Source organism: Oryzias latipes (assembly GCF_053564925.1).
Source record: "Oryzias latipes strain Hd-rR chromosome 1 unlocalized genomic scaffold, Olatipes_Hd-rR_3.1 chr1_Y".
Lineage (NCBI taxonomy): Eukaryota > Metazoa > Chordata > Actinopteri > Beloniformes > Adrianichthyidae > Oryzias > Oryzias latipes.
The window spans coordinates 7,166,088-7,237,390 of record NW_027616335.1 but is presented as its reverse complement, the minus strand read 5'-3'; the positions used below and the strand labels follow the sequence as shown (position 1 = coordinate 7,237,390).

Genomic DNA, 71,303 nt, shown 5'->3' with positions numbered 1-71,303 from the left:
TTTATCTTTTAGATCTTTTGACCTTTTTTGTAGACTGTATTAGAATTGTTGAAGATGTTTAGTTGTCAAGAATCACACTCGGTTGAAATGAAACAGTCATTTTATTAAATGTTGCAAAAGTGAAAGTTCCACGGTCAACTTAGTTGAGTGAGTCTGGCGCACATCACAAAGTTCCCAGTAAACAGTATATTGAAGCTGCCTGGACATGACAACATGCCAAACCAAAAATAAATGGCAAAACAGTTATGGTAATAATTTGGAATTGAGAACTCAGTAAAAGAGCACAATCGGAGTAATAAAAAAATTAGGAATCATGACATTAAAATGGAGAAATGCTGCTAATGGACCTCATAACAATAATCTCAATAACTCCTAACTTGTGATGTCAGAAGGTCAAAAATGTGTTCTTTTTTTTCAAGAATGTTGAACTTTCTTTTAAAGCCTGATTTGTCTTAAAATACCTTTCCCCATAATAAAAGAATATAATGCAATCAAAAAATTTATTTATTCATCCGTATAATGTGGCTAAGAAGCTTTGGCTTTCAAATGGACACAGAAAAAGAACTAAAAGCAAACTTTGTTTCTCTCATGCATAAATGAAAGAATTGGTAGAGTGGGGGTCAATGGGGTCTTTTTCCCCTGAATAAATGTCAACATAATTTTTATGTATTTATTTTTATTAGCCCCTCCTGGAAACTACCTCTTCATTTATTCTTCTTTCACTTTCGGCTTTTCCCATTAGGGATTGCCACAGCGCACGAGTTGCATGGTAAACTTGGCAATGTTTTACGCCGGATGCTCTTCCTGACGCAACCCTCTCAAAGCATCCGGGCTTGGGACCAGTATAGAAGTAGAGAAGGGAACAGGGAGCAGCCCAGATTCAAACCCTGGTTTCACGGACGGAAGGCGCCGCAAACCAGCAGGAGCTAAACCGGCTCCCTACCTCTTCGTGTATTACAAGGCTTAAAGTTGTCTTTATCACACTGTTAAAGACAGTATAAGATCCCTTTGTTTTCCATGCTGCCCCTCAAATTTGCACACGGGAAGAGACAAAGGCTAGAACTATAGCAATGACCCACATGACCCCAAAAACAAACTATTGTATTAGAAGCAGGTAGGTTTCACAAAAAGCTGAAAATATCATTTTTGCTTAATAACACATGCAGTAAAAACTTTCAACTTTAGAAAACGTTCTTGTTTCTGTTTGATTATTTCTTCTAGACTGACTACAAAAACAATCCAGCAGTGGATGAAGACTAAAAACGCCACACAGATGAAGAAATTACAGTTCTTCTTCTGTTTTTCATCTTTTTAATTTTTCATTATTCCCAAAATTTGAGGAATTTCTGAAATTTGTTTGTGTTATCCTAACTGGAATCTAGCTACAGTTTAAATGTTGTTTTTTCAAACGGCCCTTTTTTACAGAAATGTGTGTCTCCAAATAAAAGCCCCGTGCGAACTATCGTGCTTGGAACACTTTGAGAACAGTATTTCAAGGTAAGATGTATAATCAGTTTCCAATTTCAAAATTGTTTTTATTTATTAATTGGTCTACATTTTCCCGAATGTAAATAGATAATTTAAAACTTCTTTTTTTTTGTAACATTCATTTTAGATCGGCTGCACGGCTGCAATATCAGCTGGCAGCAAGAAGGAACTGATTTAAATACCAGCTGGGTCTTTTCTGTGTGGACTTGAATGTTCTCTTTGTGCACGTTTAGGTTTTCTACAGGCACTCTGACTTCCCAGTCCCCATTCTGAAAACATGCATCTTAGATCAGTTGGTGACTAAAAAATTGTCCCTAGATGTCTCTGTGTGGCCCTGTGATGGACTGGGTCCAGGGTGTACCCCACCTTTGCCCAACAAAGGTAGCATCGCCATAACCCCAGAAGGGATTGCACAGGTTTGGTAAATAGACGGATAGATGGGATTAGTTTTAAATTGGAAACAGTCCAGGTGAAACTTTCTTATTGCCCCAAACTAAAAGCTCACGAAATGTGCAATGACATTACACAACACCTGCAGATAAATAATGATTAATGACCCCATTGAGAAATCTTAAACTGTGCTGTACGTTAGAGCAACATATGTGGCATGTAAAAAAAATAATACCTGGTAAAAACTCCTATTTTGTCAAAAAAATGGACAGAATTGACCTAAAATAAAGTTTCTGTATTTGCACTAATTCATTCCACTTTAGAATTTCTTTATGGAAAAGTATTTTTTTCCTCAAAATATAAATAGAATGCAGTCTTATTCCACATCCACTGTTTCCTGGTTTTCCCTTTCATGTTATTCTTTTCTTTCAAATGGGCATCTTCCCACAATTCAACTGTCATAACTGACTCATGCAGTTGTGTTATCCAAACAATCTTTCACCAGACTCTGAGAATGCTATGTTGCGTAAAGATGTGATTTCTCATTTGGAGGAAGTTTGATTACTAAAGGAGATGAAATAACAGTTATCCTTCCTGTTATGGTTTACTCCACTACAAACATTTACACGTTTAAACAAAAATTGTTTTATGTATTTTTTTTGTTTTCAAGTTGCCAACTTCTCTGGGTTTGATTGAAGGCAAAATCACTTCCCAGCATTTATCTGCTCACAACATTAAGTTTTTTATTTTATTTGGGAACAATAACCCCCAAATCACTAAAGAATCTTTCAAAAATGTGGCCTAGCATCCTTCCTGCTGTGTTTTCAATACAAAGTGGTTTAAAAAGGTGTCACCTTTTTGTTCTTGATGGTAAAACATGCAAATAGCCTCATAAAAACCTGAAAAACCAAACGCTCCTGTTCGACCTGAGAGGGGCCTCCAGGGTAAAATAGTAAAAAGGTCTTCTTGAGAAACACATTTAAACATCACTGCTTTTTCTTGTCACACCTAAGACACTCCCACCAACCTGTGCATATAAAGAGTATTTTACAGGGACAAGTTGCATCAGTGCAACATTTACTCTCTGTAACTTCTCAATCACAGAAGTAAGAAAGAGGTTTTTTATATTTATTTATGTTGGTTGTGATTCTTTCAGGCAGACTAGCAGGAAACGATCAGTTGAAGTAACTGCTAAATACATTTTGTTAGTCTTTTTGTTGCAACAATAATTCTATTGTTTTTAGTTGTTTATTTACTGAATTTGTTTATCTGTTTATGCTTATCTCTAACTCTTTATTTCAAGATTTCCTCTGCTTCTGGAAATAAAGATGGCGGATTATAAAGTCACTTTATATACGGACAACAGAGTCGCTGCTGGGACTTTAAACCACGTCTTCATAAAGCTGGTCGGCACTCAAGGAGAGAGTGAACGCAAGTGGCTCATAGGCCTCAAAGGGGCCAAAGCCTTCATGAGTGGAGCTGTAAGTCTGCAAGATCAGTCTGTTTTTTTAGTAATGTACAGCTTTTTTTTTTTTTTTTTCAAAATTAACAAAAGGGGGGGAAATGTCTAGCCTGATTTGTTGCTGCTTTGATCGTTTTAATTGGAAAAAATTCTGGGAAATTGCCATGGCTTTGTAGCGGTTACACCCCCTCTGTTCTTCTTTCTAGGTGTCCTCCTTCACTGTTTCTGCTCCCACCTCTCTTGGACAACTGGTTCTGGTAGAGGTGGACAAAAAGGCCTTTCTGGGTTTCCTAGAAGACTCCTGGTTCCTCGCCAAGGTGGAGGTGAAATCCCCTAATGGAGACACGTTTACCTTTCCCGTCCACCGCTGGATCAGTGACAAAAGCGTGCACCGCTTCAGGGAAGCTACAGGTTTGTGGACACTGTTCATGTATACCACCTACTACTCTGTACACAATAAGATAAGGGGAACTTTGTCTCCTCCCTCTGCTTATCTGTGGTGTCAAATCTCAACATTTATCCCTTCTTGCAGCTCTGAGGGTCTTAGATGACAAGCATCATCTGGGCAGGTACAGTCGGGAGCAGGAGCTGAAAGAGCGAGAGGAGGCTTATCGGTGAGCGCTTTCACTGTTTCATTGTCCTGGATGTTAGAAGACAACAAAGACGTGTCTTTTATGTTTGAATAAAGTCTTGTGTTAAGCAAACAAGGAACCAAATGAATGAGAGGATTTCATCCTCTCACCGTTTGGTTTCCTACTCTATGTTTCAAAACCTAAACTTGAACCGTTTTTCAGCTGGCATGTGTACACGGAAGGCTTACCTCACTGCATCAAGGCAGATGACCTTGATTCCCTGCCATGTGAGGTCCAGTTCTCCTTCACCAAATCTACAGAGTTCAAATTTACCGCAGCATCAGGGTAATATATTAATTTTCTTTTATTTTCATTCATCGTTAGCTATGAGGAATAACAAAGTCAAAACTTCTAAGTGTTTGTCTTTTGGTTCAGGTTGTTAGAGCTGAAACTGAAGGGCCTCGATGACTGCAAGAAGGGGTGGACTAACATCCATGACATTGATCAGGTGTTTTGCTGCAAACAAACAGACATAGCAGGTATGATACCATTAATCAATGCAGGTCATACATCTTCAACGGTCAGATGAAGGGGCTGAAACACTCAGAGTTACACGGATGTGAATGACTTTTACCGAGGGCTTCCAAAGAGAAAACACTAGATATCAATATAAGTTCAAGGAAATAATACTTTAAAAATCTCTAATTATTCTGAACAAACAGTAAAAAGTAATTAAAATTCAACCTTGCTGCATTCCTAAGGATTTTCTGTTCAGACGTTTTATGCCTTTTTATCAAAATCTGGAGAATTTTAACTGAGTGATTCTGTTTTATCCTCATTTACAATAGCAAAGGATCTACCAATGGTTTAAGAAAAACACATCTTTACAGATAAGTCTAATTTTATGCTTTTTTCATGCAGTTATAAAAATCAGTCAAACATTCTATGGAAAACACTATCCAAAAGTACAAAAAGAAATCTGTAATTCCCCCCTACCTAAGAGTTAACTTCTTAAAGCAATCATTTAGATTGAGTTGCTGTGAAAAGAGCATCAGCTATCAAACTTTCAGCTCTCTTTTTATGTCTAATTTATTTAAAGATTAAAGTCCTGAACCAACAATGATCATCTCGTGAGTCTCTGGTTAGAGTTTTGCATCTTATTCCACAAACCAAAGGGTTGCGATCATTGTAAACTGCAACAGGATGAGAACTAGAACCAATTTTTAAAATGGAGTTCCAGCAACAGAGAAAGTGCTTTTTTTCTCAGTTGTATTGTTTGTTTGATAAACTTCTTAGAAAAATAACAGAGGATCCTGAACACCATTTTCATCATCTCACAGCGTCATCAGATGTTATTGAAAACCTTCTATAGAAAAGATAAAACAAAATAGAGACTCAAATTACAATCCAAGATAAGGCAGAACCATGGCCTGAGTCGTAACACTCCACCTGTGCTTGTGTATAGTTTGATCTTCATGTGGGGAAACACAAGAGCTTCACTTCAATTGTTGCATTTTTTAAACAAATTTATCTTTGATAGAGTTTGTGTATCTTCCTGAATGAGTGATGCTTTTCTTATATAACTGGTTTGAAATTAGACTTCTGCATGGCTGATACTTTATACTATAGTAAAAATTGATTGGTTTGGTAGGGGAAACAATAATAGTGTTAGATTTAACTTATAGCTAAAAAAGGACATCATTTTCAGTTTTATGATTGTCAGTTGTTAAAAAATAGACAAGAAAAAGGGTTAAGAAACAATGTTGGTAGTCTGATGCGTCAGATGCTGTTTTCTTGTGTCACAGATTATGTCCAGAAACACTGGAAGGAAGATTCCTTCTTTGGGATACAGTATCTCAATGGAGTCAATCCCATCTTGATCCGACGCTGCACAGAGCTGCCTAGAAACTTCCCTGTCACCGACTCCATGCTGTTTCCTAGTGGTCAGATGAGCTTGGATGCAGAAATACAGGTCTTTGCTTTTCATTTTCTTGCAAAAAGTGGACTTTAGAGACTTTCTATGGATCACAAAGTGGTAACTGAAGTTGTTGCTAACATGTGAGTTTTATGTGTTTCTTTTTTTTTGTACATTTGTTTCTTTTAAACTAACTTTGAGGTTTGGTAATTGATAAAAAAAATGAATACAAAGTTTGAGTTGTGATTACTGCACTTTTCTCTGTAAAATGTACTTTTTTTATTTTATTTTAAGCCTTAACAGCAAATCCTCTCCTTGTTTTCATGTATACTTCAAACAGAAGGGAAACATTTTCCTGTGTGACTACAAGCATTTGGATGGAGTGAAAACCAACACAATCAATGGCAAGAAGCAGTACTTGATGGCTCCACTTGTGCTGCTTCAAAAAACTGCAGACAAGAAGTTGATGCCAATCGCCATCCAGGTGAGATCCACTCAAATGCAGAGAAGCAAAGAAATATTTTAGATTTCCATTTTAAAGGCATAATTTCTGCTCTTTTGGTAACAGAAGCAAATGCATTACAGCGTTAGAAAACTATAATGTCTAACAAATTCTTTCCTTCTCCTGCAGCTGAAGCAGACACCTGCAGAGGACAACCCGATCTTCTTACCCACAGATTCTGAGTACGATTGGCTGCTGGCAAAGATTTTTGTGAGAAGTGGAGATTTCAGTGAGCACCAGCTTAACACTCACCTGCTTCGTACTCACCTGCTGGCTGAGGTTTATGCTGTGTCTCTGCTGCGCAACGTTCCGATGGTGCATCCTCTGTACAAGGTGAAGACTCAGAACTACATGGTTGTATGTTGTGTGGTTGGAAAGACGATATAAAACGATTACATTTTGAGATGATAACTAAGGTTTCTTCCTCCTCAGCTCCTCATACCCCACACTCGATACACTCTGCAGATCAACTTCTTAGCTCGAAACTTATTGATATCTAAGAATGGATCTTTCACTCAGGTACAAAAACACTGAACATAAAAAAGCATGATTGTTTCCTTTATCCTGTCCTATACTGTGGAGTGTATTTGTCTAAAATTTGTGATTTGACTTGTTTTCAGTTTTCTGCCTCTGGTGGAGAGGGCATGCTAACCATCCTGCGGCGCTCCCTGTCTGCAGTGACGTACAGCTCCCTCTGTATAACTGATGATATTGCTGAGCGGGGAATGCAGGATGTACCAAACTACTTCTACAGGGATGATGGGCTGAGGCTTTGGTATATCATCTACAGGTACTGGTCTCACAGAAGATGGTTGATCATGTTTGGAGGGAGTTTTCTTCTCCGCCGTCACCTTTTGCTTTAGATAAATCTTGTCCTATGGAAATGTTCTGGACTGATATTGATTGTAATAATTATCATTAATAAAACTTGGTTTGATATTTCAGCTAACCTTGGTCCAGTAACTGATTTCTTTATAGCCACAGTTCTTTACAGTCTATCCAATTCTGAACTACTTGATAAAACTGATGTGCCCTTAGACAGGGATACAATAGTGTCTCCATATTCAATATTTGCATTTTAAATAATTTCTTTCTTTATCCTTCAAAGGTTTGTGAAGGGAGTCATTGAGTACTACTACAAAAACGACGAGGAAGTCCAGCAAGATACCGAAATACAGAAGTGGATTTCAGACATTTTCAAACATGGATTCCTTTCACAAGCAAGCACCGGTAAGCGTTCATGGAAATTTCAACATCTACACTCACATTGGGCGGTTGTACCGCAGTGGTTTGGTGATTGACCTGTAATCGTAAGGTCGCAGGTTCAGTTCCCATTTTGCCTACCCGTGTAAAGGGCAAGACACTAGGGATGCCGCAATTCTTGGTGTGAAACTGAACTGTTTGTTACACCATTGAACTGAGTTGTGGGGAAGTGACTTGTAGCATCCCTCCTGTACACCAACCATTATGTTTACATTGAAAGTGTCTAACAAATGTATACCCTTAGCATAAGTAGTCTATTTAAGTGTACTGCAGGTATAATATACAGTCTATAATAAAAGTGTAGGGAGTATAATTGAAGTTTACTTTTTACACAGTTTACCTTAAAATGTTCCAATTTACTTCCTATACTACACATACAGGGTCTGTGGTATACTTGTTATACCTATAGATTTACTAAAGTAAACTTAATAGAATAAACATCAAGTGTACAACTTTTTGGTAAGTATAAGAAGTATTTATTATTTTTTGTTTTATTATACTACACCGGGCCTAGTATAAGCCAAATGAAAGGGTTTTCTTTTTTCTTACTAGCTTATAAGGAAATTTAAAAAAAAACATGTTTATCCAAATTTTTATTTTTGTTTTGTTATATATACACAATCGTTATATTGAACTGAAACAAAACTGTGACATTGTGTTGAAAGTTAATTGTTGCATGCCTACAAGACAATGAAGCCCACATTTCTCCTGGTCGTCTGGTTAGTTCTTTGCATTTCAGCTACCATCAGTGTGTGAATGGAACTTGTGACTGTACAAACACTTTGGGCCTTAATGAAAGTGAAGTGCTATATCAATAAAGAATACACTACTACCATTCACAGTGCACTTTCACAAACAATACTAATTTTGTGGACCTATTAAACTATATCTGTTTTTTTGTCTTTTACTTGTCCTGTCTAGCAGCAGAGCAAACAGATAAGAGCTGAAGGCGTCTTGTGTTTGCCAGATTTTACTGTTACAATAGGGGGTTATAAATCTTCAGAAACACAAGGTGCATATTTGTATAAACTCCTATTGTGTTTGATGCTTAACTTTATTTATATTAGTATGTTTGTATACATTTCATGTTGAATAAGACGGAAATAAAAGAAGAGAGAAGGAGAGAGGTGGATGTTAGAGATGGAGCGTAAGGCCAAAAAGGAAAAAGGGGGCTGAATAAGTTAGACGATGTTAAAAGAAGTAGGGGGCATAGAAACACAAAACAACAAGATGCTGGAGAAGTATCATAATTACTTTCAGGTTAAGATGTTAGTCCTAAGGGTGGCTGTCCACAGAATCACTTAAACATCTGTTCATATCCCTTTCAGGAATTCCGCAAAGTTTCACAACCGTGTTGGAGCTGGTCAAATTTGTTACCATGGTGATAGCCACAGGCTCCGCTCAGCATGCTGCAGTCAACAGTGGACAGGTGAGTCCTTGTAAATGAGAAAAACAACTTTGGATAGCTACAGTTTGCATGAATAAATGTTTCCCATACTACAAATTTGATGTGGAAAAATCCGTATTAGAGTAAAGAACAACCAAGGATAATTCTATAATGATGATTTTTTTTATATGAACCTGCATATTTTATTATGGCTGGGTTGATAAAATTGATTAATTGATTTGAATCAATCAAAGCTGAATAAATCAAAAGTAGCAATTGATCTTTTTTGCCTTTCCTTTTTCAGTGACCTAACGCATAACAGCAGCAAAAGCCAAAATCTGCTAGCTTGATGCTAATGTACAATGGAATTTCCCATAGGACGGTTACTGCTAACGTTTGTTCGACATAAACATACCATTGCTAAGTAAATAGCTTTATATATTCACAGGCTTGAATTTGACAAACTCTTTTAAGAAAACACATTTTGAAAAGTAGCCATTTGGGGTCTAAAACTTGTAAATTCTAAATAGAATCAAACAGATTTGAATCAAGTGGGTTGAAAAACTAAAAAAATGCTGAATCGAGTCGATCCAGGCTATGGTGAATGGAATCAATTCTTGACATTGTTGGTGATACCCAGCCCTACATTAAACATATTTTTTTGCTGCAGTATGACTACGGTAGCTGGATGCCAAACACTCCCATCTCTTTGAAACGGCCTCCACCAACCAAGAAAGGGGAAGCAAATGAAGCCACCATGCTGGAAACTCTGCCAGACATCAACGTAACGGTTCAGGGCATGGCCACCTTGTGGCTTCTTAGCCAACAGTCAAGTGATTTTGTAAGTGGGCAAAATTTCTAAATAAATTCCAGGAAACGAGACTGTGGTAAATAATTCTGTTTTTGATTTTTTCAGGTTCCCCTTGGCGTGTACCCTGAGGAGCACTTCACTGAGGAGACTCCCAGGAAGTTCATAAAGATCTTTCAAGCACAGCTGGAGGAGCTGAGCAACAACATTATAGCCAGAAATAAAAAACTGGAGGTGCCGTACACATATCTGAACCCAAGGGAGGTGGAAAATAGCGTTGCTATTTAAATATGACAGTGCGGTACATCCCTGGATCAACTGATCCAGAATTTCCAGCTCTTTAACCTACTAATATCTTTTGATGTTTGCAATTGAAAGCTTTCTTGAAAATGTATTTTTGGACATAATTTTTTGCTAACTTATTCTATTCTGATTAAACATCTTTGAAAAACATTCCTAACTATAAAAAAGAATTTGTAACAGGTTTTCTTTATTTTTAATTATGGCAGGATTTGAATAAAAACGAAACAAAACAATTTTTTCCTTTTCTTTTTTTTTTTGAACACACTTTATTCAAGTATGCAGATCAATTATTGTCTTTTACAGCATAATGAAATGAACGAAGAACAAGTGGCATCTCAGCAAAAATGAAGGTATCAACAGGAGTCTTTCAAAAACAGTTTCCCAGGACTCAGAAAATATTACCATAAAAGTAAATAAATAATGAAACAATAATTGACAAAGAAATATTACACTGTACACTGATTATGAGTGGAAAAGCTGCCCATAAAGGTAAACAATACTGTCCCATTGCAAAAACACCCTATGCTAAAATTTATCCATCTGGCCAACCAAAGTGTTCAGTCACAGGAGTCCATAAGTCATAAAACATCTCTGACCTCAAATGAAGTTTAGCTGTTATTTTTTCCATCAAATAAACTTTCCTCAAAGCCTCCAGCCACTGTTCAAGAGTCGGGGGTGAGGTTTTAAGCCAAGATCTGGTAATCATATTTTTTGCCACCAGTAGAAGAATTTGTATAAGTTTAACTTTTTTCTTTTCTATGCCTTCTTCTGGAAGGATGCCTATTATATAGTAAAGTGGATTTAATGGCAAGTTGGCCTGTGTTATAACTTTAATAATGTTTTGAATTCCTTGCCAATATGGTACCAGAACAGGGCAGTCCCAAAAAATATGTGTGTGATCTCCAATTTTATTGCATTTCCTCCAACATAGATCAGATTTATTTTTGTCATATTTAGATATGGTGTAAGGAGTCTTGAAAAATCTCATCATAATCTTCCAGTTGAACTCATTCCATGTAGGACTGTTTGAAATTTTATGAACCCCCTCGCAGATTGTTGCCCACTTTTCATCCTCAATGACAATGTTTGCCTCCAATTCCCATTTTCCTTTCAGATCTAATGAATTATCTGACAGGTGTGCCTGCAGACATTGGTACATATTTGATACTATCTTCTTCCTTGATTTATCAACAATGCTTTTGATCATCAACTATTGAGTTGGTGGGTGCCTCAAAGCCTCCCATTCCCCACACGACCTTAAGTAGTCCTTTGTTTGCAAGTATCTGTAAAAATCCTTGGAATCTATACCGTATTTATCTTGTAATTGTTTGAAAGATTTTAAGATGTCTCCGTCAAATAATTGATGTATTGTTAATACAGTGATCCCTTGCTATAACGCGGTTTACTTTTCACGGTTTCGCTACTTCACGGATTTGCATCGTGCATCGTGTTCTGCATTCTGATTGGCTAAAAAGTCACTCCGCTTCTTCTCTACCTGTGCGTCAATAACGTTGAAGTTTAATATGTACACGTACGTAAAACAGCTTGCTAAATTTACATTACGTACGTGCAAATTCTCTTGCGATTTCGAGTTTCTCTGAAACCCATAGAAAAAAGAGCGACAACTGCCTATCACTATGTTCTTCTCCTGAACAAACACAGCTGCACCGCGGCTTCAAAAGAAGAAAACACTGCAGAGCGGAGTCAGGATGCGGCGGCTCAGTCTGTAGAGCAGTGAAATACACGAGTCACTATTTGTCCCACTGTACTTTGTATTTTTTTCATAATCATTTTAAATTTTCTCCCGTTTAATCCAATTACTCGGGTCGCGGTGGGCGGGGCTAATCTCCGCGATTTGAAGTCTTCTGTTCACATTGATGATTAAAATTATTATTTGACAGTACAATACAGAAGTTATTTGTTGAAAAAAAACGTTTCTATAGTACTTTGATTTGTGAAACAAATGCTCGAGCCTGTAAAATAGTTTGTTCTTTCTTTTCAATGTATAATAGAGTATTTAATTGTATAAACAATAGTTAAAAAAAAAAGGTTTCTACTTCACGGATTTTGCCTATCACGGGTTTTTTTGGAACATAACCCCCGCGAAAAACAAGGGTTTACTGTAAACCTTTTATGCCCCAGTCTGAGAAACCAGGATCTATCTTGTTTGGAAAAAAGTCTGCTATTTTGGAAATTTTGAGTGCTCTTGAAGTTGTCAGGGGGGCGCCAATGTTTTTCCTCACAGTTGACCATACTCTCTGTGTACACAGTATCAAATTGTTTTATATTTTGAGGACTCTCCATTTTTTCTGTCCCAAGAATGGTGCTGTTTCAAGTGAAACTGAGGGGGAAGCATTGTTTTCCAGTTTTATCCAATTTGTATCCTCATCTTGGCTCACCCATTCAGCCAGCCCTCTTAGTTGAGCCGCCCAATAATAAAGCTTAAGATTTGGTAATCCTAAACCGCCATCCCTCTTAGAACTACATAATAATTTTTTCCGAATTCTAGGCTTTTTATTTTGCCACACGAATGTAGAGATCATCTTATTTAATATTTTAAAAGTGGAGGATGGGATCCATATGGGAAGAGCTTGAAAAAGATATAGCAGGCGAGGGAGAACATTCATTTTGACCGTTTCTATTCGACCTACTAGGGACAAATGTAAATTTTCCCAACGTGTTAAATCAGATTTTAAATTTAAAATCAATTTACCATAATTTTCTATGTACATTTTAGAATGTTGTGATGTAATCAGTACTCCTAAATATCTAAACCCTTGGGTGGTCCAGTTAAATCCTTTTCTTTTTTATAAAACAAAATTTTTTTTTTTTTGAACAAGATCATTTAATTTTTAAATGAAGAGCTTCAACATTTCAGTACCAACAAACTTGAATCAACTTCATTTAGTTCTTTATGAGAGTAAAAAAAAAGTCATCTTTTTTACATCCACAATTTTAACATATAGCTACTGTTTTTTTAAATCATGTATTAAAGACACTTGCAACAACTAAACAATTTTATTATGAAAATCAGAGATAATAAGCTCTCACGGGGTATAAATTGGAAGGAAATTTCTATTCAATGCCAGATAATAATGTTAAAATCACACAAACGTAATATGTATATAATTGCAAATAATTTAGGCTGTAGATTGTTTCCATTATTTTGGTGATGAAGAATGTGGTCAGATCTGAGGGGAGGGGACTGTCAGGAGGCCAGTGAGCTTCAGCTTGTTGATTCCTCCATCCAAGACACAAACCCGAGGAAAATTCACCTTGACGAGTTGTGAAGCGAACTGGAAAGACAAATAAAGAAGAAAAAAACTTGACAAGTTTTCTCATAGTCTAATTTTACTAGTCACTTCATTGGTTTTACTAATGACATATATAAGAAATGTTTTTCTTTCAGTGTTCTTTAAGCCCTTTTTTAGGAATAATGAGAACATGGATGAAAATGACAGTAAAATAAAAATTGAGATGAAAATAAAATATTAATTTCTGCATTTCTTAATGTAAAGGATTAAAGCGATTACGTTACCTGGAAAAAACAAAACTTGTTTTATGGAAGTTTGGGATTTAGAAGAACAGATGCAAAACAGGGAAACTAAGGCCCCATTTACACTGCATGGTTCAAGTTACCCAATTTCGATTTTTTCCTCTCATGTGACACAGATCGTATATGAACGTGTAAGCAGGATAAAAAATGCATGGATTCCGATTTTCTTGGATCGGATTCAGGCCTCATTTATATGTGGAAATAAATTGGATACAAATCGGATACGTGCATTTGCGTTTGCCATGTAAGCAGACAAATCGGATATTCCCCAGTAAATGCGAGTCATACGTCAGTGACGTCAACTCAGGACACCACCAACTGAGACCACATGACTTACAGGTGCTTTTGTGCGCTGATTTTGCTGTTCGAGGACAGCCGGAGCCCATCAGTGTGTCACCTTTCAGCCTCAGGCTTCAGACCGTAGTCGGAAACTGCTATTTCCGGTCCGGTCCCGGTCAGGACGCAAATGGTAACTTATCAAGCGGGGCACCGTTGCCCTGGAACAGGCTAGAAGCCGTTCATTTCTTTGCTTGGATCAAACTGTTAGGACAGCAAAACGTCTGCAAACACTTCCTAAATTCAAAACTCAGAGAAAGCACATAAGCCGGGAGAGCAGCCCTCCTTTTTCCTCTCCTGCGCATCCCCTCTCATGCGCCTGCCTCATCCAGGAGCGTCCAAGGCAACGCCTCCTTCCGTCGCTGCATTGCCTTCATGAAAACCGCAGTCACACAAAAGAAACACAACAAAAAGGGGAGGGTTTCACCATGCTAAACGTTTGCCGTTTGGACCAACACGCATCTTCTAAATGTGCTTTTATTACTGTTATGATTATTATTAAGGGCCTGCTCACTCATAATTTTTTTAATCCGTGTGGTCAGTGTTTTTTTTTTCTTGGCTGCAAGGACCGCGAAGAAGGACTATCATTAGGCTATATGTGCTAAAAACATTGGCCGTGGCCGTGTAGGTACTTAAAACTCCGTGCGGGCATTGTTGCAATGAGTATCTTGGATGTAAACATGTGGGGATTACATCAGCCTTTATTATGTCTGGACACCACTGGAAACACAAATTCATATGATGATTTACAGTTTCTCAGATCTGTGTAGCAGCACTTCCGCCTTCGGTGATCCGGCTGCCGGTCTGACGACAAAGCTAGTCCCGGGGACAGTTTCGACGAACTGCGGTGCGTCCGAAGGAGGTCCGCGGAAGGCGGAAATGCTGCTACGTAGTCCTCAGAATGTGTAAGTTTGATAGTTTCAGCACTGAATAGTGTAACTGCAAAAATCGCATGCGGGTCACTTTTAAAAGATGATGTAAGCGGGTCGTCAAAAAAATCGGATATAGTCAGAAAATCGGATTTGGGCATCAAGACCTGCAGTGTAAATGCAGCCTAAGAGGAGACCAAAGGACTACCGGTAAGTAGAATAAAAGTTAGGGTGAATAACTAAGAAAAAAAGAAGGGGGGGGACTAAAACAGTAAAAGATGAACTGTTTTCCTTGTAGCAGTGGGTTGCAAAAGAGGATGCTAAAGATCAGACGTAACTACAGCCAGACACAGTAATGTACAGCCTGAAAACCACCTGCTGACACAGGAGTGAGACACCACCTCTCTAAGAACCATTAAACGGCAGGCTGAAAGACAGCACAGGTGATTTATCTGAAAAACAACATTTTCCAAAAAGCCACACCAAAGCACGGCAGGAGTGCAAGCTTTCTCCCATCCTTGAACAGAGATGCCTTTCAGAGACACCCTTAGGACCTAAAGACATGCTACAACAATGGACAAAATAGCAGTGAGCCAGGAAGTGGATGAGATAAGCCAAGGTTTCTGCCAATTACTCTATTAAAAATGATCTCATGCTTAAAGTTTCCAATCTGAAAAAGTTGATAAAACCTTACCATGCAAAGATTACCGTATTTTCCGGACTATAAGTCGCCCTTTTTTTCATAGTTTGGCAAGGGGTGCGACTTATACTCCGCAGCGACTTATAGTAGAAATAAATTGAAATAAATACATTGCTAACCCTCCTGTTATGTTCATTTGTGAGGAACAGAGATGATGTTCCTGGGTCAATTTGATGTATGAGGTATGTTAAGTGTTAAGAGTATGTTAAGTGACTCAGAGAATCAGCAAACTTTTTTTACAGTAAGATCTTGAAGGCTAACAACACAATATTCTATTTTCCAATGATTTCATATATTCAGAAATGCAATAAAAATGACAACTGTTTCTACAAATACAGGATGAAAACAGAGTATTAGTTGGACAATGATGCCTCGTGAAAGGAATAAATAAATAAGTATGAGAAAGAATTACTGGGAAATTATGAGATAAACAGTCTGCTATGATTGTGTCATATGAGGTTGTGCAAGTTATTAGTTCTTAGTCTGAGATTTTGTCAAATAAATTTCCAGTCAAAATGCGACTTATAGTCCAGTGGGACTTATCTGAGTTTTTTTCTACTTTATAACCTATACTCCGGAGCGACTTATAGTCCGGAAAATACGGTATATAAAAAACGTGCTTTGTGAATACGAGACTGGCTTGCTCAGGACATGGCATCCTCTGAGGGCTGCCTCCACATTGCTCAGAGGTGGTTAATAAACAATCATGCATAATTTAAAAAAAATGATTAGATTGAAAAGCAAGAAGGAAAACAGTTTTTAAAAATTGTTACCAGTTGCAATTGGTAGCTGAGTTTTAACAATGGATTGGATTTTTCTGTGCTTTTCCAGACGCTCTCACAATGCTTACAATGTATGACCATTATTCATTCATTCCTAATTCATACTTGGTGATGGTAAGCTACTGATGTAGCCACAGCTGCCCTAGGGCAGACTGACAGGGGCGTGGGTGCCAGTGCACCCCTACTGACCATCCCCGGGACATTCATACGCATTCACACAACAGTGCAGCCACACTGGAGGCAGGTATGGGAGAAGCCCAAGGACACAACGAGTGGGGATCAATCTTACGATCATCGGTCAACCTGCTCAACAACCTGAGCCACTGCTGCCCAGAGTGTGCACCCACATCAAGGAGGTGTAAAGCTAGGAAAGCCTTTTAAACACACCCATAGGACCCATAGACATGCTGCAATGATGGACAAAAAGAGCTGCAAGCCAAGAGATGTAAACTGTAAACATGCAGCCACCTCCAGTGATCCTCAACTACAACAATGGGCTTGGGAGTCTCCACCTGGAGCCATCATTTCAGAAAGAGACACATCCCACATATCCAACTGCTGAATGCACCCCTACCTACAGACCAGAAAAATAAATAAAATATATACCAAAAAATGTCAATTAGAGCTTTTGCTGCATTTGAGAAGGATTCCAAAACAGCTACAGAGTCTGTCCATGTATGATGAATGCTTCATTATGGAACGGCAGCTGCTGCATGAAACCCAGAGCTAGCCATCAGAATTGAAGGTGACGGTCATGATCTCAAAAAAACTGGCATGCTGACACATTTTTTCCCCACTTTTGAAGTACTTTGAAGTAAATGGTGTTTTTTTTCTCCATGTTCTTGTGACATTTTACCCATGATGGAGCACACATAAAGAAAAGTAAGACTTAAAATTGTATTTATGTTTTCAAATCGTTGTACATCAGAAGCAGACAAAAAAATGCAGTTTGAAAAAGCTTGTAGTTGGGATATAGTTGCTACAATTGGCATGCCACAAGCTCTCTGCTCTGCTCCATTTCGATGCATCCACTTGTAGACGACTAGATAGTTGTAAGTCTTTTTTTTCTGATCCTAGTTGGCATCTGGCTCAAGACTGAATAGCTGGAAAGCTCCAATATTGCTCACATTTTTGTTGCACCGGTAATGTTAGATTAGAGTTGTGAGTTGCTGTAAGCTAGCGGGAGAGCACATGATGGATGATGGAAAGGGGGCGGGCTTACTCCATGCCAACATTTACACCCACAACTTAGAGGCAAATGAATTACTGCAGCTCTGCAGAAATTGAATCAGTTAGTTCAAAAGGGGCCCAAGTCCAAGAGGTTTGTTTTTCCAGGAAATGATTTTAATTGCATAGCTTAAAGGGAGGCTACACCAAATGATTAATACTTTACCCAGATTTAGCATCAGTTCATAGCTTACAAATGCTATAATATGAAGCACCTCACTTTTGTAGTTTCAGAGGACTAGCAAACTAAAGTCTCTGGACTTGGGCCCTTCTTGAATTAAACAGGGGCGCTGCCATATTGGATAACTAGTGCTGCCATCTATGGGATAAAGCTAAACCCATGCAAGAGAGGCCCAAGTCCAGGGATTTTGCACTTAATGCATTTTAAATGTCAAGCATAGTCAATATATTACAACGGACTTGGGACTTTTCTGCACATAATCAGATAGCTTTTCCCTTGAAGACCATAGAACATATAATATTCTATTTTGAAAAATTGTGGACTGGGGCCCCTTTTGAACTAAGCGATTCAATTAAATATTACACAGGTTTTAGGATGTGTTAAGTTGACCTCAACCTATTTCCCACTAGCAAAGGTTTCCTTTTCACGCCACGTTCATCTGACAGCCATTAGCGGCTTACCTCTGATCTGGTGCCAGCAGGTATGTTTGGACTAAAATGAGCTTTGTCCAGACACGCATTGAAATATTTGGTTATGTGCTTTTCTGCACATTCCCTTGAGCCAAACAGCTTCCTCCTGGTTCAATGAACAAATATAGACACAAGATCCAAGTTGCTTCAGGGAAAATTTCTACCGTTCAGCAAAGAGTTTTTGTGCCAAAAACAAGGCTTTTAAAAAAAAATGATTTGTGCTCCTCTGAATCAAATCAATCCTCCAATTTTCATACTGAATAGGTCAATTTGAATAGACTTCATTTGTGTTCCATCTCAAACATGAATTGAAAATGTTTACCTTTCGTGGAGTCAGCATTCCCCTTCTTTCATTTAAACCTCTTTTTAGGTGTCAGATTAACTCACTTTATGAAAGTCTTAAATGCTGCTTGCATCTGCCCCTTAAAAAATTTTGCCCAGGAAGAACTCGAGCATTGCCTCTGCCCCCATGACTCATCATTTGTGCCACAAGCTGGTGGTCCCCATGCCGACCCAAGCTGCAGCAGTAATTGACCCAAAGGAATATAAACATATCCATACTTTTTCTATGTTAAAATCCTTTATTTCAATTTTCTATTCTATTTTAAATTGGATTATATAAAATGTATTTAAAATAACTTTTGTTGTTGTTTTAAAGCTAAAGGAAAACTTATGAGCTCAGTTGGCATCTGATTCGTGTCAACACCCATGAGTTTAAAGTAACTGAGTTTCTACAAAAAATGTTTTCCATCAACAGGTCAGAGGTATATGATTTTTCACCTATTTTTCATCATTATGAATCAATATTCATTTTTATAAGATTAGATTAGAATAGATTAGATTATATAAACTCTATTCACCCCACAATGGGGGAATTCTCTTATCTTCAGCAGCAAAAAAGACATTCAGAAATACAAACAGCAAAAGAATTGGCATACCCAGAGGATAAAGTGACCTTCAGAACAACATTATAGATAAATAATAGAACATTATTTATATATAGATATTCTATGACAAAGTAAATTACATTTAAACAAAAATAACTAAGTAAAACTATGCCGCAAAAGCAACCGTTAAAGAATAAAAAAAACAACTGACTACAACAGTGTACATTGTACATTGTACAACAATGTAAAAAACAAGACACCTAAACTTATCACGTTAACACAGAGTATTAAACATATATATGTGGATTAAAAAGTATAAAAACCTCCTCCACTCAAATATAGAACTGGTATTGTGACTCTGCTGCTTCTGCATTGGCCTGTTCTCAATCCAAGGAGATCAAACAGAGCTGCATGTCAAAAGGGCTGATGTTTCAGAAATATGCATGTTGGAGGGCCGCTGCTGCGGCGCATCGCTGTACTAAATTCAGTTTTAATGCACAAATTGAACGAATTCCAGGAAAATCCACTCAGCATGTTTGAAAAAGGAGCCTGGAAAAATATGTAGTACACCAACTTTAAAGCAAACATGAAAGTTGATCGTAAAGATTCTTTAATGCTTTGAATTTAATTTCTTTAAAACCACCACAAACTTTAGGATAATGGAGCGAAGACCTGCGAGTGACATTCAAGCACAGCTGAAATTTTTTTTAGAAAACCCTCTGAGTCTGTAATGTCATGATCTGCTCTTTATAGAAATTTTACTCTACAAACAAACTAATTAGGTAAATATATAAAAAGTTTTGGGAAGGATGTAGCTTCTAGTTGCTGATTGGTTACCTGGTCGCTTCTTAACAGTATATCCTACATCACATGTGTCAAACTCCAGGCCCGCGGGCCAAATGTGGCCCGCCATGTCATTTTATGTGGCCTGGGAGAGTTTTTAATTTCTTGAAATAAAAAATAAAATTAGTGTGTATTTATTTATATCTAAGGGGAATCAGAATTAAAATATCGGATTGGTCAACTACACATTAGGACTTAAACACTTTCCATACAACCTAACCTGACAGAATCAATTTAAAAGGATATATGCTAGAATAACAAGCAAACATGTGTTTTCTATGCAACTGTAATTGTCATTTTAAAAAGTTATAATAAATAAATAATGAGTTATTTAACATTGAGGAGTTGTTACATTTATTTTTCATTACCTTTAGTTACATTTATAAGTTATGTCTGGCCCTTTGTACGGTGGCCCAGAAGGGTCACAACACAACACATTAACTTTACACACAACACATTAACTTAACACACAACACATTAACTTTACACACAACACATTAACTCACAACACAACACAATAACTCACAACACAACACATTAACTCACAACACAACACATTAACTCACAACACAACACAATAACTCACAACACAACACAATAACTCACAACACAACACATTAACTCACAACACAACACATTAACTCATAGCCCAGAAGGGTCACAACACAACACATTAACTTAGCTCACAACACTTTAACTCACAACGGAAGTAAAGCAGCAATTGAGGTGCTTTTATCCTGAAATTTCCACTGGGCTGAGCGGCTAACTACCTAACAGAAAGTAATGTCACAGTGAGCTGTGGAGGGAGCATGATTTTTCTACAAGAGAACCTAGCAGCAGTGTTGCCAGATTGGGCGGTTTTGGTTCTAAATTTGCGGGTAAAAATGGCTTAGGCCGGGTTTTCATAATTTGGGCGGTTTTAGGGTCGGTTCTGCGTTTTTTCCCCCCTCATGAATATATAATAGCAGACTACGTTAGGCCGTGTGGCTGTGAACTTCTATGTACTGAAGCTCAGTGAACGCATCAGGCAGAGACGCTTAACGGGCTCTGTCATCTAACTGTTGTTGGGGGGGGTGCAAGGCCCGCCTCTTAAAAATTGTGTTCTTTAAAGCCTGACACTGCGGCTGCGTGTGGGATGAGCCACCTGCTAAAGTTATGGTCTGATCGCTACAAGGAGCAGTGTCTGTGTTTATCAATCCTTTTATTATTAGTCTGAACTATCTTTTATTTTGAAAAATCATCGGATCGGGTGCTAAATCAGTCCAGTAGGAGGGAAAACTCAACGAAAGCTGTGTATTCTTCTTTCTCCTGATCTAAAAAAAGGAGGACAGTATTGAATATTTCTTCAGCGGACCGGCCTTCTTTCATTCATTGTGGGTGTGCGTGCGTGCGCGCGCGCCCGTGTGTGTGTGTGTTGGGGACCACACGTGCATGTGTGAGGGGAGGGAGCAGAAGAAAGGAGAGGAGCGTGCGTGCAGCGACAGAGAGGGGTGGGAGGGAGGAGTGTGCTTCATATTGTGTGTGTTCAGAGGAAGCAGAATCGTAATAAAGAGAAAGTTTCTGGCAACACTGCTGCTAGCTTCTCTTGTAGCAATAACATCCTCCCTCCACAGCTCACTGTGACATTAACTTCTGTTAGGTAGTTAGCCGCTCAGCCCAGTGGACATTTCAGAATAAAAGCACTTCAATTGCTGCTTTACTTCCGTTGTGAGTTAAAGTGTTGTGAGGTAAGTTAATGTGTTGTGTTGTGACCCTTCTGGGCCATGAGTTAATGTGTTGTGTTGTGAGTTAATGTGTTGTGTTGTGTTGTGAGTTAATGTGTTGTGTTGTGAGTTAATGTGTTGTGTGTTAAGTTAATGTGTTGTGTGTAAAGTTAATGTGTTGTGACCCTTCTGGGCCACCGTACCCTTTGAGATCACCCACTATGTTGATGTGGCCTTCAATGAAAATGAGTTTGACACCCCTATCCTACATCATGAGAAAAATGCCACAAACACTAAACACAAAAATCATTGGAGTGGGTCTTTCAAAAAGTGCACTGAAATGACATAATCCAACATTTGATAACAATATATCTATAAGCCATTTGTTTTTATTTATACAATCTGTTGCTCAAAGCCTTCTTGGTGCAGAGTTAAGCAGAAATTTGACCTTTTCAACAGCAGACAAGCTCATGTGTCATCACAAAAAAATGCACAGGTGACGCGAAATTCAATTATAATTGCTTAATTCCACTTTGTAGAGCTCTAATACCCAACAGTATCCAACATGCAGAATAGCATGTCCTTACCATTAGACCATAAAGACAGAATGCACATAAAAAAAAGGATTCCCCGTCCCTCATTTTCAGATCTTTATTATTAGATTGCAAATGACCTTGAGTGCCCACTACTTTTCCTGTACAGATATGAAATGTGAGATTTGCGATTAAACATGAAATCCTTTTTCAAATCTGTGTCTGCATTCCTTCTTTGCTCATTTTCTGAAAATTAAGAAAACACCTCAAAATCCTTTATCTTTTGTTGCCTCAAGCAAAGAGATTGTTATTAGGCTAAATCTTAAAGCGTTGAATTAATCATGCAGTTTTTCTGTAAGACATTCCTGAGTAAAACAGAAAGGTCTCAGGAATTTTCAGAACTTAAATTAGCCGTAAATTCGCCATTTAATTCCAGCTTCATGTCTTTTTAATCTGATGTGCTGCGTGTGGGCGTACTCACTATGATGGCGCTCTTCACAGCATGGCTGATGACGACGATGACGCTCCCTTTGTAGGTGTGCAGGGCTCCTGTAGCCGGACACTGCACCAGCTCCCCGTCAGGGTTGAACACAGAGCTGAAGGGAACGTTGATGCTGCCAGAAACATGACCTCTGCTAAAGCTGAGGTCATTTGGGTTAAGGACCAAAGATTTTGATGAATAATGTGGCACAACAAACAGAAAAAATTATCCCTGTTCTTTTGCTTGGTTTGACTGTGCTTAGTTTGACTAAAAGGTAAATAACCTTTTCCAAATGAATCTCATCCAATGGAGGCCATTGATCAGAATTAACAGTGGCCATTGAGATTAGAAAGAAATTAAGAACACAGATCTCTTAAAAAGAAAATGTGTTTACTTACAAACATATACAACACAGACACCCACCACAGATCTTAGTGAAAAGTAGCTTCAAAATCCTGTGGACGTGGTCAAAACCCCTTCATGTCCCCATGGGAAGATTTGCTGAATAGGCCCAGTTCCCATTAATTTTAAAAATGCTTATCCAATAACTGCTCAAATAAAAACAGTTTACTTTTTTTCAGTAAAATACAGAAAAAGTATCATTATTAAACATTCATTAAAGTATAATTGCATACTGCAATCTGAAGTAGGCCTATAAAGGTGAGAAAAAAAAAAAACCAGTATGATGGATCATAAACCTAACAACATTTAAATTTTATTTAGGAGCCTTAGAGGGACTTTGGTGAGTGCAACAATAACAAACTTCCTTTTATGAAATGGGAACACCTTGCATTTTTTATGTTAGGAATAATGCACAACTAGTTTGGCCTTTATCCGTGGTTTTCAATGGAGCATTTGACCTGCTAAACAAATTCATCAATTTTCCCCCTTTGTTTTAGCAACTTCTTCCGACTGTGTTCACTCTTTATCTCATGAAGAAAAGAGAAATGGAAAAATAAAGCCCAAAACCCCTCACTAAGATCTATACCTAACTCAGCATGAGCGCTGGTGTTTACATCCCCTAGGTTATGTCTTCACTCATCAAAAAGGCATAGCATTCTTTTTCTTTTTTGATTTTCAATAAAAGTTCCAAACGGTAAACAGCCAATGGGTATGTATCAAAATTTTAAAGTACACAGCGAAGGATACTCTTCTGAACTCCGAATATCGACAGCGACAATCTTGGGCTTGCCAGATTTGTTTCTTTTGGGGAGCCCGGCCTGAGATAATTCACAGAGGTCAATCAGATCCTCAGCTGAGATCCTGGGAGACGCCTCTGCTTTCAGGTCACACAGTGCCAGGGGCTCCCGGGACTGCAAAAGAGAATGACAGTCACTGCAAATGGAATTTCAAAACTCATCTGGATGGAGGCTTTTGCCCAAAGATGCATTTACAAATGTTCTTAAAGGAACCTTTCACAAAGTAAGGATTTTTGGATTCTGCCGTTGAAAGAGAAAAAAAAAGAAACTTAGATTTAAATTTTTGGCTATAAGAAAATTTATTATATTGCATCACTGATCAGGTTAAATAACTCAAATGTGCATACTGGGACAATTCGTTTTAATCTAAATGGGTAAACAACTCCTTTGTAGTCAGTTTGCACCTGAACTGCCAAATGTGGATCTTCCAGCAGGCAAAGCTGTAGGAGACATTTTTATTGGAAAATGACAAAACTGAACAAACCAACAAAGTTTTACGGTAGTTTAAAAATTATTCATCCAATAGGGCTGGCTGAGCACGGTCAGCTGCACGACAAATAAGTCTAATGACCCTTGGCCGACTCTGCGGTTGGCAGTGGATCTACATTTCGTAGCGGAAGCAGATGAATAGAGAAATACTGTAATTTCCGGATTAAAAGCAATCGTTAAAAGCAGTGTAAAAAAATCCACCATCACCAACGGGTTTGTGATCAAATAAATAGGCTTTAATGTAGACAAGGAGACTATACAAATTATGATTGCATTTGCTTCTCCCTCTCTGAGATTGACTGGAGTCCTACTGTGTATGGAGCAGGGTCAGCTCAACGTCCCAGCTGGGTTGTTTCAATGTGGGCTCATGTGGCTAATGGACAGTTGCGGCTCATGTATGTATAATTTGGCATTCAAATTCAAATTCAACTTTATTTATATAGCGCTTTTCATGCTACATAGCATCTCAAAGTGCTTCCCAGAGAAAGAATTAAAAAAACAAGATGAAATATAATATAATATTTAAAATAATAAACATAGTAAAAAGAAAGGAACAATAATAAAAATAAATGCAAATAATAATAAAATAAATGAATTAATAAAACACACAAAAACCCAACACATACACACCCAACACATATACCCTTTAAAAATGTAATGGGTGCGGCTTGTAATCAGGTGTGCTCTATAGCCCGGAATTTAAGGTAAACAAACTGCTTTGGGTCGTTATAAATGACATCAGACTTTCTCTTTACACTTTCATCTTCCAACAAGGTGACCCATTCAATGACAGGGTGTTTCAGCCGACAGATACAAACTTCCTAGGTTCCCTGAGTCTTTAGACCATTCAAGAAAACACAAACCCAAAACATTGTTTTTGTATTCTGTGTTTTTCTATTACATTTTCTTTTCCACATTAGAATTTTGTTTTTTTAAGCTTAATTCATTAGGTTTCCTTTACATTTAATGACATCTTTCACTAGTTTTGGAAAAGGTGTCTATAAATGATACATATTTTGGTTTTACACAGAGTACTACTAAGGGGATGTCTGTTTATATTCAGTGAAAGCAGCTGAATGTAGCAGTACAGTTTGATTCAAGTATATTTGGATGAGTTGAAGTTCTTTGGTGAGTTTGATTTATTAGAAGTAAGAGCAGCAACAGAAAAAAAAGAAGTTAAAGTAATACAAATGAGCTACTTTGTCATTTACTGAGCAGGTATAATGTACTGGCATGAAAAGAGTTGCTGTTATCCAAAAAAGCAAAAGTGAATGCCAAAAGACAGCGCTTTTACTCTGCTCTGCATTTATAGTTTAAAAGCTGTATCAGAGCTACGTAATAAGACATAAAACGGCACAGCGCTCCAGAGTACAAAACCATCCAAAAATTAAATTAAAATGGACAGACCCAAGGAAATGTATGGCTGCCTTCAAGGGTCACGCCAATGCAGACAGCTGGGAGCATCAACATGTTCCTGAACATCCAATTAAAACTTTCAAACCGTGAGATATCTTGGACCCATTTTCAAAACTATAACCTAAATCTCCTCAAGCGAGCCAAAAACAAAATCTCTGATGAGTCATCAAAAACTCCTCCAAGCACAATTTCAGACTGACTGAGAAGCGTTTTAGACCAACCGTCAAAGACTGTAAACTACGGAGCCCGTGACCAGACATGAGTCAAAAACAATTCGTTCCCATGAAATAATAATTCACCTGATAAGTTATTCATAAACATGGATGTGAGCAACACTTGGATTTACAGCATATACACCTTCATATTTCTGCCTGTGTACATCTCATTAGACCGGTGCTGGGCAGCAGAGCTAGGTCCGGCACCGGAGTCCCGCAGCTGGTTTGCTTGCTATGCCGGCATCCAGGCAGCTGGCTGTCTGGCAGCCAGCTTGGGCATCCTAAATCTTATGACATTTTTTTTTTTTCATTTTCATCGAGAATACAATAAATAGATCCCCTAGTTTGATTCTTGTTTTTATTTGTCCCCTCTTGAATTAATGTGGGTCACAGAGACATGGATGTAGTGGCGGAAAGCGGCTTTTGCAGCAGGACGGAGTGGGTACCAGGAGAGACTGTGAACGGGCCCAGACATGGAGACTTGATTACCGATGCTTTTGTTGAACTTTTAAAATAAATAAATATGATCTCTAAACATTCACCATGTCTTCCATGCTTTGTAATGAGATACACACAGACGGAAATATGAAGGGATATGTTGTAACTCCAAGTATTGCTCACATCCGTGTTTATGAATGACTTTTCACATGAATTATTATTTAGTGGGAACAAATTATTATTTGATGGGAGTTCATTTCGTTCCCACAAAATAATATTTCATTGGAATAAATTATTATTTTTTTTACCTATGTCAGGTCACGGGCTCCGCAGTAACCTAAATCTACTCAAGCGGGGCAAAAACGAAACCTACTATGAGTCATCAAAAAATCTTTCAAGCTAAATTCCAGTCTGATCCATAACGAAACCAGCTTGACTGAAGGCACGTGAGCCGTCTTGGAGTAACCAACAAAAACCTTAACCTAAATCTCCTCAAGCGAGACAAAAATAAAACCTCTGATGAGTCATCAAAAAACTCCTCCAAGCACAATTTCAGTCTGATCCATAACGAAACCATCTTGACTGAGGGTAACTAGCAGGTTTTAGGAGTTAATAAATGCACCTCTACGACTTACACCTCAGACCAGAACCATGAGTGCATGCAAAAACAAACCATTCCATAAAACGATGGACGGATCATTTTCTGTCAATTAATCATTAGGGGATCAAATTCTGTGTTCCCTCCCTGTAAACAAAGTCAAGAAAAAGCAACAGCTTTTGTTTGTGAGGTCATTCTTTATTGTAACCATGTTTTCTTTTGGAAATAAATCATATCCTAAAGTCAATGATGGAATTAGCCGTTTGGATTTGGCAGATAAGATCCAGCAAATGTATCAACCTACATCTTAAGGTCTGCGGCTTATCCCTACTAGCTTCACAAAAACACATGCACACACATATTTAGAATTGCTCTTTTTTTGCATCAAAAAAAAAAAAGAAAAAAGAAAAAAACTCCCACTATGCACATGTACCATTTATTAACAATAGTGTTGTACAGCACTGATAAAACTCCATGAAAGTGTCAATGGGTTTCTTCAATTGTCTCCACACATTTACCCATGAAGGCTGTACTAAAAAAAACAAAAATAAATCAAAGTCTGTGAAAATGACAATGACAAAAACACATCAGCACATTCTTTCACGGTTAGAGACGAAGTGGAGGAGCAAAAACCGGGTCAGAATCATGGTAAAAACTGCTGACAGCAACAACAAAAAAACGTTCTAAAACTTGTACACAGAAACACACCAGCTTCTCACAGAGGAGGGTTCTTTATACTAGGAAACGTCCTGCATGCCTTCTTGCTTTAATTTTTGCTGCACAGCACTTCCCGGTATTACATTAAAGATTTAAAGACCAGAAAAGGAGGCACTTGTAATGAAATAGCTTTTTTTTTCCTTTTGCTGACAAAGTGTAAAAATTTGAGTGTAGGCATGCACTTTCACCGTTAAATTACGATGGTTAAAATATGAAATGTTGCAGTATAGCTGCTTTTCCTTTAAACAAGGTATGCTGCCTCATATTTTATAAAGTATTTTAAAAAGATGAGGACCCTTAATGTTACAATTTATGAAATACAAAAGAATCTTTGCTAAATCGATTACACACCCTTAGGATGACTAGCTGACTCTACAGATTTATGAGAATTTGAAAATATTTTTCTTATATTGTTAAAAATAAGATATTGTGAAAGTATTATTTTTGAATCCCTATCTGATAATTGGAGAATGTCAGAAGTCAGAACTCTGTCTCCCCCTCTGTTCATCAGCGGGAACTGTCTCCACAGTTCTAGCTACACTTTCTGGATGCCGCACACATGACTCATTTTACTCAATCAACTATAGCAGACTTAATTAAGCACTGCACTGAGCTGAGCTCAATGCAAAGTATTGTTTGTGCCACTCTGCCTTCATTACCGAGTGTTATTTCTGGATCTAATCTTCCGTCTTCGTTTGCCTGCCCCGACCCCCGCCTAGATTTTGACCATTCTGTCTCTCTGATGCACGGGAGGATAGCTCCAGTATTGCTCAGCATTTTTGTTGTACTGGTATAGTTAGGTTGGGTTTGTGAGGGACTTTAAGCTAATGGGCGAGCATGTAAACAGAGAGCTCTGTTATGGGTGACAGGAAGTGGAGGCGGGGTTGCTATGCGCCCACAACTCGTGGCGAATTTATAAATACTACTCTGCAGAAACTATGTCCTAGAAAACGACACAGGCTTTCACTGGGAATGCTTTAAAAATGGATCAAAAGATGATCGGAGTGGGACTTTAAGAATGGACCACAATGACAGTTTGTTTATTTTTTGCTCAAATAAAATAAATGGGAGGATTTCATTTTCCAGTATTGTTTACATTCTCCAGCAGCAGACTGCTGAGGAAAGCCCAGAGGTCTGCTGCCTGCGTGAAGGGAAGATGAACAAAAACAAACAGCACAAGCATCCAAACTCTGTTTTTAAGTCATAAGATCTTAAAGAGCATTTAGGATTTGGCACTATGAATAGTTGTTTAAAATTTCTGTCTTTTTTCAGTCAAATTCCAATATAAAATGCAATTTTTTTTTTGTCTCATCATTTTGACTTTACCTTTCCTACTCTTTTTTTGTTACTAAAACAGCAAGAATGACAGTGTAATACTCTGCGCTACACTATATATATTTTTTTCTAAATAGGTAGTTTGCACCAACTGTGGACGCCCGCCATGGATCAGTGCCACCACCCATACAAATGAGCCTCAGCTGAAAGAAAAAGATTACAGCAATCACACGGCAGACGGGGCTGCCAAAAGTGTCTGATCTTTTTCGACACGATGCATTCAGGTGTGAAAGGGGAACTGGACAGCACCGTCAAAGCGTAAAAGGCATCTTTGACGAAAACACACAAAAAAAACTTAAAACGAAGCTTAAACGTTAATTGTAAATTGGTGTGTAGGATTTGAACAAGCATTTCAGCTAAATTAAATTTTATCATATAAGCATTATACTGTACATTCTAAAATAACTATCGGTAACAGAAATAACTATGATGAAAAAAAAACATTAAAAATATACCCACACTTCAAACAAAATGATTAAGCCAAGTCAGACAAATGACCGAATTTTAATATTGAACCTATGAAAAAATATACATTACTTTGTCATTACATTGTTTGGTCGTGTTTTGGTGCTGTGGGTATTGTTTCACTTTATCTATTTTACAAATCAAATTGTGCTGCAAATAATTCACTTTTTTTATTTATGTAATCTAGTTATTGTTCATTTTAAAAGAGAATTGATTTTTTCCAACCCAGTGCATTTGATGGTTTCATGTTGTTTGCCAAATAAATGAAGAGTTGACCTACCTAACAGCAGAAGAGTGGAATTTGTTTGCACTTATTATATCTCAGAGGGTTTATAGATTGACACAATCCTGGTTAAAATTAAGTTATGGCTGTTTTGACTTCAAACTGGAGCGTTTGCTTTCAAAAAAAAAAAGTACACGAATATCATGACCCATAACATAATTTATTTGGTTTCTGAAATAGGGTTAAATATTTTAAAAAATTGTCTCATTGATTAAATCTTTTTCTTTTAATTTCAAACTGTATTTCAAATGGTTTTCTGACTGAATTTGTAGATTGGAATGCAGATATTTGCCTCTTTCTTTGCTTCTAAAGGCCGTGTCACACAGCCACTATGTACATTTTGAGCATATTGCACAATTTTATGTGGAAAATGTGAGAAAAATTGTGGTATTTTTGCAAAATTTTCATAGATGTGACACAAATGAACCACAAAAGAAGTATGAACAAACCAGGCAAAGAACACATAAATCAATGTAGAACATGAACCGTGCGTGACTATTGCGCCGTTTCAATGCTATTCATTAGTAATTAGTGCGTCAATTACGTAATTTTAACGTGATTTCGATGTATATGTGATCGAAACATTCCACATCGGTGGTACGTGGGTGAAAAGTCCGTTAGACATAGGTTGACATACGTGGAACAGTCGACATGCATGCATCTCACAAAAATCACGTACAATTGTATATGATTTTTGTAATACAGTAATTGTGTATAAACGACATGAAATACACATAAACTGTTATTCTCAACTGACAAAAAATTTTGAACGGCTCAAAACTGAATTCACGTAAAGATCCTGAGGCCGAAACCCTCAACAGACCATGTGCAAAATGTACACAGTGGCTGTGTGACATGGCCTTAAGATTTGCATTAGAAAGAAAAAAATTGTCAGATTACTCGCAAGTTAGCATGAAAGTAAGATGTGTGAAATCTGTCAAGCTTCAGTTTACTTCCCGCACGCCCATTTTCACTTTTATTTTCTCTTGTCAGTTCTATAAATCTTTGGCTGTTGTGAAAAAAAAAGTGAATTTTCACTTTCAGCTTTTAATGTCACAGTAAAAAGAAAAGCTCATCACCTGCTTTGTGTGGAAGCACAACCATAGAAACTGTTTTCTTGAATCCTTACATGAACACACACTAACACACACACATAAACACACACACACAGCAAAGCTTAGAAAGGAAACAATATTTCAAACGAAGTGAAAGGTGGATTCCATGAAAAGTCCATGTGACCATGTAATTCTTAGCGCACACCAACACAAACAAAAGTCTTCATTCATGTGGAAAACATTAAATGAAAATGTTACTTAAATATTAACTATATCTGTTAGTGTGGAAATATAACTTACCAAGTCTGTTTTCGGCATGTCCTGATAGTCAGAGGAGAAGTATGACGCAGGTTTCCCAAATCCGTTATCCCCGGTGGGTTTTGGTAACTGGGCATGTTGTCGGTACGTAGCGCTCCTCGGAGTCCAGCGGAAGAGGATGACGGATTCACGTACGCAGCGCTCAATGTCAATTTCTGTGCAACAAAACAAACAAACAAAAAAGATAAATGCTAGAGATGAACATGCTGATGGCTCTTCTTTGTTGTGAAGGCATTATGAGCTCGGCAAACAATAACCCTGCCTTGTGTGAGTCACACTGCAAAAAAATAATAATTTTGTTGTGCGACTTCCTGAATCACCTGCCTTCGCCAACGAGTGGCAGGGATAGGCTCCGGCAGCCCCGTGACCCCAAAAGGGACAAAAGGGGTTTAGAAGATGAATGAACGAATGACTTCCTGAATCAATCAGTGTTTTTACATACAGTTATTCAATAGTTAAAGAAAGTTCACCAAAGTATTTCTAAACTTTGCAGGACTGAACATAAAGAAACAAAAAATACCATTTTCCTCCTTTGACATGTTAACTAAAAGTTGAGACACGGTGTACATGCATGTGTACATGTGGGAGATTAAAACACAGGAGTAAAAGATTGACTTTAACATTTTGGTAGCTTTAGTAGTCATTCATCAGCACCAGTGGGCCTCTGTGGCAGTTTTCTTTCTTTTTTGAGGATTTTATATTATTTGATAAATCATTGGAAATTAAAGTTGTTGATTTTTTTGTCTTCCCAGTAAATGAATGCAGCAGCATGAATTTACTGTTCACTTACTTCACTGACAATATAGATCAGTAGAACTGCAGAATAACCAAAGATTTAAGTAAATTAGGAAATCTCTGGCTATTCTTTCTCACAGACAGGATCTCCCTGTTGTGACCAGTGAACAAGCCAGGCTAATTCGCTCCTTGGTTATCACCTGCATTGGACCAGGACTCAAGTGAAGTAAGATGTATTGTGGCCCCTGCTACCCCCCACCCCACCACCGTGTCAAGGTTAGGGGGTTGTCTGCTCTCCTGGGCTAGAACCTGACAAACTCAGTTACAAGGTCCATTCTGGTGAAAAACACAGAAGCTCATGCATTCCTCACTGAATGGATTGTAGCAGTTCAGGGAAACACATTTTCCCTCCCCTGGGCCATGAATGCTGCATGCAATCACTCTTTCTCCTAAAAAAATAAATAAAAAGGCCAGAAACGCAGAAAAGGAGATTGATGGCGGCCTTAACAAGCTCTGGGCTCAGCTGGCCATTCCAAAGTCGCCAAATTTTCAAGTACCAATTTATTAATATCATTATTATTATGTAGAGCTTACCACAAATAGAAAATAACAGGATTAGTTATGTTCAGCACATGGGGTTTAGTGGAATTATGAGCATGAGGTATTTCGATGAATTAAACACAACGGGGATATTAATACTATCAGGAACAGTCTGATAAATGACATGCAATGTGACTGGGTTGCTAAGAAATGGTACAAAGGCCATCCTCTGAGACTACCATGCCGCCAATATTTGCATCCATGCATCATTCTTCCCCCCCACCAGTCAACCTCAAGTGATCTGTAACATTAAATGGTAAAGAAAATATTTATAATATTCTAAATATATATATATTTTTTTTCTTCATCATTTTTTTTCATAATTCGAAAGACATGAGGTCTACAAATAATAATGACTTATGAAACGAGCATCGCTGTACTTGCTGTCTTTGAACTTCAAAAGACTTTAAAATCACAAAGATTCTACTTTATCTTGCTTAGATCATACATGCTTCGCATTTGAGGCCAACTGACTGGGCCACACATGATCCACAGATGCACCAGGAATGTTAACCGTTAGCAGCAGTAACAAAGAAAAAAAACTAAAATTACATTTAGTGCAGAGGCACAACATCCATCATCCTTTACCTTCCAAAGGCCTTAACAGATTGTTCTTATGTTTAAATTAATCTTTTCATCTGAAGCATTTCAATAAAGTAAATCAAATGTATCTCAACAATAGTAATACTTTTTGTTTGAAACGAGTGACAGTTTTGTCATTTTAGAACAGCGTCCAATGAATGAAATAGCAACTTAGGAGAAAGCGAAAAATGTAAGCATAGAGATTTAGATGAACTAATCCAATTTAAACCATCTAGACAAAGACTGAAGCACTATACCAAATTCTATTCATTATACTTTAATTTATGTTTTAGAAAATCAGCCATTTATAAATTTGTGCAGCTTCTGTCTTATGGATGCTGACTCAATCTTTTTTCCAGTTTTGAAATGAACAAATCTGTATAAAAGCTGCACACTTTCTTGAAACTGAGCCTAAATTAAGGCTGCTTTAATGAAGCCCTTTTCATTACTTTATCTGCATGCTTTCTAATTTTTCTTTAAAGCCTTTATAACTCTAACATATTTAAAAAAAAAACTTTTTTAGGTGATTTGTTTGGGACAGTAGGCATTTAGTTAACCACCTTTATATGCATGCTTAAAGACCCACTCAGATCATCTTTTGAGCCATTTTGAAAGTGTTCCCAGTGGTCTTTTATTTATGATGTTTTTGTTTGAAGCCAAAAATCAGGAGTCATTTTCTAAGACAGTTTTTATTTTCCACGTCACAAAAACGCGCTTTCTCAAACTGTTTTTTTTCCTTGCTCCTGATTCACAACATTCAATAAAGAAAAACACAGAAATGCCATTTTGAGCCTATTTTTCTCTATATTTGTCCTCCATCATTAGAAAATTCTTCACATGTTAAAAACACCAAAACAAGATTTTCATTGGATGGGTGGGTCCTTATAAGTGTTGTATTTGCTAAGTCCCTCAACCTAAACATCTATAAGTGCGTCCATCAGCCCTGTGCTCACACTTTCTCATTGGATCACATGCTAATGTACCATGAAGGCAAAAGCTTCTACACCATCAGTAAACACATGGTTGCTGTCAGCCAGAGAGCCCATCAAGTCCACTGCAAATCAATGAAGTCTCCCAGCATGAGGGAATTATCCAGGTTATTCAGGCTTAAAGCACAAGTCTAAGCAAATAGGTAACTTGTTTAAATTAATGCAGTCTCTTTCACGTTTCCCTCCTATCTTAAATCCTGGTTCTTTTTCTTTGGAAAGCTAATTCTAACACAGGAAAAAGCTCACATTTGTGCATTTGATAACGAGCATGTGGAGTGATTTACGTCCACGTCATAGAGAATGTTTATATCCAAAGTTACAACGATAATAATCATTAGGAGTGGACGACCGCTGGCTTTTATGGTTCTATGTAGCTGCTGTCCTTGTTCGAGCAAAAATACAAAACAATTTGTTTGCAGTCTGATTTATGTCCAACTAGGCAACAAAGGCTCAAATTATTGCTCCTTTTTCAACTAAGGTTACCCTAAAGGATGAATTTAAGTTTCTCTTAATTTTTTTATGCGATATGGACATTTGAACACATTTTACACCTTCTTATCTTCTTAGAATATTGCGGAAGACAGACTTGCAGGTGTTGGAGGAATAGACTTGTCAGTGAGAGTTATTGTAACCGTCTCCCTCTGATCTAAAGTGTGAGGGAAAGAAGAGTGCGTCTAAATCATTAAAGAGTCACTCTGAAGCAATAAAATCTCTACTGCTAGTGTTTTTTGGTCCAATAATGGCAGTTGCTGTTGGTATAAAAAAAGAGTGAAGCTTCTATTTTATGTCTAAACTGCAAAGAATATTACATTTAGAAAGATGTGTGATCTCACATTGGGTCAAATTGCTCTAAACTGGATTGGTATTATAGTAAAAAGAAAAAAGAAAAAAAAACATCCGGCTATGGGTGATTGTGAAGACCAAACATTGTGGTTCAACAATTTAGACCTCTGATATTTACAACTAAGGTCACACTGACATAATGGGGGATTGAAGAAGTCGCTGTAGACGGTCAAATTGCTTCCTGTCACCCCACATTTTGCAGGAACACAATGTTTAAGGAATGTCGTGAAACATCTGATTACATTAATTTAGCTCATAAGAGAGTTAAAATTCTATTTTTTTTTTTTACTTCATGTCAACAGTGTTCCAAAAACCACAATTAGGTGAAACATAGGAAAGTTTGAAGGTCTGTTTGGTCCACCTAACTGCTAATAAAAAACAAAAACAAAACATGCACCCTTAAACTGTGCAAGTTCTAGCTCACACAGTTATCATGAACAGGAAATAAAGCAATGTGCCTCGAAAAGATCCTTGAATCTTGACTGTAATTATTGCTTTGTGTAAAAACAGATTTTTTTGGCATTAGAGCCAATGGGAAATGACTCCCTACTCCCCACAGTGGTCATTTAACCCTTGTGCTATCCTAGGCACTTTAACATTGGGAGTTGGGTCATCTAGACCCACTAGACAGTGCTCTGAACCTTTTTTCTTTAATGATTTGTGATCTTCACTGGTGTCCATGGATTACATGAAATCTTTCCACCTTTATTCACCTTTGTCATGGTAGGGAGAACACGTCAATGTGAGGGTGGGGTCATCTAAGATAGCACAATGGTTAAGAAACTGCTTTTTATTAAATCGGGTATGTACGTAACGCAAGGTAGGGGCTTGATAACTCCATAGATTTCTCTCACACCATACATTTCATGTCATACATTTGAAAAAGCACTTTATAGTTTCATTATAATACAAATGAAAAGGCTGCTGCAGACATGGAAAAGCTTCAAGTTGCCTTTAAACCTACTAATTTGTGTAATTGCAGTGCTTAACAAGCTATTTCACCTTTTTTTTTAACCTTGCTTAATTCAAATTCATCAAAGAAATGTATGTTTGCATATTCAGTCATTTTGAAAGAAACAAAATCAACTATATACATCAGGGCGGCCATAGTGCAGAGGTAGAGTGGTCAACCTGTAATTGGATGATCCAGATGAGGTCCCCGCGCTGCACGCCCATGTGTCAAAGTGTCCTTGAGCAAGACGCTGAACCCCACGTTGCTCCTTGTGGTTATAGGTTGGCGCTAGTATTTGGCATCAGTGTGTGAATGTGTGTGTGCATGGATGAAAGGGACTGTAAAGTGCTTTGGGCCTTCAAAGAAGGTAATAAAGCTCCATATAAGTGAAGACCATTTACCATTGTGTAACTTAAGTATATAACGTGTAGATTTAAGGAAATGTAAATGATTTCCTAAACAGAGCCGTGCAGAGAGACACACCCTAGAACTTTGCTCAACAAAAGAAGGTGTTGTGAGGAAGCCAGTGACAGTTTTCTTCTTGCTGTGCAATATTTTTCCTGAGTAAGATTAACTAACCCAGTGTTTCCTTATTTCACGTAAACCACACGCCACACAAGACAGCAATTGTTTGTCTTCTTGTGTAATCTCCAGGCTGCAGTGGAGAGCATTTTTCTGTCTCCACAAACAGCTTCTGCAATCGCAAACATGTGTACATGCGGGGGCTGCACACAAAAACAAATGAATGTCACGGCGAGCTCAGCTGTACGGGGACATAAATTCTGCACACCTGATGGCAGAAAAGAGCAGGTGCAGGCCACAAATCACAGGATATCTGCCATAACTCGCAGTGTGCATGTGCTCTTCATTCCCCCCCCGCAGTCATGAATGTGGTACGAAATAGCCCACTTTGACCTTCAAAAGCATCCATCCAACAAAACTGATGAACTTTTAAATGCCAAACTACTTTTTATCATGAGTTATACATGTGTTGTTTTGCATCACATCTCATTTATATATTTTTTTGTTAATTTTTAACCATTTTTAAAGGTAAGTGTAACTTTTTCTTTGCAGAATATAAGCCCTTACATTCATATGAGAATGTCCCATTAGTGATGCTGAAAGTTACCAAATTTATGTGTATTTTTTTCCAATTTCATCAATGTTACTCTACTCCCTTCAACTTGTGATAGTTATCTAAATAGAGAGTTTTAGTGTGTCTAATTTAGATGAGTAAAAAAATAATTTAAATCACTTTTTAAATAAATACACTTTAAAAAGTTTTTTTGCTGCACAATACTTTTGGTTTTGCTCTTATAAATTTATTTATGATGAAAAAACGTTATTTTAGAGATGCACACAAAGAATGAGGCAATAAATTAAAAAAATAAGCAATACCTGGATAAATCGGTTATTATTAGCATTGAACAGTTTAAAGATTGCTGTCCATCAGCCTCGACAGCTTTGGCGATAACAACCATCCTCTTCAATAAACTCACAGCGTGTCAGTGATGTAGAGGTTACATGAAATCCCAGAAACTTTCTTTTGCTTGTAAAGCAGCTGGGATGCAAGGCTATGAAAAACAGAAATTAACACATGCACAAAAATTTTATTACCTAAAAAAAAAAAAAGTGAAATACAGTGATCCCTTGCTATAACGCGGTTTACTTTTCACGGTTTCGCTACTTCACGGATTTGCATCGTGCATTGTTCTAAATTCTGATTGGCTAAAAAGTCACTCCGCTTCTTCTCTACCTGTGCATCAATAACGTAGCAGTTTAATATGTACACGTACGTAAAACAACTAGCCAAATTTACAACACGTACGTGCAAATCATCTTGCAATTTTGAGTTTCTCTAAAACCCATAGAAAAAAGAGCGACAACAACTGTATATCACTATGATAATGTTCTTCTCCCGAACAAACACAGCTGCACCGCGGGCTTCAAAAGAAGAAAACACTGCAGAGTGGATTCAGGATGCAGCGGCTCAGTCAGAAGAAGCAGTGAAATACACCTGAGTCACTGTTTGTCCGACTGTACTTTGTATTTTTTTCATAATCATTTTAAATTTTCTCCCGTTTAATCCAATACTCGGGTCGCGGTGGGCAGGGCTAATCTCCGCGATTTGAAGCCTTCTGTTTACATCAATGATTCAAATTATTATTTGACAGTATAGTACAGAAGTTATTTGTTGAAAAAAAGTTTCTAAAGTACTTTGATTTGTGAAACAAATGCATGAGCCTGTAAAATGGTTTGTTCTTTCTTTTCAATGTATAATAGAGTATTTAATTGTATAATAATTGTAAAAAAAAAGAGGTTTCTACTTCACGGATTTTGCCTATCACGGGTTCTTTTTGGAACGTAACCCCCGCGAAAAACAAGGGTTTACGGTACTTGATTTTATTCCTTACTATTGAAGATGGACATATTTTGAAAATACTTCATTTTAATTGATGTGATGGTGATTTCTCCACATTATTCTGATTTTCTCAAATCCTATTTTAGTGAGTTTCATGAGCTGGAACCCCAAAGTATGTAAAAAATAGCTAATAAATATTTCAAATCAAATAAACAGTGAGCCCTGAATCTATAGTCTGTAGATGTCTATTTTTTTAATGGAACTATTGAAATGAATACACTTTTCCATGATATTCTATTGTTTTTAATTAATTGTCGGTACATTGGTGAATTTGTACTCTGGGAGATTAATAAATCTCTATTCTATCTGGTTACTGGATGGTGTCAAAAATGTGAAATATATCTGGAATGTATTTTTCTACACAGATAAGCAACAACAAAAAAAGATTTTCATTTTTCGTAACCTAAAAAAATATCAACTAGTATCAGAATTTCATTGATATCTTTTTGTTTTTCTTTCTTGTTTCAAATTATAAAATAGATACGTACAAACTCTGCACTAGAGAACCCTAACCCTTTTTTTCAAATCTCATTTAGTGTAGGAAATGAAAAAAAAAAATCATTCAAAAGTCACACCAGACATCTTTTGTTTTTTGTTTCACTCTTCAGTGATGTGCTGAAAGGAGCGACCTCTCCACAAGACAAGAACTGACAAATGTTGCCTCAAAAATAGAAAAAACGAAAGAAAAGAAAAAGTTTGGCTCTCTGTTACTTTCAACAAACGCAGCTGGGCTAGATGGACATTTAACAGGCTGCGTTTGCAGCTAGTTATGTGCAACTATCTTAAAGTGGGTCTGAACATGGCTAGGAACCTATGTAAACAATTCCTGTTTGAGGTCATAAAGAGGTCTTAATACAGTTTAAGGAAAGTGCCAAAAAATACACAGTCACTTTCCTGGTATTCAGATGCTATAAATGAGGCTAGTAGTGATATACTGAGAGAAAATGGCAGTAGGAGTCGCTCCTGCCAGACAAACCAACTGCTAATCTAAGCCAGCATATTTTCCCTTTATAAGGACAAGATGAACTCCAATTGGCTCCTGTCTAAATCTGATTGACCTGTTGGACTGGGACAGTGAAAAACAGTAAAGTAAAGAACACTAAATTCCAACAGGAGGAAAAGATTATATCAGCATTCCAGTGTTCATTTATGGGCAAGTGATGGTGGTCTGCTGCACTTGAAATCTCACATCATTTTGAATTCTAGTAAAAGAAAGAAAGTTACAAAAGTGAATGTTTTGATTTATTATGCGGGAAATAATAAATAATGTGCACTTTTAATACTGCTCTGAAACTTAGTGTGACAAACACTAACCCTAACCAGCAATTGAATGCATTTTAATGACTATCCATTTAAGTGGTCTAATGAAAAAACTGTAATTTGCTCTCCAAATCATCCTTTATAAGTGCAATATATATATTTCTTATGAATGAATACATTCAGTAATTCATTCATAGCAGTTTGACTAGAGTTATTTCTGCTTTAAAAATAAATCATGATCTATTTTTGATTAGTCAGGAAAGATGTTGACTTAACACAAATCCTTTGCTTTACGTTTGCCTTTATCTATTTTTTTTGGCTACATTTGCACAATTTTTCTTTCATCAGAAATACTATGTTCGTCTTCTTAAGCTTAAAGCCTGCAGCACCCCTATATCTTCTTTCTCTTTCGGCTTTTCCCATCAGGGGTCGCCACAGCGAATCATCCTTTTCCACCTCACTCTATCATGGACATCTTCTACCCTAACATTAGCCAACTTCATGTCCTCTGTTAAGACATCCATATATCTCCTCTTTGGCCGTCCTCTTGCCCTCCTGCCAGGCAGCTCCATCTCCAACATCCTTCTACCAATATATCCACTATCCCTCCTCTGAACATGTCCAAACCATCTCAGTCTGGCTTCTCTGACTTTGTCGCTAACACAGGCAACATGGGCCGTCCCTCTGATGTACTCGTTCCTTATCCTGTCTAACCTGGTCACTCCTAAGGAGAACCTCAACATCTTCATCTCCGCTACCTCCATCTCAGCCTCTTGTCTCTGTCTCACTGCTACCGTCTCTAACCCATAGAGCAGAGCTGGTCTCACAACTGTAGCACCCCTATATATAAGACAAAAAGATTCAGTTCTCTGCAATGAGTTTTCAATATCCTTATGAAAAATGTACATTAAAGCAAAGCAGGGAATCCCACAGCAAGATACAACCTCCACTGTGCCTAAGTAAGTAGATGGACGTCCTGATCGTAAAGAAACTGCCTAATTGGAAAATTAAAAAGTCCTTAAAAAAGACAAGTATTCCTAATTGGAAGTTTTGTGAAAAACAGGGCAATCTTTTTGTAAAATAGATTCTTGTTTCATGGTTTTGCTTTACTTTGTGGCTGGATGCCACAACACCTTGGTTTGAGCTGAATATGGATTCCAGCCTCCTTGAGTGAGCAGGCTTGTCGTGTGCAGCAAATCCATCTGTTTTTTGTTTTTTTTAGTGGCGTCAGGTTACAAGAATGGAGAACACCAGGACAAGAACATTTCTTGAATGTTTTTTTTCTTTTCCCATCTTTCTTCTTAAAGTATGTTTCTGAAATAAATACCATCATCATCATCATCATCATCATCATCATCATCATCATCATCATGATAGTGTTGATGCTCACTTACTGAGTTTATTTTAAAGTCATTAAGGAAAAAGACCGGCTAATGCAGGCTCAAGGCGTCTCATTTCAATTTTTGTTTTGACAGTTAAATATCAACCGTTCAAGTCTCGTGCTTCAAGGACAACAGACGTGTAGTGATGCTACTCACTGGATAATAAAAATATAAATACCGCAAAGCAGACAGCAATGCAAAATGGTAACACCACATTTAAGCATTAGACCATGACCGTGCAGGACAGACTGAGGTTTATTGGAATGCAACTTTAGTAAGGATGCAGACAGAAACTGCTGCTGCTCTTGGGGAGAGTTAAATTTACTTCTGTGGCTCATCATAACAACATCAAGATTGGAGTTTCAAAGTTTAAAGTTAAAAAAAAAAAATTCTAGGAGTAAATGTTCTATTTCAGATGGTAAACTGTTCAGAAAAATGCTGCAGGAAGTCAAAAGATTTCGTATAAACTGTCTATCTAACATCTAGAACGGCTCATTTGATGTTCCCATACATGGAAAGAAAGAAAATTGATAAAGAAAAGATCACTGTCATGGATCTGTAATTTTAGGTCATATAGGACCAGAGAGTTAAAATATTTTTAATAGAATTTTACAACTTTGAACTGAATTGTGTTGGAAATGTATGTCTGTAACCTGAATTTAACACAAACTCATCTTATATTATATGAGCCTATAATAAGCTTAGTGCATTTTAAAAATTACTTTACATTCATTTAGCTTATTTGTAAAATTTTTAACCAAGGTTTTTAATTCAACTTTGAAGATTTACAAACCTTTCCGCTGTTCCTACAGATTTACCAGCATTTTCTAAAAGAATGAATGAAAAAAGTCAACGAATTAGTTGCCTTACAGTTTTACCTGGCAGGTCAGAGAAGAGAAGGATGCATTCATTAAACCCGTTTGCTAAGAGACGGTCCCTCAGTTGCTGCAGTATGGCGACACCAATACAGAAGGGGAATGAGGAGTTTCCCAGCAGCAATGTGTCCCATAGATGGAAGATCTTGTGCAGTGGGAAAACATCTGCATAGCAAACCAGGAAGAAAAAAAAAAAGATTTGTGAACTGCAAAACACGTATATCCTTTAACACAAGAGCAAGTCTATAAAAGTTTAGAGGTACAATTGTATGCAATTAAAAATAAAATAGGTTATAGAGCTTGTTATAATGTGATTGTTTTATGGTTTAAAACACTGTATTCCTTGGCTAATAGTAGCTGGAAGAATGCCTGTTCAAGTAGGGAAAACTGTTGGAAAAACCTTTTCAGGTGGGAGATTTTGTGGAAAATTACATATGAAACATAAGCAGCCTGAGAAGCTTAACAAACAGAATTGTTTGGTTACTTCAGGCCAAATAAAACCACACTGATGACACGCCCACCTATAGCAATTATTTCAGTCGTATAATTTTAAATATGGACCAGAACAGGAAACCAGCACGGTTCTTCTGATTATGCCATCTCCACGTTTGTGAAGCCGTGAAGCCCAGCAGAACGTGACTCAGGCTGAGGAGCCACATTAGCAGTCAGATGAGTGAACTGGTAAATGTGAGTGGCAGCCGCTTGGTCTCTACGTACATGAAGGATGACCCCTACGACCTTGTCTCATATTGGACCGGGGTCATTTGTAGTCAGACGGCTTCACCTCAGTACCGGACTGACAAACAGGTTTGATGAGGGGGTAGAAGAGGGACGATCCACCCTCTTCAACCCTGAGAGAGTGCACGCACATGCCTGATAAATTAAAGATTCCACTGCAGAGCGCAGGGCTCAAACGGATCTGTGGGTTAAAGTGATGCCAACGAAGGATCAGATCCTTGTTCTATCCAAGGCACGTTAACATTGGAAGTGGGGTCATCTGTACCCAGCAAGACAGCTCAGTAAACTTTTGTCATTCAATGATTTTTGATCTTCACTGGTGTCCATGGTCGACATGAAATCCTGCCCACCTTTGTCATGGGTGGGGTCTTCTAGACCCCACAAGACAGCACAAGGGATTGAGGATCATCTAAACTTAAACACAGAACCCACAAGATTATTTCAATAAATACGTTTAAATGAATACTTACGTGTGAACATAGTTAGGAACCAGGGGATGGCATAAAGCTGTAAAGATAAGACAGAAGACAAAAAGACGTCAATGTTTTGGATGAATTCCTTTTAGAAGCAACAGATAAATTAACGGGAATAAACACAATGATCAAAAACTTCATTTGTCTTTTTTCTTACACCGGAACAACCTCTTGGACTCACAAACAGCAACAATCTGTTTTGCCTGATCTTCAGTCGGGGGGGGGGGGGGGGGGGGGGACCAAACAATAAATCTCCTGATACTAATCTAGTCTTCCCACTTTTCTCCCCTCTTCTTTTTTATTTATTTTTGTATTGTTCCTTTTTTATGGTTCAACACATACAAGCAGAAACTATAAAAACACAAACTTTCTTCCTTAAACCAACAAACTACTGATTCATCATAAACTAAATCAGCATCATAACTGACACTAATATTCTACAGCCAACGTGGGAATATGGCCGTTTATGTAGGCCAGTTAATGGGCAGCCAATCTGGAGGGAGATGGTGATCATTTAGTGCACCTCTTGTTAGCCTGCGGTGATGAGATGGGGAGACTCACTGCACTCAGAGTTGATGTAGATTGTGTTATTATAGCTGCAAATGACAGAGATGGAAATGGAGATGAGGCTAAACTGGAGGTGGTCTAGATGAAACAGCTGGCTGAAAGCAGCCAGACTCTCTGCTTGCTGCAGTTTTTCGGGAGAAATGTTAAATAATCTGCTTTTTATCCAAAATTGCAAAGAGGTTTTTTTCTCTTTTAAAATCACTTCTTTTTTTTGATAACCATGTCACGTACACAGATGATAAATATGGGTTGCATTAAACCACATATATAGACAGAATTTAAACTTCTTTCCCCGCCTTCTCCAATTCAGGGACAGGGTGCAGAGAAAGGTTGTGCCTATTCCAGTAAGGCTGTGGTTAAAGATGTGTGCAATTTGCAGGCTGTTCACTTACCTTCTCAAGTGAGTAAACAACTCAAGACTTTGAGCACAACAACCTTTCTGACAACGCCAGAGTTTTTTATTACAATGCACTGGGCCATCCATTCCTTCTTTACTGAAGACCTTTCTCCTGCCTTGTCTTTAACATGAATGCATGCTGTTTTTGCAGTCAATTTTTTTGAGACCGCTCGTCTTCTGACAGATGTTGGCGTTTTGTTTTTCTGTCTTCTTCCTGCTCTCTCATTATTGCAGGTACTATCACATTTACACCAATCCATTTATCAAATGTTCCAGGGATTTTGTGCTTCCTCTGCTGTCATTTCTGCTGGTACTAAGCCATCTGTTTGTCCCATTACAGATGTTACTGTTTTTATTTTGTCTGTGTCTTTCCTGTCCTATCACTGTTCTCATCGGATGGTTTCTCTTATTGAGTCTGATTTTGCTGGCAGTTTAATTCCAATTAGAGGTTAGTTTTGCTCTTCACTGTTGCCTTTTGTTTGCTGAGTATGGAAATTATGCTATGTTCACACCTGGATAGAAAATGTCCGTTCAAGCAACCACTTCAAGTCAACACGCGTATGTGTGCGCTTTGGACTTTCGCGTTTGAAATTCTCTTGTTCAGGTGTCGCTATGCAAGTTTTTCAGTCAGTTGTCGTGCTCTACATAGAAAATGCACGGCCAATCACTTGAAGCCGAATCAGTTGAACTTTGACCCATTAGTGGGTTCACATTCAGCTCTTTCTTGAACACAGTTCACATGCTTTGTGTGAACGTGGCAGAACACCAAAAACCCTTTGATGTCATCTGTTGGTCACTTATCAAGGCCATGAAATTTAAATGATCTGGCCTTATTGGAATTATCTGGACTGAATTATAATTAAAAAAAACTCTAGTTAGGATCTGTTTGATGCTTTTTATGAAGCGCCAAAAGACAACTTCAGATATAAACTGGAGCCCAATAAATAAACTGAACTGCATTGAATGGGGGTGCAATTATAGAAACAAAAATTAATGGATGACATTTGGAGGAATGATTGCCTCAGTACAACAAAGGCCCACTTTGTTGCTTGAAGTTCCAAAGGACAGAGGATTATTCTCTCTGATGTCTAATTACTGGGATTGGCATCAAGCACAAAAAGTCTATCAGCAAAGACAGCATTATCCCGACCCAACGACGGACACAGGCCCACAGGGTCGTCTTTGAAACGGCAAGTAAGTGCTCGCACATGCAGGCTGAAAGTAAAGGCTGAAAGGATCACATCGGTTGAAGATATGGCTCCTTTCAGAGAAAATACCTACAAGAAACATGTCATTCTTCCTTTAGACTCTGACAGCCAAAGAGCTTGACGTGGGCCTTTGATTGCGCCACTTCAAAGCCACGGCATCACAAATGGAACGAGAGGAGGCTGTCATTTCTGTGATAAAAATAAAAAAAAAACACTTTTCTTTGCGTCACCCACAGATGACACACATTCATCAGAGGAGGACCCAAAACCTGGTGAGGGAGCGCAGACGCCAACCTTGGCACAGAGGAGAGGCGTCAGCGAGAGAGGCAAGGGCAGGAAGAGGTGGCACAAAGTAAGAGAAATCAACTGAGCCCAGCACAGGAGTGTCATTAAGTGTGCCTGGCAGACATTTTCTCGCTGTATAAATTATCATCCCTGGACTACAGGGAGAACTTGACTGTGACCACGGATCCTGGATGTTGAGCAAAAAGTCATTGACATTAAAAGAAATACAGACAGCAGTCTATCATGGGTCATTTTCTTTGCCCTTGGAAAGGAGATAAAAACTAAGAAGAATGCCCTCGTATCGCCAAATTCCTATTAAAGATTAACTTAAAAAAAAAGACAAATGCAGAGATTTGAGCGCGCGTCATCGGTGAGCGTGGCAGCCTTGGTAACTTACATCTGGAATGAAGCCAATTTCATTCAGATGGTTGCTTAGCTCTGGGTCGTGAAAAGCAATCATTTGGGAGAAGACAGTCAAGTACTCTGAAATAGAGACAAAACAGCACAAGTGAAAACAGAGAGATTTTTCACTGAAAGTCTGAAAAGGATCCTTAAAAAACACAAACGAATAATATCCTGCCTTAAACACATTTTAAATTAATCTTAAAGGCGTTACCAGTGGGTGTTTTTAGTTATGATTGTGCCCTTTTTAGCTAAAATCTAAAAACTGTGTCATTTTCTAGGACAAAGTAGCTCATTAGAAATTTGTCTCCGAGTTGTGGGACGGGACGAGGTGAGCCTGCCTTCATTTCTCACCATCCCTTTGTTTACACTCTCCTGCCTCACAACCCCAACTTAACATGTATCAGAAATGAAGGGAATTATCGAAACTATCTAGTTAAACAGTTTTGAGCCATTTGCCAGCTTGGATGAAGAAAACAAACATATGTGGATCTAGCCACCTACAAGTGGATTCATAGGAATGGAGCGGAGCAGGGAGCATGTTGCTTGCCATTGTCCAACACCACACCGACAAGCTAAAGCAAACTGCATTTTCTGATCCTGATTTACAACGAGTGGAATAAGAAATACTTAGAAATGCAATTTTAAGCTCAATTTTCTTTGTAAATCCATCATAAAGCAAATGCTGCAATAACATGTTAAAAACACCAAACACACTATTTTTAGTGGAGTGGGTCTTTAAAAACAAAACATTAACATGTCTAGAGATGTAGCACTAATACTGTAAACTAATAGCATTCATTTGAATAGAACCAATTTTAATTCTCATATTTGTTACTCAAAAAATACTACTAAAACTTGATTTTCCTTTTAAAATACCCACAATTCACATTTAGAAATGTTGTGAACTACCTTCAGCAGATGGTGACTAAAAGTTGGCATCATTTACATACTTGGTAAGAGCTCAGACCGCAGATGAACATTAGCCACCTCTGCAGAGCATCTAGCCCCGCTGTGATATGATAATAGGCACACTCCCCACAGAGCTGCATAGATGCACGGAGGAGCAGCTGTTTATCAGTCAGGTAGGAATTGCTCCTGACATTTCTCTGCAGGCATTTGCAGTTTCATGCGTCTACGTGCCTCAGAATGACGGGGCTCAGCTGGCGACTCCATTAAGACGGACTGAAATGGGATTTCACAGCTTAAGAGAGACACAGAGCTCGAATTAAGTCAACATGAGATGACGGCGCGATTGCTCCACAGCAGCCAATAACCAATTGTTTTTTGAGCCAAGGTGAAGTCTGTATGCAAGCTCTTTGCTTTGTAAAAGTGTGTGGTGTAAAATGATTTGAGGAAGCTATTTTCAAGACATTTAAAGATCTTTAAAAAAAAAACAAAAACTGATTTACCGGTAAATGAAATTTAGGATATTGTGTACAAAAAAAATGCAAATTATGTTAGGGTAGCCTACATTTTTACCTAAAAACACTGAATAGGTTAAAAAAGAAATAAACCCCACTTGACCCCGACCCAATGATTAAAAAAAAACATAAAGCAATTGTTGCCGTTCTCCTGGCAAACCTTGATATTTGTTTTAAAAGATTTTCACATATCGCAGTTTAGGAAATTAAAAAAAAAATGGGGTCAAATTCCTGTGATTCAATTTAAAGCTTGTGCTTATTACTGACTTCAACTGTTTATATTTAACGAGGTTGATATTACTTATTCCATGTAATTTCTTCCAATTTCCAAAGAGAGAAACGTTTTTTTGGATTATATGTTCAATATGTGTACCGGTAAAACCCTCAGCCTGCCAGGCGGAGAAGTTAACCTTTTTTAAGATAAGAATTTGCCATTTTAAGGAGTTCCCATGCTTTTAATGTAGCTTTAATATTAATAAATTTAAAGCAAACACACCGCTTAATGGAACTGCTAATAAATGAAAGGTTTGATGGTTTCATCTCTTCACATAATGACTGTTTTAGAACAGTCATTAAATATGACGAATTAGTCAATGAATTTTGTCAAATCAGTTTTGGTTTTTGTGAAATTGGTCAAATGTATGTAATGGGGTTTCAAATAAATAAATAAATAAAGAAAGAAATAAACTTTAAGGCACATTCACTCAGCATTTAAGACAATCAAATGCCTTTTAAGCCCTTAGTTTGGATATTTAATACTTTTAAAAACTTTGGAGGATTTGCAGCTCTGAATAAATGCAGGGAGCTTTAGAAAAAAAAAAAAAAGAAAAAAAAAGAGACCCTTACCTTGAATGACATGGGAGTTGTCCTTCAAGAAAAAGTTGTACAGGTACTTAGGGATGAAGGCAGACATGCAGGCGTAGGCTAAAGCTGTGGAAATGTGACATGTAAATGACAGGTTGCAGAGAAAAATAGCAACAGGGGAAAAAAATATTTAAGCCAGAGTGAGTTAAACTGCTTAAAAGGAAATCAACATAAAATCCTTGCCTTCGTTGTTGAAGTTCAAATATAGAAACGGAGCGCAAAGGGAATCTAAACCTAAAACAAAAACCATATTATTAGTTGGAATTATTTTCACTACAGGCAGAACAAGGAAAAGACAGATTCTAAAATGTGACGTGACCACCATCTAGTGTCCAGTTATTGATGGTACAAGAAGGGAAAGTGCAAAAAAACCTCAGGCAAAACAGAAACAGACAGTAAAAGAGATTGACGGGCATAGCTGACCCTGCCAGTAGACTAGGTCAGGGTGTGAGACCACCCAGGCCTTCAACACACGCCTGAACTTGGTGTGGCCCTCAGGAGACGACAGCAGCTCGTCATACTGATGACAGCGGGGGATGTCCACTTCAATCTGAGTATAAGAACATTCACAGCAGTTAAATAAAGCCGTGGAAGTGTTTAAGCCACATGTCCCGACCCTTCCTGTTTGTTATGAAACGGCTGCCCACCTGTCTGTCAGTGGGAATGGGGGTGTCCTTGTCGATGCTGTCGTACTTGGCCTGAATGTCCCCCTGTGCAAAAAGAAGAGGACTCGTTCGGGTCTGATTTAACAAAGTAATCTCTTGTGGGTCAGTTGAACATTTTATTGTTGTGGCACCTCAATTCCGAGCAGAGCAGCCCACGCCAGTCCTCGAACAAGAGGAGGAACATCCAATCTGGCTTCTTTCCACACCAAGTTCTTTTTATATGGATAAGCCTGATATGGATAAACTCTTTTACTTTATTTTAACAATACCAATACATTAAAAATACAGAAAAGAATGGTAAACTAATCAGCAGGTCCCATGTGTTGGTGCTCTTTGAGTGCTGGCCTGACCTTGAGCAGCCTGTCAAAGAGGATGATGCGGATGAGCTGATACTCTGTGTCTCTCTCACGGATGATGAGTGGCAGTGTGACTGTGGACGACAGCTCATTGCTGCTGCTGGATTGGGACAAAGTCGACTGTCTAAAGGAGGAAGGAAAAAAAAAAAAAGGAAACTGGCATTTCTCATGTCAAATTTGAAAGCAGCTAATTCAGGATGAAAAGGACTTACTCGTCTTCAAGAAGGGGATAATAAGCTTCACCAGCTACATCCTTAAGTCTCTAAAAAAAATGACAGACCAAAGAAAAAGTCAACCCTTTACTTAAAAAGCAGCTTTTTTTGGCTTTGCTGTCTAAGGCAAACAGCCTTCGTGTTATTTTATTAACAAACTACTTTAACTCATTTTTTTATCAAATCTTTTAACCCAAAAAAGGCCAAAAAGGTTTAGGGTTTTAATTTGTCAAACTATTTAGGCACAAAAAGAAACGACTAAGAGAGGGATCCAGTGGTTTGTCAGGGACAGTTCAGCAAACAGCTGTTGAACTTAAAATCAATTAGGTTTTCAATAAAATCAGTAAGAAAAATGATGATTCATGATTCACTTTTTTTTTTACAGTTATTTAATCTGTGCTTAATTTGGTGTATAAACTAATTAAAGTTAAATTTCTCATTTTTTAATTCTAAAGTTTTAAAAAAGTTGTCAATGTTTGCCCTACAGATCTATTGTACTTGTGCAGAAAGGCGATCATTTTTGTCTCACATTTCTGAGTTGACACAAAGACAGCGTCACCGTGGTGTCGTCCAGCAAAAAGCTCCGATCTCTTCCCTGCCCGAATGACTCCCCATCCTCCACGACAAAACTAGATAGAAAGAGACAAAAGAAAGAGCTGCACACAGCCAAGCCAAAAAGCTGAAAAAATATGTAATTCTAAGCAGAGCTTTCTGTGTTTGCGATGTAGGACATGTACTTGGGCAGTGTGCAGATGGGGGGTTTGGACTGGATGATTTCTTTGTTGGTCAGCTCCTTCTCCAAGTCTCCACCCGCCAGACACCACAGGTGGTAAACTTCATCGATGCCCCGCTCAGCCAAGTAATCACCATCATCATCTGACAGCACAGATACAGATAAAGCTTTTTCCCAGCAAGCACAGGTACTGCTGTTGGATGTAATCAATGAAAATGATTGATAAGGAAAATTAAAAAAAAAAGAATGAATTCACAGCAGGGATTTTAAATTTAAATGACGACACATTTAACATAGCAAATGAGCTTTCAAACATTTTTTTTAAAGTTTAAATTCCTCAAAGTTCAGCAAAAATGTAAAAAGTTGCTGTACTTGGGATTTTGAGAATTTTTTCTGAACCTGAAAAATGGGAGGAGTCAAGCTTTAAGTTAAGCAATCAACTCCGTTATTTCCTGTGAAGTGTAAGCCTAAAAAAAACATTAAAACTAAAATGAAATTGAACAATAGAGAACATAATAACAGGGGGGCCTATGATGAAGCAACCTCAAGTGTAAGCAATCATATCAAACACGCTTTTACTTTGAAATTTTAAAAAGTAGGGTGGTAAAATATTTGTGCACATTTCATTTTCTTTATGTTGGGAAAAAAGACCTTTGCAAAGATCACTGATGTCTTCCGGGAGCTCCAAACTTGCACAGCGCAGAGATGAGGAGAAGAGGCTCACAGGCCTCTGGAAGGGTCTATACTGGCAGGAAATGCCTCCAAAAACGGGGTCTCCAAGCAGCTCTGCAGGGGTCGGCCTAGGGTTTCCATAAAGACCAAAGACATGACGGTCAAAAATAAAGAAAAATATGTGCAAGCGTTGCAAATGTATCCAAAAATACAGAAGAGTATTGGGTCATGGAGGAAAAAAATTAAAGGGTTAAAAAGAATTCTGACTTCCTCAGAATTCTAGGATTAAAGTCAGATTTCTGAGGGGAAAAAAAGTCAGCATCTGATAATAGAGTCAGAATTCTGAGATTAAAGTCAACATTCTGAGAAAGAAGAAGGAATTCTGAGTTTAAAGTTAAAATTGTAAGACAAAAGTAATTCTGAAATTAAAACCAGAATTCTGAGTAAAAAGTCAGAATTCTTTCTGGCCCTTTTATTGTTTTCTCTCCATAGCCTTAACCCTCTTCCATTCAGAAACATCCTGCAGCAAGTCAGGAAAAGACACAACAGAAGCTGTATTTACCTTTTGGATGGAAGAAATGTCAAACACTTCCTTAAAAAGTCAAGCACATTCTCAGGGAGTTCCTGCAATGTGAGATACAATAATGGCTGCTTAAAATTATAGAAGGGGAGGAAGAAATTGCTTAAAAACATTTCTTTCACATTTTTTTTCTTTTTAATTTTTAGAGGGGTATAGAAGCGTATAGCTTTTGTTTGTAAAAAAATATATATATATATATTTACTAAATGTATGAAACCAATGAAAAACATTTTTAATAAAGATCATTACTCTATTAATTTGATCTTTTCATTGACATTTGAACAGAAATGTCTAAAGTCTGGGTAAAAAGCTTATTGAAAACAGCCCCATGATAAAGAAGAATTAGTAAACCCCATGAATTTTTTAAAGATAAAATGTGCAGGTGTACCTGCTTTTTATTTAAAGTAAAAAAAAAATACTTCAAACATTAACCTCTATTACTTCTGAAACAGAAACCTTTGTTTCACCTATTTTAATTACAACTATTTTCTCAAAGTCTAATAAAACAAAAAAACCTTTTCCTGGCAACCATGTACGCTAGGAATGCATTTTGGGCTTTAAAACCCACTCCGATAATATTTTGAGCTATTTTTAAAGCGTTCCCAGTGGCCTTTTAATTATGTTGTTATTCACCAAAATCCAAAAACCTGAATCGCTTTCTAGGACAAACTCACTGCAAACCGGCAGTAATAAATAAGAAATTCCCCTCTGAATTATGGGTGGCACCGTTGGCGTGGCACAACCCCGCCCCCCTTCCCTTTCCCGTTGGAGAGCGGAGCAGGGAGCTTCTGGCTCGCCCACTGAAGTAATTTCCACATCACATTTCAGCTCCTTTTCAAACTGCAGTTTTTCGTCTGCTACTGATTCACAATGATTTGAATAAAGAAAAACTCAGAAATGCAATTTAGATCTCAATTTTCTTTTTCTTTTATGTCCTCCATAATCAGAAAAATGCCACAAGAACATGTTAAAAACACCAAAAACAAAATTTTAATCGCAGTGGGTCTTTAAAAAGTTAATCAGATGACCTGCAGATGTTACATCAGGAAATCAGGTGACACACAGTTTCCTTGGGATGAAGCTTACCTTAATGGTATCCAAACAACCATGTTCCTCAGCGAACACTGTGACAATGTCGTCCATGCAACCTGGTGATGACACAGTACCACAGCTCAAACCCAGCAGAGTAAAACCTTTTGGTCTGCTCTGAGGAGAATTCCATACTTTTTACCCACCAAGAGTCAAAATGAACTTCAGTCTCTCACTTATATCAATATTCTGCAGAAGTCTTCTTCCCTGGAACAAAACCACACACCTCAATTTTTAAGGTGAAAGTCATTTGGGCGGCATAAATTCAGGCTAAGGCTAGAATCTTTTAGAAAAAAATAAATGAATGAAATATGTCTCAAGTGAACTCCATCTTCTTGAATGAAGGGTGTATGTGATGGATGCTTACTGCACACAATTCAAAGAGCAAAACTCCCAGAGACCAGACATCCGTCTTGGGTCCAGAGGGATGAGGAGCTTCGTCATGTGATGGATCGCTGGGGTGGGAAGAGCCCTGGGCGATCACTTCTGGAGCAAGGTATGATGGGTAGCTGGGGTCAAAATGGCAGAGCAGATAAACATGTCACTTTGTCAGCCTGTTCCCCACACTTCTAGCTGATGAATGTTTTCATCTGCTAATTAAACAGAGCTCCTGGCTTTTATTTTTTTGTCTATTTGTATTTTTACGCTAAATAAAATATAACAATCTTTCAACCTCGTGATTATTCAAGACAGACTTATTCCTTTCACTTTTTTCAAATGATGTTCACACGGCAGTTTCTCACTCTTCTGCACTGCCGTTTGACGGATCCATGCATTGCAACTCCCTGCCAGATGTTCTATTGAAAGTCATGCGTATCTGCCGCCATTCCTCTCTCCGTCCTCAAAAAGGATATTAACCAGACACAGTTTAAAGTGCACTTAGGCCTCTAGATAAAGATGAAAGTGCAGTAATTTGTTACAGCTTCTCGGCAGGACACACACTGTCTGCCCCAAAAACCCGGGGCCTTTTGAAAGCAAAAAAAAAAAAAAAAAAAAAAACATGGGTCCACGTGCGTTAAGGCCTACTGTCCTTTATTGTGAAGGAGGCAATCCAGTGTAGGCTGGGGAGGGGTTGACACTAACAACAAACAGATACACTGCAACCTCTGGCTCTCGTCAAGCAGCTGACAGTGATAAATCAGGAGACAAAGACGTACCCGATGGGGAAATCGACATCTGCGCCGTGATCAGTCATGTGATAAAGGCCAAACTTTGCCAGCTTGACATTCCCCTTCAAAACACAAAATCCATCTCAGATGCATCTCTTGTACATTATCATATAGGTAAATCTGACACACTTCTACGCCCATTCCAAGAAAACAGAGGTAAAAAGCATGTAGAGGGGTTTCCAAATATTTAGCAAAAAACAAACATCTAAACAGATTTTTTGTGTCACATGTGCAATATTTATCAATAACGTTACTGTATATAAAGTTAGAATATTTTTAAACCCCCTGTGACAGACTGGCGACCTGTCCAGGGTGCCGCCTGCCTTCGTCCACAAGTGGCCGGGATAGGCTCCAGCAGCCCTGTGACCCCGAAAGGGACTAAACGGAGGAAGATGAATGAATGAACATTTTTAAAAAAGCAGTCCAAAAATTACTTTCTTTTTAGACTGAGATTAGTTTGACATTTTTTTTCCGTCTCATACCAAATTGACAAATGTGACAATGCTTATTCTAGGCAACTTTACAAATAATGTATGTTTTTTTATTTTTCTTTTTTATTAAAAACATCCATCCATCTATTTTGTTAACCCACTGTTTCCCTTTTGGGGTTACGGGGTCGCCAGATCCTGACCTGGCTACTGTTGAGCGAAGGCGGGTCGCACCCTGGACAACTCACCAGCAGGACCACACAATCCCTTCCACACAACCTCACACAACTTGGGACACTTTAGAGCAGTGTTTCCCAACCCTGGTCCTTGGGGAACCTGTCCTGCACTTTTTCAGTCTTACCCTCCTGAAACACCTGCTTTTGATGACGGCCATTGTCAGGTTTCTGCAGACCCTGATGAGCTGAACAGGTGCGCATAAGCAGGGCAACATAGAAAACATGCAGGACAGTGTTCCCCGAGGACCAGGGTTAGGAAACACTGCTTTAGAGTAACTATTTAACCTATGAAGCATGTTGGGGATTGTGTGAGGAAACCAGAGTGGCGTGAGAAAACCCCACGCATGCAGGGGAAGAACATACAAACTCCACACAGAAAGGTCCCAGGAGCAATGTGCAGGATTCAAGCTAGGGCCTTCCTGCTATGGAGGTGAGAGCGCTAACCACTGTGCCTCTGTGCAGCCTTAAATTAAGTACAATACCTCATAATGTTTAAATGAATTCCAGAAAGAGTTAAAACACTTTATACCTTACAATCCAGGAGCACGTTGTTAGGGCTGAGTGCTCTGTGCACCAAACCATGTCTGTTCATAAACTCCAGGCCTTCGAGAACCTCATAGGCAATCTGCAGCACTTTTTCTGGGCTAACAAAAAAATCATTTAAAAATGTTAGATCTGCAATGTGGCAAATGTTTATGTTGATGCGTTGAAATTATGCCTCTGCATTTGCAAAAAAAAATAAAGAAAGAAAAACCATGCAATAGCTATTGTCGACCAATCTGCTCAGTGAAACAAGAATATTCCTGAAATGCATTGAAAAATGCATGAATTCTAGGATTTTACCTTGCTCTTTGTCCTTGTTTGAAGTCATTTAGGTTTCTTTCATAGTGCTCCGCAACAACAATAAGCCTTTCTAAATATTAACACAAAGAGAAAACAAAATCAAACACTTTTATCATAAAGATATACAGAGAAATGGCAAAAAAAACACAAAATTCTAACAAGACGATATCATGAAAACAACGGTAAAACATGGACAAAAAATATCCTGAATTCACATCTGTTCGCTATGCTATAAACAAAAAAATATAATATCATTCCCAAGAATCACTTTTTTACATACTTACGCAAGCATGTATAAAAACATCAACATTATTTATTAGATTTAATAAACATGAATACATTGGCCATCTTTGCTTAGACCTCTGCCCCAGCAACCCGGTCCCAGATGAGCAGAAGAAAATGAATGAATGGCGTATGTTCTCCTTTTGTATTCTACGTTTACCCAAATAATCAGAATCAGAAGTACTTTAATGATCCCACATATGGGACATTTGTGCGTTGCCATACCACAAGTAAAATGGCGCCAATTAGAACATGTATTTTTTTAGTTATATAAAAATAGCTATAAAAATAATTTAACTAAGTCTTTCTGCTTTGTATTACATACTGAAGTCCAAAATAATATATTGTAAAATGAAACATTTAACTAGAGTTTGAACAGAGAAGCAGATTGTCAGACTTAATGTGTGAATTAAGTTGGGTTGACAAATATGCATTTCCCCAAACAAGTGGAAAAGAAGCACCATAACAATGAAATGATGCAACTCTGTGAAAGCCACCATAGAGAAGTCAATACCATGTTTCCCTCTGGAGATGTCTATGTATTGGCAGAGTCTGGGATGGGTGATGTTCTTCAGGATCTGGAAGCGCCCCAGGATTTTAATGGAGTTAGGAGTGAGAGGAAGACCATTGCTGCCACAGACATCATGAGGAAGAGCTGACGCAAAGAAGGTGAAGGCCCCCAGCTTGGCATCTTTGAGGGGTCTCATGGTGCACGAGTCTCAAAAATGGAAATGATAAAAGGAAACGTTAATCAGGTGCAACAACTTAAGAAAATGAGATCATCCGATACAAAACAATTGATCAACACCTCATTGATGCTTTTAAATGCAGAGTTAAGATCTAACTTTAAAACTGTCGCTGTCAGAGCATTATTTCAATTACAAAATAAGCATTTCAGTTGTTGTTTATGAACATTCTCCTATTCATTTTTCTATGCAGCCGACAATGTAAAGTGCAATTACCTAGAAGATAAGATGCTGTACGGTCAAGAAATAAACGCAACGTTTAATCAATTTTTTACGTAAATGTTTTGAAAATACAGGCTCTTCCTGTCCGCGGTATAGTTGCTCCAGCTGGGTAAACCTAATCGGTGACGTTATTTGTATGCGACAAAAAGTGATTTCTCACGAACTTCGGTGTTAAATTTGTATATTTAAAAAAATTCTACGAAAAAGTTGTTACTTTGTTTGACTTTCCCTACTATTTTTCTTTTAAATAAATGCCAAGTAATTTTACGAGTATGAATTACGTACAGGCAATCGCTAACGACTCCTTGATACCCAGTCAAGGTTGTTGATCTATATAACATGCGAACAGGGCAAATTGCATACCAGGCGTTTATCCCGATTCATTAAAGATCTGATAGGAGACCTTCGGGGGCTGCCCACTAGCTGCCTGTTAGTTAGCTAACGTCAAGGCTCGCGTGCACCTCCCGAGCCGTCGCCTCTCCTTGAAACAGTTGTGCAGTAGTCGATGTAAGTGAAAAGCTTCGTGTTGCGTTGAAATGCATGACTGACAGACATGAACCAATAATGTTAAGCTGTTGTTACTGTTAAAAGCCACGCAGGAAAGCGGTACAAACCTTTCTGGAATTCCTTACACGAACTTTCTGAATTTCTAGTTGATCTCCGCGCGCATGCTTTCACTTTTTCTGAGCAATAACGTTTACATCCTTTCATCGTAATGTATTCGTGTATATTGATTTAAAGCTTTTTTATTTTATTTAAAAATCATTTATAAAGTCGTATCGTTTGACATCTTAGCTTAGCATAATTGTTTTTTTCGATGGATGTTCTGTTTTCCAGATTTTTGAATGAGAGCTTATTGGATTTTCGTTTGAATTTCTGTAGTCTCCTTAGTTAGCTTTAACTAATAGTTTTTTCCTTCCATTAATCCAGTAATAGTAACTTGAAATTACTATAATTTATGAACTGATTATGATTCAGACTTCTTCCAATATCATTATTTTCGAATTTAGTCTCAGCAGGAGATTTCACTTTGAAAAGACACTTGAAATTGACCTGTGGTGCTCCTTGCTGCCACTAGGTGGTGCTGGTAAACTGCACTCTTGTTTATTCTCTAATGACAGATTGGAAAAGAAACTCCATCAGAATGACCATGGAAGTAGAAATAGTATATTTTTGGTGAATTTGATAGATGTACGAATTTGTTCGATTGAAAGTGTTTAGAAAGCAATAAGTTGCTTTTTTTGCCTTTTTGGATTGTAATTTATTGATCGTTTACACACAATTATTTCGGTTTATGACACCTTAAAGGGAGAAATGCATCTTTTACGACTGTAACCAGCTACTTTTACTCTTTTGCACACCTGAAAATTCATCAAAGTGCTGGTTTATACAATGTCTTTAACACAGACATTGTATAAACAAATAGAAACAGATTCCTGCTCTGCAGTTTTTGACGCAGATCCAGTCTTTACGGACCATAACCCGGCCTCCTGATTCGTTTCGTGAGGGTAGCCAAATGAGATCAACCTTTTTTGTGGCCCATTCTTGTTATTACTCCATCAATAGTGCCTTTTAAATCAGTTCCGTTTCCTGAAAACACAAAGCTTTCACCCCAATTCTTTTCTAATCAAATCCAGATCTTTTGTGTTTCTAATTTCCTCATTCTGCAGCAAATTGTTTTCATCTTCAGCCAGCTGTTGTTGTTTCTTTCTTTTTTTTTTTTCTCAGTGCATCCCTGTCATATGTGTAAGATGTCTCCTTCATACTTCATACTGCTAGAGGAAAACTTTTTAAATGAGAGAGGATTTTTATTGGCTTCCAGATCACAGAGGAACATTACCCCAAACTCAAACTGTTGCTCAAATAAACATAAATGACTAATTTTGTCCTTTCAAAAGACAAAATATCTAAACTTTGCCATGGAATCATGGCCACTGATAACCACATTCATGACAAATAGACACTGTCGTCTGTCACTTAAAGTTTTTTAAAAAGGGGGGATTTTTTTTAGTAATTATTGATTCTGTCTTTATTATTGGTGTAACTAAATGTTCTGAGAAAAAAGTTTAAAAGAATCATTTGTTGATATTTAGATCATTCCACAAAACAGGATCCCCCCATAAAAACAATGAACCTCTTTTTTTTTGTCTTTTATTTTAAAAATGTTGTAGTTTTGTTGAACTCAGGAACATTTACTTTTCTCAGGTCAATTAATTAGGTCATTAATGTTTAAAGGAAACTTGTATTTAAGGCTTTCATATATTATATTGGTTAATTATCATATTAATTTTCAAGCATATACATCCCACAAGGGAGGATTTTGCTTAAATCTGCTGCTGATTATAAGCAAAATGTATAAAATCTGCAAACAACCATTAGAAATTAATATTATTATTATTTTGGTTGCAATCAGAAAATGTGAGCTAAACATGAATCATCTCACAAATAAACATTGTTTTTCCACTAAAGATGCTGTGATTCAGATTTGACCGAATGTTCAGCACAAATGAAGTGCAACAGTTCCTGCGCTGTAGAAATGCAACAGCGCAGTGTTGTGAAAATGCTGGTGTTGTGTTTTTGTTGAGACTATGTGAGAGCAGATGATGATCTCTGTGGTGACTTTTGGAGGCTGCAGTTTGTGGTGGAGCTGGACTGGAATGCACGCCTTGTAACGCAAACACTTTCTACCCGGTCAAACTTTTATTTTTCCTTTCTCCATTAAAGTTACGTAGCTTTTTTTCAGCTTTGTAACCAGGTGACCTAAGTGAATGTGGCTTAGATTTAGTTATTCTGCTCTCAGAAAAGGAGAAAAAAAACAAATAATGTGGAAGTTGTGTTTAAAAAAAAATGTAAAAGTATAAAAGTTGGTCCCTTGGCTTGGATTTTGTTTTTTTGTCTTCAATGTTTTTATACTGTTTTCTTAAGATCTGTCAAGCTTTGCATTGTGTTAAGAAAGAACATTGTTGTTTGTTTTTTTTAGGTTTTTAGCTCGTTCTTTAGTCAAGATGTCAGGCCACAATCCTTTGCTGAGGTTGGAACAGCGAGCAGCCGAGGCCGACCAGCTCATCGAGTATCTCAAGCAGCAAGTCCAGCTGTTGAAGGAAAAAGCCGGTAAGACGCATGTTCACAAAGAAAAACCCAGATTGGGAAGGATTTATTTCTGAATGTATGTAGTTTATCTCCTTTTAGTAGTTCCTGAGGTTCAGACGGATTGTCTTTGTTGTAGTTGCGCAGGCCAGTGTCAAAGAAGAGAAGAAACTCCTGGTGGAGAACGCTAAACTGAAGAAGGACATCGAGGAGCTGAAAAAGCAGCTGCTGGAGAAGGAGAAGAGTAGAGGAGGTAGGAGCAGTTTGTCTTTTTATTCTTTTTTTCCAGCTCCTCTTTCTAATGTACTTTTCTCAGGAAATGGGGCATCAAACGCATGTTTGTCCATCCTTCAATGTGAGCATCTTCTATTTTCTTCCTTCAGCTTGTTATTGATTTTCTCTTTCATTTTTAAGATGGTTTTTCTTCTGTTCTAGAATTGTTCCCAGTGGTCTTTTTATTTATACTTATGCCGTTTTTAGCCAAAATCAAAGAACCTGTGTTGTTTTCTGGGACATAGTTTCTGCAGAGCGGCAGTAGTTAACTGGAAATTCAACTCCGAGTTGTGGGCGGGACTGTTGGCGTGGAGCAATTCTGCCCGCCGTCCTCATACCGTTGCTGAGTGGAGCAGGGATCTAGTGGCCCATCCAGCATATTTTCTACGTCACAAATAACCTTCTTTATTTTTTTTTAAACAGTATTTTTTCATCTGCTCCGATTCACAATGATTTGAATAGAGAAACACTCAGAAATACTATTTTTACGCTCCATTTTCTTCACACATATCTTCCATAATCAGTAAATGCCACACGAAGATGTTAGGAACCCAATTGACATAGGAATGGGTCTTTAATGTTTGGTAGATTATGGACTGGAAGACATAAGTCATCCAACTTGACTCTTTTCCTTAAACTGGAATGTCACAGAACTTAAATCCCACTCATTTCATATTGATGATGTTTACTTGTTGGACTGTCTTTCTGATGGCTTTAGCGGGCCTCGATACAGCTCAATCAAAGCAAAGATAAACAAGCGCAGGCTTTGACTGATTTTGTTTTTATCTACAAAGCGGAGAGCTGTGCAAAACGCCTCAGAGAAATATCAGTTCTCTAGCCAGAAGGTACGAAATCGGGAAAACTGCCTGTTTTTTTAATTTTTATTTAATTTGAGTTATGCCCAGTGGTGGCGCAGTCCTAAAATCAAAGTGGAAGCAATGATAAGTGGTCACTGATGTTTTTCTCTCTTTGTGCATCTGTTTTCTTTGTGCAAAGCACTGATTTCACTTCCTGTTCATATCATAGTTGCATAGTTCCAAATCTTAAAAGTTTTTAAGTCTTTGTGTAACATGCAACAGCCTCTTTTGAAATTGCATTCTATGCATTTTATTTCTGTAAATTAAATTGACTTTAGTCCAAAGACGATGTTTCAGTTAGTTCTAATGAGCCTTTTTAGAGGAAGCATAAAAGCAAAGTGGATCCTTTCAGAGCTTTTTCTATACAACTTGAAGGTAAACCAGCAATGCCCGAATGTCAGCTCCTAACATGCAATCAAGATAATGAAAAGCAGCCTGGCGACAGTGGCGTACCTACAGACCAGTGTTTGTCAGAGCCAGCCACTAGGTTTAGTGGGAGTGGAAACATCAGACGGGGGAAATGAGGGTTTGCCTTTTCCCTGCTTGGCTCACTGCAGGACATTGTCTCGGCGCTTTTCGGACCCGTTTCCTCGTCTCCGTCAGTTCTGACACGGTGTCATTTTCCAATCTAAAATGTTTGCATCAGAAGAGCTGTCCTCCCACGGGGTGTGTAAATGCCCCTCTCCTGTGTCATTTGGCCCTGTTAGGTAACGCAGTTGTGCCTTTAGGGAAGCAAACATTTAAAATGTCCGTTTTCTTTGTTTCTTCTGCAGAAAGCAGAGAGGATGTCACGTTTATCATTTCTCAGATGTACGTCTTCCTAAAGGTCTCTTTTGTTCTTCCTGTAGTGCTGGAGGTCGCCATGCCAACAGGGGACACTACCGTTGAGCCGTGTTCAAAGCCCACCCCTCCCAAACCAGTTGCGCCCCCTGCTGCTTCTGTTGGTGCTGCAGAGAACCCCCCACCCAAAGAAGAGGGCAAAAAGAAGAAGCCTGACAAGAAAGGTAGATAGGAGAAAACCCATATTTTATGTTTTTGAGGCCCCACGGCGACCTGTTCAGGGTGTACTCTGCCTTTGTCCAACAGTAGCTGGGATAGGCCCCAGCAACCTTGTGACCCCAAAAGAGATTTCCATACATGAGGTTACATCTATTGAACTCTAACTAGATGTTTATAAATCAAAAAACAGAAACAAATGTAAAAAAAAACACAACTAAAATCAAGATGAGATTATGCATTTAAAATCAAAACAAAACTGGCAAAAGATTACAACTGTGCAGGAGTTAAGTATTTTTACAGAAATTTCTATTTGAAATTTGTTTGCTTCATCATGAGGGCGTCTTAAACCTTCGTACGTTTTCATTCTTACATATTTTTTTAGCAAATAGTAAAATGTTTGAATTTCTCTTACCAGGAAATTCAGATGAGTAACCCTTGTGCTATCTTAGATGACCCCACCCTTACTTTGACGTGTTCTCCCTACCATTACAAAGGTGGATAAAGGTGGAAAGATTTCATGGACACCAGTGAAGATCACAAATCATTGAAGAAAAAAGGTTCAGCGCACTGTCTAGTGGGTCTAGATGACCCAACTCCCAACGTTAAAGTGCCTAGGATAGCACAAGGGTTACAGTCCAACTCTGATCATCTTTTGAACTTTTTTAAAAGCGTTTCCTGGGATCTTTTAATTGTGATTATGCCATTTTTAGCCAAAATCAATTTGCCTGAGTTCTGGCGGAACTGTTTGTACGACACAAGCAGCCCCTTCCTCCCCTTCCCAGTTACCAAGACATTTGGTCCTCCCAGCGTATCGTTTTATGTCAAAAATACTGTTGTTGTTTTTTTCAAACTGCATTTTTTTTGTCCGTTCCCTTTTCAAACCATCTTGAATGAGGAAATACTCAGAAATGCATTTTCTATTATATATGTCCTCCATCATCCATCAGAAAATGTTACAAGAACATGTTATAAACACACAAAACCCAGTTTTCATCAGAGTTGGTCTTTCAAGAACTGCTTCTTTGTACATTTGTAAACTGTTTTTGAACTGTCGTTATTCTTACTCCTCTTGTCAGGAGGAGAGAAAGCAGAGAAGAAGCAGCAGCAGCAGGTGGCGGTGAGCCAAGAGGACGCTAAAGTGGATGTGTCTCGCCTGGACCTGCGAGTTGGTCGTATCGTATCTGCCCAGAAGCATCCAGATGCCGACAGCCTTTACGTGGAGCAGGTTGATGTGGGAGAGGCGGCTCCCCGCACCGTGGTCAGCGGACTGGTCAAGCACATACCTCTGGACCAGGTACCCAAGAAACAGGCGTCTGACCAGCCGCACCTCTGGCACCTAGAAAGGCCAAACTCTGCTTGAATATTGGGACAGTCGGTAATTCTGCAAGAACTTTTTAGTGTACTGTTAAAAATTTAAGATGTGAGTTTTGTTGTTGCTTGGACTTTGCTGTCATTTTTGGATTGATACATAAAAAAAAGATTTCAGGAAATGTAGGGATTATCAGATAGTAATCATTTAAAATTAAATTAGTTTACCACAAACGCTTGGAAATCCAACATTTTGTTTGTTTTACCAGACTTGGTCATTTTCCAATTAAATTTAAAGTATTTTTTAAAATATTTTTACTATTGTAAATAATAGGGAAGTTTTACCTTTTAAATGTTATTCCTTTTTTAAGGGACAAACGTATAGCAAACCCTGTCATAGGACTTTTTTTCTAATGGAAAATTCCATCTATACCTATTTTGTCAGGCTTAATTAAAAAAAAAGAATCTAGATTAATCAAATCAATCTTCATGCATCAAATTCTTAAAACGATAAAGAATTAAGGCAAACAAACAGCTTTTCTGTTCATTTGTAATATAAGAGTTAATGTTTTTAAGGAAAGTTCTTTCTTTGTTCAGTTTGAGTCAATACTTATGTGAAAATAGTTTTCATAACCAACTAAAATTAGTTCAAAAATGGACTTTTGACAAAAAATAAGTATTCTTTAGGTTTATGAATTGTGTATTTTTGCACTGATAACCTAACCTTCTCCATTCTCTCTTTACCAGAATGGTTAGAATTCTTCTGAATTTACTATAGTAATGAGTTTTTCCTTCTTTTCTAATAACCTTTTCTTCTCTGTGCAGATGCAGAATCGCATGGCGGTCTTGCTGTGTAACCTTAAGCCAGCCAAGATGAGGGGCGTGGTGTCACAGGCCATGGTCATGTGTGCCAGCTCACCAGACAAGGTGGAGATCCTCGATCCTCCCAGTGGAGCTGCTCCAGGGGACAGAGTCACTTTCCAAAACTTCCCAGGTACTCTGTACATATTTTTTAATGATATTATTTCCTCAGAAGGAACTTTTGAAAAAGCTTCTGTAGTTCAACCAACACATTTCATTTACATAGAAAACATGACTCATCTTCTTTTTTCCTGTTCTGAGACCTAAACCACATCTTTCTAACACACACATTACAGGAGTCCTAATTGTTTACATCTTCACAAACATATGTGGCTCACACAAGTTGCTCATCACAATCTCCTTCACACTTTTGATCTCAGCTAGGTTTTCTCTGCTCCCAAGTCACAAATAAGCAGAAGTCCCCGCTTCGGCCAAGTGATTCAACTCTTTTCCTGTCATACCAATAACAACACCAGACCAAATGTAGCCATCGGAACTTTGAATTTCCCCCAAATGCTTGGCAACGTCAAAAACCAAAACCACCATCAAACAGACGAGAGCCTCACCTATTTTTTTTCCCAGTTTGCACAAATCGATTCAGAGGAATTTTGTCTTCATGTTTTGAGTTAGGACAAAGATCAAAAAGCTGTTTTAAGTAAAGGAGAAAAAATTGTTGTTTTAACATTTGTTCAGAAGCCAAACCACAAACAATTCGTGTGAATGCGACGCCCCAGCAAACAATAAAACATGTAATATTTGGTGTTTACCCTTAAGTTTTAACTTGCATAAATGTCTTTCACATGCAGGAACTCCGTCAGCATGTCCTGTTGTTTTAAGCCGTATGTTCTGCATTATCCTTATGAAAAAAAACAATGCAGAAAGTTTCAAAAACACACAACCAATCCAGCCAGAATATATGACGCAAACAGGACAACAACAACAGGAGTGTCTGATGCATGAAACCATTTTTTCCTGACTGCAGGTGAACCAGACAAGGAGCTGAACCCCAAAAAGAAAGTGTGGGAGCAAATTCAGCCAGACCTCCGCACGGACGAACGTTGTGTTGCGACCTACAAGGCTGCTGCCTTTGAAGTGGCTGGCAAAGGAGTGTGCAAAGCCCAAACTATGAGCAACAGTGGAATCAAATGAAATAACAGAGCTGCTTGAAAAAGCTCAGTGTTTACTTGGCAGTCATCTCCAGTAACAACCATCATGGTGTTGGGCCACATGATGATGATGATGATGATTATGATGATGATGAATGGAAGTAAATACTTTACTTTGAAAATGTTCAATAAAGGCTTTGGATTAATCATATTTTGTTGGGTTTTTTTCTATTGTTACAATTCATTATAATTGAACTGTAAATATGAAATATGAAGTTAAATTAAAACCTGTGAATATAAAAGTTTGGACCATTGACTGTATAAAAGAACTGGACTGAGCGAGTGCGACATCACCCAAAGAAAATGCTTTACCTCCAGCTCCAAGGAAATTAAGTTAACTTAGTTGGATTTTTTTTCCCATGATATGCAAGTTGCCATGTTGAAGCCAGATATCCGAGTCTGAGTCTACAGTTCCTTAGCAACCACCTTCCCCAATCAGGAGTGAGCTTGTTGAAAGTCTACACCACTACCACTTAAAACTGAGCTCAGGAGAATCTTTCAAACTTTTGACGAGGCCACGTACTTTTATGACTGACTGACCGGTTCATGACTTAAAGTACAAGAAAATATGAAAAAAAATAAGGGAATAGCAACAACGGGTAATAAAAGCTAGCAGAGCAAGAATGGTTATTCTGACAAAGAGAATGAGGAGCAGCTGTTTATTTCTCATTAGAAGTCTATAGGATTTTGGCTTCATGGAGCCAGCAGGTACTTCCTGTTTGGAACGCTAGAGGGGAGGGGTCACTCATTTCAATTCTCATATACAGTCAAAGTTCTGGACCAGGTTATTTATGTTTCCCACATTACACTGAAACAAAAATGGCAGTATCTAAAGACTTTTCTCTGTCCAATTAGGCTTCAAATTTCTGCAGTTATGTTTATGTTTTGATCATACATTTGGACGCTTCCCTCTAGTGTGGACTACTGTTCCATTTTGGACTAAAACCTGTATCAGCAAATGACGGTCTAAACACACAGACCAATGCAAAAAAGAAAGAAAAGGACTACATGCTAAAACGCTGAAAATGTAGTAAAGCAAAAATGAATTCTGCTTTTGAATAATAAAACAACAACTTTATTGTTGTTTTGTTGACTCTTCTTTGGAGCTTCGGGTTCCACAGGTGCTGCTATTCATGTGTCTGGTTAGCATGAAGACTTTTAGGAGCTAACTGTCAAATTTGTGCAGCTGCAACTTGAATGCAGATGATGCACAGACTGTTTCTATAGTTGCTAAATATTAAGAACATAGTTGGGATATGCTTATAATTTTTCTAAAAGGTTTTTTTAATTTTCTAGATTGTATTTGTATACATTAATTATTACATCTCTGTTTTTCTTCGCTTTAAATCATGTGCATCATGATTAATAAATTAATAAACAACAGTCTTTTTGTTTTTTTGTTTTCAAATCTAGCCATATATGTATGTGACAGAAACACACAACCTTCTAACTTTTTTAAAATCTCAGTTGTACAAAGTTTGTATTGTGTTTTTTTTTCTTTGTGAGCCTAAAGTCAACACTAAAGGGAGTTATTCTTTCCCAAAGAAAACACGAGCTGACCAGCCTCAGGCAACCACATAAATGCTTGAAACGCCTCATTAGCAGCCCGGGCTTAACTTAACGACATCACCATGACACATTTTCATAATGCCTCCTTAGGAGTCAATTTGGCCTGTCCCAAGAAAATAGAAGAAAAAAAACTCCTGCTGTACCATTTTCAGCAAAGCAATCAGAGCAGAGTGACTACTTACAGCCATGAGCATTTTAGGGAGAGTTTTTAGCATCAGATAGATTAAAATAAAATGAACAATAAATACATTAGGGAAGAAACAAAATTAAAAATGAACTCTAATTGAAATAAGTTGCATAAACAATGCAATGAAATGCTTTTTAGTTTGTTAATTAATGTGAAAGTGACAATAATTTCCTTAAATCACCTGTCATTTTCTTCCAACGAAAACTTTTTGCTGAAGACGCTTGCATTATTGCAGATGAGCTTAAAAGACAGAAATGATGCAAACACAGCACGAAAAGCATAGAAATATGAAAATCAAAACATCTGTAGACATATATTTCTTCATTTGTTGATTCAGAAGTTAGTTTGAAGTTAACTCTGATTATATTCTAACCCTAAAAGTCTGTTTTGTTCTGGTTTTTGGTGCAGTTCATGTACATGAAATAAACTTCTCTTTCCCATGACATTAAAGCTAGTATACTTTGACAAAAACAAGCAAACAGAAACAGCTGTCAGACAAAACACCTGCAGATATTTTCAGTGACACAACCAGAGTTTCTGCACTTAGTCTGCACAGTTTCTCACTCAGTTGTATAGACTGCCTGTTTTCAGTTTGTCACTTATGCTTATCAAGCATCAACGTGCTAACTGGTAATACTATTTCCAACAGGCAACATCAAATGTTCAGATTTCATACATTAACACACAGATTCAAACTAAACGATTTACTTCTCTTTTATACAAAAGTAATGGCTCTTTTTATTATCTCAAGGTTTTATTGCATCATTTCAAAAGTTTAGTCATTTTGTTTGAGTTTTTCCTACAAGTTAGTCTCACAGAGCAGTTTTATGTTTCCATATTTTGTATGTATTTCAATTTTAACCTTAAGAGCCTCCATATCCATATCCATTAGGAAAACACCTAAAAAGCTCATATAAAACTGGAAAATGGATGCTGCTTTTTTTATTGTGCTTGAAACTGTAATAGATGGTCTCCTATGGAAGAAACTGTCTTTCCCATAGTTTAAAGTTAGTTTTTTTGTGAATTATTCTTATTTGATTGCTTGAAATAAACCATTTCAAATCAAAATCAAAGAAAAAAAACACCTTTTTTTTACTTAATTAAATTTGTTTTTTAAGAAAGATTTGGAGACTGGAGTTGTTTTTGAACCATGGAAATAGATGTTTCTGTTTCCAAATTATTGTCCTGACTACGTTAGATAATGACATGTACCATCCAACAAAATAAACAATGGGCTTCTTGCCCTCAACAGAACAGTTAAAATGCCTAATATTTAAATGGTAAAAGCCCCCCCCCCCCCCCCCCCCCCCAGCTCTTTTCTGGCGTTTCAGTCAATGTAAAGTGGGAAAAGAAAAAACTGGGAAAAGAAAAATATCTCAGTGCAGGATCCTTCCCTGCTGCAACAATGCTTTAGAAGACGCGACGGAAGAGGAAGTATTAAATGACTACACAATTATCCCGAACAAAATGCTTTGTTTGGGCTTATCTGATCCATTTGTGATACTGATCCTTTGGCTGGTACATATACCCATCCATTTCTTATCAATGAGTCAAGCGATGAAAGACTACAAACAAACCTCAGAGTTTTGAAAAGTCTTTCAGAACAGATTAAATGAGGATGTGGTTTAGCCTCACTAATTACTGGACCAGTTGCCAAAGGAAAAGGTGTTGACGTGGGCATTTTAAATTCCAATATCAACTCCAATTTCCTGGAGACCAGCTGACAGCTGAAGGATATAGGTCTAAGGATTTTATTTATTACCACTGATGTGAAATCACCTTAGTAACCCAAAATAAAACATCTTACTTTAGGGATCACCTCTGGCAAAGGCATTAAAACCCTCTGGTTCTGGTCTGCAGTCTTGATGAGGACATCCGTCTCCCAGACGCCGTCAGGCCCGGGGAGACGATTCCCCATGCCAAAGAAGATAAGGCTAGCTACGCTAAGAGCGTCTGCTCAAATCCCAGCGGGGTGTCGCCTCTTCACATAACTCAGACTTGTCTTTCTTTTGCCTTGACACTTAATGAGTCAAAGTCTAGAGACCTTTTGGTAAAGCGGGAGGAGGGAAGTTCCCAAAGGGAAACTTTTTTTGAGGTGAAGTCCATAATTAGAACCAAAAAAGAACATATTTGGCCTCATTACAGATGAAATTCAAGATAACAAGGGGGAAATGGGATTCAAAGCTTTTTTTTCTTCTTAAACAAATGAAGAATAAGAGTTGAGAACTTGGTTTATGGCTGATTTGTACGACATCGGTCTGGCTTCCCTGGCAGGATGGCAAATGACAGTCAGAAGTGTTCAATAAGGGTAATTCTATACTTGGGAAGTCTGCGAACACATTTATTTGGTTGACAGAGTGGGAGTTGGACAAAGAGCTGTTGTTTTGTTGTGGTTGTCTTATAATCTTCTGTCATTCAGAGAATGGGATCAATTTACATGTTTAAGATGTGTCAGGGATATCCGTCAAGGACAAAGTTCAACTCACATGACAGCTAAATGCGCATAAATAGTCCATTACCATGTGTTAACAAGCAATGCTGTGATATTATGGAGCGGCAGCGTGTAATCCAGAGGAGTCTTGAATAACATGTGGTCCACTCAGCGGGGCAGCTGTTCTAACCATTAGACAGGCAGACAGGCCTCGTTGGTGCCCACAGGCCTCACGGCAGTTGCTGCATCGAACATGATGCTCCTGTTGTTTGTTCTCACTGATCTGATTTATTTTCCCATAATGTTCGGGAAAATCCGCTCATTAATAGACAGGAGGGGAAGTGCTGATGCAGGATTTTGACATCCTGCCGCTGAATCAGTAAACAGACACATGTGAACACGATTAAACAGACCTTTATATACGATAACCATTCCAGTGTGTCATAAACTCACTCCGAATCAGATTTCCTCGTCAAAGAAGATAAAAGTGGATTTATAGCCGTGCAAAAACGAGCATTGACTTTTTTGCTAATGTTGTCAACAGCTGCTGTGGGACTGGGCAGCTGAGTCTGCATCACTGCTGAAAAGCAACATCAGACAATGGAAACACTGAGTGGAATGACTTCAGTGTCTCCTCATACTCAGATTAAAGGCTGAACTTCTGACCCCATCCAAAGCATCACCTCAGTGAGTCACCCCTCTGAATGCGTGTCCTTGTTACAAATCCGACGCAGCAGTAAGGACGGGCTGGGGGGATCTGATTCAACGTCCTGTGGAAAAAAGGTCATCATAAACTGACTTTTTGAACTCCTGTCCTTACACGGATTTTACTGTTTAACGCCAAGTTCAAAAACTGTTTTTTGTTTTCTAAAGCAAGGTCATAATCAAAACATGTTCACCAACACAGGGAAGGTTTATTTCCACAATCAAAAGTAGGCAATCAAAACTGAGCATCTTCTATAAAGTTTTGTTCAACTTACAATTAACTCCTAACACTTGTTTTAATATAAAGAACAAAATTGATAGTTTTAACCATAGTTGTTGAATCTAATTTATGAGGCTCAGTAAAAAAAAAAAAAGAGTTGCTTTCCTCAGAGACTCTTTGCGAATTTCTATTAATCTCAACTTTATTTTACATATCTACATCAAAGTCTTAACACAACTTTTGCTACCTCTTCTTTTTTGATTGTAGAATCCAACTACAATTATCCAAAAATGCAGACATTTAAGTACGACACAGAACCTTTACTAAGATATTTCTCTCTAAATAGGTGTTTTACCATCCAAACATGATTTAAGCATGTATAGATAAACCTTCAGGGGGATCCAGAGCCACTGTCACGATCTGCAATCCCCCACCAGCTGCTGATTAATGGGGTGACTTTGGAGAGATAGAGTGGTTGACCTCTGATTGGAGGTTTACAGGTTTGGTCCCTGTCCTACCTGAACATGTTTCAAAATGTCTTTGAACCTCACATTGCTCCTGGTGATGGTTCCAGGTCAGCCCCATGTATGACAGAGGAGCCACCATCAGTGTGTACTTGTGTGTATGCATGGGTGACAGAAAAGCGCTTTGGGCCTTAACCAGGGTTGAAAAGTACTAAATAGGTAAATATAATTTACTATTTACAAGTGCATTATCTCACTGATAAGCTGCAACAACCGAGTTGTCAGCAAAAGAATGGGGACAGCAGCTCTTAATGCTACAGGCTAGAATCTGCTTCATCTACTTTCCCATCAATGAGAAAGGGGCCATCATGTTTGGCAGAAATAAAGCTGCAGAATACAGAATAAAAAACTCTTAATCTATTTAATCTTTTCTTCAAACAACTTTTTCTTTCATTTTTTATTTAACCCTTTAACACCGGAGCTTTAGCTCCAGTGATGATGTTCTTTCAACTACCTTATCTCTTCAACTGTAATTCAGATGTAATTCCAGTTGATTCTGTCACAGAGAAAAGCAACTTTGTGCCATTATGCAACACTTTACAGTGATGTGTTGCATATCAGTGCAAAGCCCATACTAGAAGCAGCTTTTCTCTGTGTCAGAATCAGCTGATTGATGTTGCTCAATCAGCAGAAACGGTCCAAGAGTTACGGTACGTCAAAGAGCATGTGTTATTTACATGGCCAGTGACATCTATGGTG

The 71,303-nt window shown here is 37.9% G+C and overlaps 3 protein-coding genes across 6 annotated transcripts; 2 read left to right on the top strand and 1 right to left on the bottom strand.

Annotated features, from left to right (window-relative positions):
• Positions 1-2,914: 2,914 nt before the first annotated feature.
• LOC144990433 (polyunsaturated fatty acid lipoxygenase ALOX15B-like) lies at positions 2,915-10,323 on the top strand. Its single transcript, XM_078943667.1, has 15 exons — positions 2,915-2,984; positions 3,182-3,359; positions 3,547-3,751; positions 3,873-3,954; positions 4,135-4,257; positions 4,348-4,451; positions 5,718-5,884; positions 6,168-6,311; positions 6,459-6,662; positions 6,762-6,848; positions 6,950-7,119; positions 7,438-7,559; positions 8,921-9,021; positions 9,650-9,820; positions 9,896-10,323. The coding sequence occupies exons 2-15, from the start codon at positions 3,207-3,209 to the stop codon at positions 10,073-10,075; spliced, it is 2,013 nt and encodes a 670-aa protein (XP_078799793.1). The 5' UTR covers positions 2,915-2,984; positions 3,182-3,206; the 3' UTR covers positions 10,076-10,323.
• A 2,587-nt stretch (positions 10,324-12,910) lies between these two features.
• On the bottom strand, positions 12,911-57,056 carry LOC101171975 (TBC domain-containing protein kinase-like protein). 3 transcript variants are annotated; one of them, XM_078943666.1, is made up of 26 exons: positions 57,032-57,056; positions 55,964-56,167; positions 55,168-55,237; positions 54,854-54,968; positions 53,649-53,722; positions 52,859-53,000; positions 52,638-52,698; positions 52,489-52,550; positions 51,385-51,446; positions 50,802-50,950; positions 50,155-50,293; positions 49,947-50,046; positions 49,418-49,467; positions 49,200-49,329; positions 48,981-49,079; positions 48,832-48,894; positions 48,608-48,734; positions 48,368-48,418; positions 48,167-48,250; positions 45,892-45,977; positions 43,035-43,071; positions 41,830-41,991; positions 31,169-31,341; positions 23,808-23,971; positions 22,659-22,818; positions 12,911-13,386 (listed from the first exon to the last, which is right to left on the bottom strand). In XM_078943666.1, exons 2-26 carry the CDS (start codon positions 56,154-56,156, stop codon positions 13,276-13,278), a joined length of 2,664 nt encoding a protein of 887 aa, XP_078799792.1. In that variant the 5' UTR covers positions 56,157-56,167; positions 57,032-57,056; the 3' UTR covers positions 12,911-13,275. The 3 variants fall into 3 exon arrangements, with proteins under 3 accessions (XP_078799792.1, XP_023813157.1, XP_023813154.1); XM_023957389.2 differs by lacking the exon at positions 57,032-57,056 and adding an exon at positions 56,781-56,898; XM_023957386.2 differs by lacking the exon at positions 57,032-57,056 and adding an exon at positions 56,412-56,557.
• LOC144981221 (aminoacyl tRNA synthase complex-interacting multifunctional protein 1-like) lies at positions 54,565-65,119 on the top strand. Of its 2 annotated transcripts, none has more exons than XM_078943668.1 (7): positions 54,565-54,754; positions 59,398-59,528; positions 59,644-59,757; positions 61,483-61,638; positions 62,710-62,927; positions 63,767-63,935; positions 64,785-65,119. In XM_078943668.1, the coding sequence occupies exons 1-7, from the start codon at positions 54,612-54,614 to the stop codon at positions 64,949-64,951; spliced, it is 1,098 nt and encodes a 365-aa protein (XP_078799794.1). In that variant the 5' UTR covers positions 54,565-54,611; the 3' UTR covers positions 64,952-65,119. The 2 variants fall into 2 exon arrangements, with proteins under 2 accessions (XP_078799794.1, XP_078799795.1); XM_078943669.1 differs by lacking the exon at positions 54,565-54,754 and adding an exon at positions 56,750-56,924.
• Positions 65,120-71,303: the final 6,184 nt, after the last annotated feature.

What these genes read in the sequence shown, in the direction of transcription:
- LOC144990433 (XM_078943667.1), top strand. Translation starts at nt 3,207, where the DNA reads ATGGCGGATTATAAAGTCACTTTATATACGGACAACAGAGTCGCTGCT. An exon ending in CAAACAAACAGACATAGCAG is followed by an intron (nt 4,452 to 5,717) that starts GTATGATACCAT and finishes CTTGTGTCACAG; the next exon opens with ATTATGTCCAGAAACACTGG. An exon ending in CTTTGGTATATCATCTACAG is followed by an intron (nt 7,120 to 7,437) that starts GTACTGGTCTCA and finishes TATCCTTCAAAG; the next exon opens with GTTTGTGAAGGGAGTCATTG.
- LOC144981221 (XM_078943668.1), top strand. Translation starts at nt 54,612, where the DNA reads ATGAAGCATGTTGGGGATTGTGTGAGGAAACCAGAGTGGCGTGAGAAA. An exon ending in GAAGGAGAAGAGTAGAGGAG is followed by an intron (nt 59,758 to 61,482) that starts GTAGGAGCAGTT and finishes TTCTTCCTGTAG; the next exon opens with TGCTGGAGGTCGCCATGCCA. An exon ending in CACTTTCCAAAACTTCCCAG is followed by an intron (nt 63,936 to 64,784) that starts GTACTCTGTACA and finishes TCCTGACTGCAG; the next exon opens with GTGAACCAGACAAGGAGCTG.
- LOC101171975 (XM_078943666.1), bottom strand. Translation starts at nt 56,156, where the DNA reads ATGAGACCCCTCAAAGATGCCAAGCTGGGGGCCTTCACCTTCTTTGCG. An exon ending in TCTTTGACAGGCTGCTCAAG is followed by an intron (nt 49,080 to 49,199) that starts GTCAGGCCAGCA and finishes TATCCATATCAG; the next exon opens with GCTTATCCATATAAAAAGAA. An exon ending in AAATTGGCTTCATTCCAGAT is followed by an intron (nt 43,072 to 45,891) that starts GTAAGTTACCAA and finishes TTATCTTTACAG; the next exon opens with CTTTATGCCATCCCCTGGTT.